The sequence below is a fragment of the Leguminivora glycinivorella genome, chromosome 15, assembly GCF_023078275.1.
Source record: "Leguminivora glycinivorella isolate SPB_JAAS2020 chromosome 15, LegGlyc_1.1, whole genome shotgun sequence".
In the NCBI taxonomy this organism is placed as follows: Eukaryota; Metazoa; Arthropoda; class Insecta; order Lepidoptera; family Tortricidae; genus Leguminivora; species Leguminivora glycinivorella.
Window position 1 is genome coordinate 14,284,550 of NC_062985.1, and position 60,948 is coordinate 14,345,497.

The following is a 60,948-nucleotide window of genomic DNA, read 5'->3' on the forward strand; positions in this document are numbered from 1 at the left end:
ATACATTCAATCAAAAAAATTTCAAAATCGGTCCAGTAACGACGGCGATATCGAGGAAGAAACATAAAAAATAAAAAACATACAGACGACTTGAGAACCGTCCTTCTTGAGAGATTTGAGGCGACGGTTAAAAAAAACATACAGATTACTTGAGAACCGTCCTTCTTGAGAGATTTGAGGTGACGGTTAAAAATATATGACTATTGTCAGGAGGGCACTGTTATATGCGGTGACAGTTCCGTATAAGTAGTACTTATGTATGAAGAAAATAGTTCTAAAGAAATTCCGCATCATGGCGCGTAGTCACATAATTATATTTCTGGTCGGTAACCTATCGATGTTTCGAAAATCCTTTGTCCGATTATCACTTGTCCGAAAACGGCTGACAGAATTTTTATAATCCAAATACATTGCTTACCATATTTTTAAAATGTCGCTACTTTGCTATGCCACATTATCATTTTCCCGAAACTCTATAAGCAGAAGAACGGTTGCCAACTTTATCATTTGACAACCAATTTGTTAACCACCTTTTCATAAATCCCGATGCTACGTGACATCGAAATGTCATTCTCCCTAATATAATTTTATAGAAACATTACAAAAAAAAATAGGTTAGGTTAGAAATGCGACCCCCACGGAAACAAACTTGCTAAGAAAAGTGGGTTAGGTTAGGTTAGAACTGCACCATACAGAAACTTTAACAAACCCTTACCATAAGAGTGGGTTAGGTTAGGTTAGAACTGCGACCATACAGAAACGAACTTGTGCTAGAGAAGTGGGTTAGGTTAGGTTTGAACTGCGACCCTCACAAAAACAAACATTAGCAAGAAAAGTGGGTTAAGTTAGGTTGGAACTGCGACCTTTCAGACACAAACTTGTGCTAGAATAGTGGGTTAGGTTAGGTTAGAACTGCGACCATACAGAAACAAACTTGTGCTAGAAAAGTGGGTTAGGTTAGGTTAGAACTGCGACCATACAGAAACAAACATTTGCTAAAAAAGTGGGTTAGGTTAGGTTAGAACTGCGATCCTCACGGAAACAAACATTTGCAAGAAAAGTGGGTTAGGTTAAGTTAGAACTGCGACATTACAGAAACAAATTTGTGCTAGAAAAGTGGTTAGGTTAGGTTAGAACTGCGACCCTCACAGAAACAAACATTCGTAAGAAAGTCTGCGACCTCGTCCTATAGCCCTGAGGCGGCAATCGAGGGGTTTTAGTGGGTAAACCATGGGTCTCATTAGCCTATATGGGAGTCCCACATAACCATCCCAGGCCGGTCCCTGCGCCTGGGATGGTATGGTATGCGTAAATCATTTCCCCTCGTTGAAAAAAAAAAGGTTAGAACTGTGACCCTACAGAAACAAACCTTTGCCACAAACTCTTATGGCAAGAACTCATAGGTCAAGTAAGAACTGCGACCGTGAGGGTTGGGAACTAACTTTTGTTAGAAAATTAAGGATTTATTGAACTTTTGATATAGTGGCTTAATAATATTTCCAATTATAAAACAATACGCCATACAAAATTGCTGTCAAATGATACTTAGGAATTTTAATAAGTGTTAATTCGAATTTCGAACTTTTGATATAGCGGTTAAATAATATTTCGGAATAAAAACTTTACGCGATAAAAAGTAGTTGTCAAATGATTCTTAAGAATTTTAATAAGTGTTGATTCGAATCATAAGCGAAACAAAATTACAGCGAAATAAGAATCGGGAAAATAATAATAGGGGAAAAGTACTTTCGGGCAAACAAAACTTAGGCCAATTAATAAAATGGGAAGCGTTTTCGGGCTACTAATAATCGACATTACAATTTTCGACTTTTTGATAGGTAACCTTCTGGTCAGGCTTTGCTTTACAGACTATCAGGGTGCCATCGAAATCAGTTTTCAATTACCTTATTATAGTCGCTTCGCTATCGTCTAAAAATGTTGCGTTGCGTGCGTTGCGTGGTGCCAATTTTACACTTATGCAATTAGTAAAACCTATTTCAGAAACCTCAGCGGGACATAAAATGAATTCTCAGGAGGATCCAACCGACCGCATTTTCCTCGACTGCATAAGCGAAGTGACGGAGATGTTGACAAAGCGCATGCTGCAACCGTGGCTTCACTCGGACTTCATCTACAACAAGCTACCGGACTACAAGAAGCTGCTGTTCCATAAACGATGGGTTTATGATTATTTAGATAAGGTGAGCCCCGGCTCGTACCAGCAATGAGGTATTCATAAAACATCGTGAGGAAACCGGACTCACCCCTATAAGGTCTAGTTAGGTACCCTTCGGTCACATGGCAGTCGCTTTCGTAAAACTTAGTGTCTACATGAAATCTTAGGATTATTTGTCAAAGCGGAGCCTATAGGCTCTCATGAGCCGTGGTCAATGCAACGAAGATGATGAGATAAGGTAAGCTGTGGATAAATTTATACTTTCGAGTGTACCAAGAAGAATATTTCGTACTAGGCATAAGGCAATATGAAAAGTTCACGCGTGTGTTCCATGTGCCATTTGTGCCCCCATAATACACAATTTAATTATTGTGATATTTATCAAGAGGAAATTAAACATTGACAATAATATTGAAGCTAATGATAAACAGTGATTTGTTATTTAGATTTTTGTCCGTTTCCTTATTCCTGTGGAGAAGACTTACGGATCAAATCAATAATCGAGGCCACTTTATTTATTTTCAGATTTTAAAAGAGAAACGTAAGGAACTTTCAAGTGAGGGGTTAAAACATAGTAAGTCTAGTTATCTTTTATACTACGTTTTTTTTTTTATACTACGTCGGTGGCAAACAAGTATACGGTCCGCCTGATGTAAAGCGGTCACCGTAACCTATGGACGCCTGCAACTCAAACAGTGTCACATGCGCGTTGCCACCCCATTAGAAACTTGTACACTCCCTTTTGCTGTGTTAAGTACACAGCAAAAAGGAGTGTACAAGTTCCAAGGAGGGTTCGGGTTGCCGACGACTCAAAGGACAATAGACGGAACAAGTTAGTTCCGTAAGTCCTCCCGTCATCAGCACACCGCACCCTCGTTGAGCTCTGGCAGCCTTACTCACCGGCAGGAACACAACACTATGAGTAGGGTCTAGTGCTATTTGGCTGCGGTCTTCTGTAAGGCGGAGGTACTTCCCCAGTTGGGCTCTGCTCTAGATTCGAGCGAGACGATATCCGCTGTGCTGTGCCCTACCACACAAAGCGGAATATCATTCGCTATGCCCTACCTCCTACTAACTTATCTTACATAATTTTGAACATACTTACAAAATAACACACCTAATTATAATTATGACAATAATTTTGATAGGTACCTACCTACGTCTTATTTTTAAATACCAATTAATAGGACCGAAGACCTGGTTCAATGTCGAATATAATGAAATGTCATTTACCTACAGTTCTCGTCACCATAATTAATAACATCATATGAGTATAGGTACATAATGTCAATTATTCCATTTGACTTTGCAATTACTCAATAAATATACCTAGAGTTCGTTTTCCATATTTACTGATCATGGTCAGCCCATTGCAAGTTTGCAATTAGTACCTTCTTACCTTAATTAGCTGTCAAGCTGTCAGCACTCCCTTAACTGCTAATTAGCGAAAACAAAGAAAAAAAAACCTTAACAAATATGAATTACTACTCTTCATTGATATATGCAGCTGGTATCAGCGAGTACAGGTACCTACTACTACCTACTCAATTCATCCATAACCATCCCCGTGTATTACGAGCAAAGATTATCTCGTACTGTATCGTCGTGTTGTCTTGTAATTACGTACCTAGGTACTAGATCATACTGTACTTTCAACATACTCGAAGGCCTCGGACGACTTCCTTGTCAGAATCGAGGAGAGGAGAATTAAATAGAATGTTTCCACTGCAACTGTGTAAATAAAAATATACTTATTTTACCATTTGTTTCACTTTGAGTCTTGATTTTTTTGTTTTGTTATTTTTTTTATAATAGATGCCTCACACTTAACTAATAGCCTGATCATAATTAGGTACTCATTCCTGCAAAATATAATGGCCAACAATACATTTACCCATCATCAATTCATCATTTTAGTTACCTAACTAGAACATATTTACTTAAATTATTGCGTTACAATAAGTTCTCTCAGAGATCGTTAAAAATATCAAGCTGTTTAATAGTTTTCGTGATCAATAGAGATATGTATCAATTTCGGCTGATCCTTAACCGGGAGATCAATTTAATGAAGACAAGATATGCGACCTTAAACTTAAAACACCTTAATTTGGGATGGTGGCATACAAGCTACATTGGCCGAAACCTGTCGTACCGGAAGTTTTTCCGAAATAACCTTTCTCTGACTTCCGCATGGAAACCGCTCATAAAAGAAGCGCACAGTCGGGTATTGGTTACCCTAAGTAGGCTTTCACATTATCCGATCCGATATCGGATGTCGGAAGGATTTCAAAGACAAAAATCAAAGATGGCGGCTTAAATTTATATATTCATGCACTCTAAGGGATCGAAGAAGTAAGGGAAGAATATGGATAAAACAATTGGTATTTGAATTTCTCTGCTTAATAATACTTGACGATTAACTTTAGGAACTCACATCGTAAAACAAAGAGAGTACCTAAGTGCCTACAATAATGGCAATAATTGCCAGACTTACCATTCATAACCATTTATTACACAATCCGCACGCGCTAGCTGACGTGATAATAGTGTAATTTTCCCGTAAAAGCTACACTTAAAGTAATTTCATAAAAATAAATTACTACAAGGAAGTGTGTACCTATGGAAAGTTTTAAGGATCCAAAAATGTTAAGGTCCACTGCGTAAAACTTTTTTTGCAGTGACATTAAGTATTTCACTTGCTAAGTGAGCGAGATGTTATGATAAACCAGTGAATAAGTGCTCGTTTTAAAGAATACTTTGTATTCAGAGTTGGAAGGTTACTGTGAATTTGGTTCAAGCTGCGGGAAAAGCAATGATTTATCACTTGTAAGCCGAGATCGTCTGCCCGGTCAGTTGGTCTTGTGATACGCAGTGAGGCGGTTGACACGGTTACTTCATTTTACACGTATCGGGAACTTACATCGAGTTTTACATTGTATCATTTTTCCTTTCTTTGTTATTGAGTTGAAGTGACTTAAAAAAAAGTAAGTATTTTTTATTAATTTTTTTAGCTTGTAGACATTTTGAAGTGTCAAAAATTTTGATTTCCGGTCACGTTTTGATTGCATCGAGAAATTTCGCAACTTGACCGTAGGTATTGTATTGTGTATGGAACCTGCTTAGGTATTTTTTGCACATAGTGTTTAGCATATTAGGTTGCAGGTTTCAAATTTCGTTTTAATAAATTACCCAAAGAAGCAAGCAATAGCCCAAAAGTATTTATAATAGGTACCTATCTAAATTTCAGTAGGCAATCAAATTGAATTTTAAAGAAATAACAAAAAAAAATTAATATTAAAAGTTCAAACAATATTAACTACTGATGTGACCCCAATATTTCTGATCGACAATAAAATTAAAGGGATTTCGATTAGTCAGAATAACGTGTTATGAAATCTAAACCAATGTCGAATAAAAATTACCTATACGAGTGAGGTAACATTTCAAATTATGGGCACTATTATTTTCACTCCTTCACATCTACATATTCTTAATGATGAAATCTCATAATGATTCAGACATCTTTCATATTTTATGAGATTTTTAACGCACATAAAAATCACATCAAGTTTTGAATGAACCTGCTTATTAAATAAAGTAAGGTAAATTCTTGTGGTGGCCGGCTTGTCACCTAGGATACCTATACCTGCATATGACTTTATTTTTAAAAGTTGAAATACCGCTAACTTTTGAAATACTTACTGCTGACTCTCGAATGCGATTCAGCATAAAACTTCTGATTAGATTTGCGGAACCTGCATGCACTGGACTTCTAAAACTGAGAACTTTACAAGTGCATCGTGCTTCAAATTAGCAAAAAAATCTACTGTCTAAATTGATTTAGTAGCACACTCTTGTTAATAGTAGCGGGCGGAGCACACTACTCCGACAAAGCTTTATCGCATCGGTGCGTCCCTATCGCACTTATGTACAAATACTGCGAAAAGGACGGCTTGATGTTATATCGTTTATCGCGCGACCATGATTGCCTGCCAGGGCATTCCATGAGGTCATTAACATTAATTTAAAACTAGGTATACAAAACGAAAATGATTCGAAAAAATCGTTACTGTTTTCACCGACACGGATCGGAAGATTGGATAGTCAGACTAGTTAATAAGTAATAACTTTCTAGCGACTTTCTCTAAAAAGTATTTTTCCCCTCACTAGCTCGGAAACACGTGTTTTGTCCTTTAATACCAGCGGGTAAAAACGCATTTTATCCACTAGTGGATAAAGTAATTTGACCTTGAATAGAGGCAAAATTTCTGCTTTAAAATTGATAAAAGTTGGTTAATCTAGTGATGAAGATGTTTTACCACCTGTGGAACTACTGGAAGCAGTGATAAACGCGTTTTTTGCGTTGTACTTTCCTCGCTATAGTGAGGGGAAAAGTGTTGTGTTACACACGAGTGCAAATGTATTTTACTTCTCGTGTGTTGAAAAACTCGCAACCTCAGGATTCTATTCTCGAACCACTCGCTTTGCTCGTGGTTCAACTATAGAATCCTTTCGCTTGCTCGTTTTTCAATTCCACACTCGGCGTTAAAATACAACTTTGCACTCTTGTATAACAAATAACTATTTCGTCAGATGCCGCAGCAGACTCCCGATTTTGGCCACGACGTGACCTCCATCCGGGAATGGCTGGTCAAGGAGCCCCATCTGCCGCAAGACTTCAGTAAGTAAAGATTCTTATTCATAAGCGTACACTAAAGTTATCAAGTCGTTAAAGTTCGTTTGTCCTTTTCCGACGTATTGGTGTGATAGAAAGGGACAAACGAACTTTATCGGCTTGATAACTTTAGTGAACGTTTATGAATAGGGGGGTTAGTAATTTGAATGTACATTACGTCGACCATATATGTATAGTTGCCCAACGTATTTTCTCGGAATCGTTCTTATTTGTCGTGCTGGTCAAACGTGAACCGAACTAGCACTTTTTGTATTGAGACTGACTGAAACAGGACACGATCCTGAGTTATACTGGGGACGCTATTGCTATGTCTTGTATGGGAACCCTGCATTTTATGATTAAGCACTGAGACTTGGCACAGTTGTTCATTGGGTGGCCCTGAGTAGATAAAGATCGGGAGGCATCGAGAGCCCCCCTTAATTTAGGAGGGAGGAGGGGGGGAAGGCTGGCGCCTCCGCGCTTCCATTGAAACCATATTTCTCAAAAACTATACAAAATAGGGCATGCGACATATCATTTTCGGATAAATGAAGGACGAGGAATTCATTTTTGGAACAAAAAAAATATATTTTAGAACAAAAATACAAAATAAAATGGGAAAATCTGAAAATGAGATTTTTTTTATACATATTATTGCACATTTTATGAAAACTGTAATGGTTTTTTCTAAATAAAAAATATTATTTAATAGCTATATTTATCTAGTTTTAGAAAATGTATAATTTGTTATAGAAATATATTATACGACGAGTGATAAAAAATAATTTACATCGCCCGATAGGGTGATACGAATGCTCACTTCAATAAGTTTTGTCAATGATTTCGGGTATAATCACTATTTTTAACACACGAAAGCCGTAATCATTGTATTTTATGGCTATTTTAGTGATTAATGTACTTAAAATAAAAAAAAATACAAAAAAAAATAAAAAATTAAATGTGGTAACTTTTTTATAACATTATCCTATTTTGTTCTTTCTATACAATATATACCTAAAAGCAATAAATATGAATGAAAAGCCACATTTATGTAGTTTATAAAAATATATAGTTTGTTATATAAATACATTACGAAACGCGAGATAAAAAATAATAAAAGTGACGTGGCACGGCGATCTTGATGTACGGTACGGGTCAGCTTGTATGATTCGATGAGGTGAGGTAAAGGTACTCAAAGCTCTCAAAAAGTGTAGTTATTTAGAGTACTTTTATATATACAACATACTCCTATATAGTCTGAATTTAACTATTTATATTACATGAAATGAGCGATTGATATGATAGATCAGATATATACATCTGATCCTAATACATCTTGTGAAATAGTAGTTATCTATATGATTTGCATAATTTATGGATAATTCTTACTTGACATATTTATTATTCCAGGGGGCCGATTTTTGAGTCTCACGGCGTTCGAATTCAGAAAATTGTCACTGAAAATAATAGGCAATTCACCGTTTTCAACCGGTATTTTAGTGACAGTGAGACTCAAAAATCGGCCCCCAGATCTGCGTCCTGTACTTTGGTTAACGAGTGCCGAAAATAGTTATTAACCAAAAAAGACCGCCAAATTAACAGCATTTCACCGACAAAAGCTGCCTTGCACCATTTTTGTAAGGGTTATAGGTATATCAAGGTGTCCATTTATGGGGTCAACTAAGTAAACCCAATTCAAAATTTGCCATTATTTGCTACTTGTGGCTGGACGAAAGTCTGTAACAATTGGGATTTGGGAGCCTACTTGCCCGCAACGTTGCCTGTTGCTGCAGAAACATGCCTCGAAATTGTCGGATGCAGCTGTAAAAAACAGTGCCGCGTAAGGTGCAATCGTAAAAAAAGACTTTTAAATTAAATGTGCGGAACTGATGTGCTTATGCAGTGGATGTTGTGATATATACATAATTAAATTCAGACTATTCATGTTGTTTTATTGAATAACTCAAAATAGCTACACTTTTTGAGAGCCTTGAGTACTAGTCCCGATACACATGTTTTCGTCTAGTCAGACCATTTTTTGAGGTTCTCCTTTGTACAAAAGCAATGTCTTAGTTCAAAAATCATTAATGTTTAATGCTAATACGAATCTAGTTTATTTTTTATGGCACTATTGCGCAATAACTAACTATCATTGATACTGAAAGGAAGAATATGACGATTTTTATTTTATCTTTTATGGATGGGTAAAACCGATTTAAGGGGGCCCAAAGGACGTAACTAAATTCTGCTAGTAAACTAAAAAATCTTCAAGCCTATACATGCAGAACTGCTTTAGGAGTGGAGAAACTGATTAAGACATTTTTTTTGCAATATAAGTCACATGCAATTTTATTTTACAATCAAAATAATCTATATTATAGGACTTTTACAATTTTCTGTACTGGGTCGTGATATACCTACATGTGTAAACGTTATTAGAATAAGTATATTTCTATATTACTAGACGAACTCCACTGCATAGCGGGTAGTACCTTTACCTCACCTCATCGAATAATGCAAGCTGACCCGTACATAAAAATTTTCATTTTCATTATTTTTTATCTCGCGTTTCGTAATATATTTATATAACAAAATATATATTTTTATAAACTGCATAAATGTGGCTTTTTATTGATATTTATTGCTTTTAGATATATATTGTGTAGAAAGAACAAAATAATTTAAAAAATTATCACATTTTTAATATTTTTTAAAATTTTTGTATTTTTTTTATTTTAAGTACATTAATCACTAAAATAGCCATAAACTGCAATGATTACGGCTTTCGTGTGTTAAAAATAGTGATTATACCTGAAATCATTGACAAAACTTATTGAAATGAGCATTCAAATCACCCTATCGGGCGATGTAAATTATTTTTTATCACTCGTCCTATAATATATTTCTATAACAAATTATACATTTTCTAAAACTAGATAAATATAGCTATTAAATAATATTTTTTATTTAGAAAAAACCATTACAGTTTTCATAAAATGTGCAATAATATGTATAAAAAAAAATCTCATTTTCAGATTTTCCCATTTTATTTTGTATTTTTGTTCTAAAATACATTTTTTTTGTTCCAAAAATGAATTCCTCATCCTTCATTTATCCGAAAATGATATATCGCATGCCCTATTTTGTATAGTTTTAGAGAAATATGGTTTCAAAGGAAGCGCGGCGGCGCCAGCCTTCCCCCTCTTCCCTCCTAAATTAAGGGGGCTCTCAATGCCTCCCGATCTTTATCTACTCAGGGCCACCCAAGGAACAACCTGTGCCAAGTCTCAGTGCTTAATCATAAAATGCAGGGTGTTGTGCAATAGCGTCCCCAGTATTATCCGTGAAATTACGAAGGATAAAAATTTCGCACTACTTACATCGCTAACTGAAATCTTAATAGAAAAGTGGATGACCGCTATACAAATTGAATAGGTACAACTATCGGTCTAACCTAGGTCTCAGTTTTAGTAAAAGCGTCTGAGGTTTCGAATATGCAATTATTATGTTGCGGGGGAAGGCACAGGTTGGAGGGTCAGAATATTTGCCCCTCATTGACACATTCGAGTCAGGTGCGTAATTTTTATGACAATAAAAGTGAAGATTTTTTTGCATGAAATTCACTGAACAAAGCTTTTGTTGCTGTTGTGAAAAGGTCGTCGAATTTTTACACCAAGCTGTCTAATTTTAATTTACGTTCTTACACCTGTCGAGAAAATTTATAAAATAAAGAAAATTACATTTAACTGCTTCGTCATGAGTTTAAAATGAAATTAACAAAGCTTTAACTGCCTTAACCTTCACCTTTAGATATTACTTTTCTAAATACCTAAAGATACATTTTTACATAATTTGGTTATGTTTTTAACCGTCGCCTCATATCTCAAGAAGGACGGTTATCAAGTCGTCTGTATGTTTTTTTTTTTTTTTTTTTTTTATGTTTGTTCCTCGATATCTCCGTCGTTACTGGACCGATTTTGAAATTTTTTTTTTTGATTGAATGTATATGCATACAGATTGGTCCCATTTTTCTCAGAACCCAGTTCTGATGATGGGATCCTGGAGAAATCGAGGGAACTCCTCAAATCTAAAAGGCATACATATGGTTATTTTTGTGTTTTTAAAGGAACAGCATGCATTTAGGTACGGAACAGTGACATTTGGTGCAGTGGAACTGCTGATGATGGCCAGAACGGAACTCTTCAAATCTGAACGGCACGCTTATAGTGACTTTGGTATTTTTATACGAACAGCATGCACTTTCGTCCAGAACAGTGACATTTGGTGCAGTGGAATTTCTGATGATGGTCAGAACCGAACTCCTCAAATCTGAACGGCACGCTTATAGTGACTTTGGTATTTTTATAAGAACAGCATGCACTTTCATCCAGAACAGTGACATTTGGTGCAGTGGAACTGCTGATGATGGCCAGAACCAAACTCCTCAAATCTGAACGGCACGCTTATAGTGACTTTGCCATTTTTATAAGAACAGCATGCACTTTCGTCCAGAACAGTGACATTTGGTGCAGTGGAATTTCTGATGATGGTCAGAACCGAAGTCCTCAAATCTGAACGGCACGCTTATAGTGACTGTGGTATTTTTATAAGAACAGCATGCACTTTCGTCCAGAACAGTGACATTTGGTGCAGTGGAACTGCTGATGATGGCCAGAACCAAACTCCTCAAACCTGAACGGCACACTCATAGTGACTTTGGTATTTTTGTAAGAAAAGCATGCATTTAAGTTCAGAACAGTGACATTTATTTAGTTATGTTTGTTAAGCATAAGTTTTGAAGTCAAAGTTTGTCAAGCTTCGATTTCTTATAATATAATAGGATTCATGAGGAATTGAGGAAACTCCTCAAACCTTAACGTTATACGTATATTCATTTGTGTTGCCATCTAATAATTAAAGCATTAAAAGCAGTTTAAAAAAATACTTACACATTTCTACATAATCCAACATTCGCAAGTAGCTTTCACCAGAACCCGAAAGGCGACGGTTTTTTTTTCTTAAAAATTATTTACCGTAGCCGACTTGCCCAAATGACGCACGTTGTAGCCTATTTATGACATATTAATTTGTAAATATAGCGAGCCAAAATAGGATTAGATAAACATTTAGTTCTAATATGACATTTTATAAGTCACTAACTAATTATATCATTCATACATCTACTTTGCTTAGAATTCATATTTTCAGTTGTTAGCAATTGTATTCCTCTTAAGTAAGTTAATTAATAATTATTATGTACTGTTGACGCGTAAAAGTGCCCCTGTGGCCTTTGTGTCATATTTATTTGTTTTATACCAACACGAACAAAATACTGACTATAAAACATTAAAATAATTCAAATCCGTCAATTTATTCAATATTTATGATTCAAAATCATCATTTATAGGTAAAATCTAGCAGCCAGATTAAGACATCGAGTTAAAATTTGTATGAAATTACTTTGCCCCCTTGTGGATAAAGTGCAATTTTGCTATCTGTTTTCGAATAGCAAAGAAAGTCTTTACCAGTTGGTGTGGTGAAAAAATAATTAGGTACAAGGTTTTGCTCTAACTTTTTACCTATTCCGTAACTTCATCCTTGGGCCTTGTAAACTACAAGAACAAGAAAAATATGACTTAATAACAACCATTTCCTTTTTTACGGAATTTGTGTAGACTGACTTCCGAGACAAACATTTTACCTACCGGTCTCAAAACAGGTTTTTCGTATTAAGTTACCTACAGTTAAGTGTGAAATAAAGACCTGCTCATTATCATAATGGAGTTAATTAATTCTTTAAATAGATATTTTTGATACGGAAGTATGTTTGACAACAAACAAATAACACTAAAAGGCAAACAAGAATGAGTATCACTTGCAACATCACTTGCAACAATTACCTATGTTACTCTTCGATGGCCGCTAATACTTACAGCGCGTAAACCTAATAAGGGCGATAAATGAAACCAGGCATAAGTATAATTCAATATTGTTATCATTAATTAAAAGGTGTTTTTATTTGATCATAATGATTTTTTGAAAAATTTCCCAGCAGCAATGTACTGTAAACGTGGTTGCGATGACAATCAATGACAACTGTCAACGAGCGTTAAACACGAGTGTGTTTGCATTACGTTGCGGGCCGAATTATTTTGTATGGATAAAACATTTATCTCACTTTTAAGTAAAAGTTATCTAATTACATTTCTTATGTCCTATACTCACCACCGTTAAGAGGTTCGCCCGTATTAGGTTTACACCCTGTATACTTACCTAATGTTATTAAGGCTCAACAGATTCTTGTAAGAGGCCATCAACGGCATCAATGTTCAAATTCAATAATTACAGCTTTTATGGAAGAAAAACTTTTTAGATATATATGGATTATGGATTGAACGGGGCCTAAACAAATCATTAGCCATAAATCTATCAAGATTCAAGATGATTATGATTATGTTTTTTTTATTTCCGCTACTCAAAGGTTGTTTGGTAGAGATCGCTCTTCAGCGATATTACCGCCTGTTGTCTGCCTCTCCACTGTATCTTTTGCTGAGGTGTGCCAATAAAGAGTATTCTATCTATCTATATATGATGATCCACACAACCTCTGACCTATTTTGAACTACATGGATATTACATAATATACATATGTGCTAGTTGCAATTTAAATGAAAATAGTCATTAAGTATGACATAAACACACGACGATATCATATGATATGAATACCTTTGTTTGACGTAATTATATAAATTCATATGTTTAGTTTATTACTTTAAATAGAATCAGGCCACGACAAGTAGGCAACGATTTTTATGAATAGTCCCGCTTCTGCAAGGAATAAGTAAGTACCTACCGTACGTCATAAGTTTAATAAACATTTGCACCGGCGAAGCTGTTAAAAATCGTTGCCAACGTCTTGGATTAACTCTAGGCTAGGTGTGTTTTTTGGAAATGATAAAAACTTACGCGTTTCTGAGAGACAAATTATAATTATTATAAGAAACAATAGAGACTGAATAAAACAACCTTTGCAGGTGACCTGATGATCCGAAAGTTCCTGCACAGTTGCTACGGGAGCCTGGAGCGGACAAAGAAATGCATAGACCGGTTCTGCACCACGCGGAGTGTTATGAGCGAAATATACACCGACAGGGACCCCTGCTCCAACAAGCTGAAGACCGCCTTCGATATCACGTAAGTACTTATTTTTCACATCAATTCTGAAAGGGGCTTTTTCTTCCCTTTTTTGACGGAGCGGGAATTTCCCCTCCCCTAGCGAGAGGGGGGGAAACTTGGCCCTACCCACTAAACCCACTCCGGCGTTTCATCCCGATCGATGTATGGTTCATCATATCATTCACCACGGCGCCCTCCGGCATTGCATGCCCGTCGCTGGCATCAACCATGGGGGCAATCCCCCTTAGGGCTCGAGGCTTTTTCTTCCCTGCTATGAGGGAGCGAAGTGACACTTTTACTTTAAGGACACATTTTTACAAACTACTAATCTACACTTGATACGTCTTCCATTATCATTAGGTTATTCAACCGTACTCGGTATATACGAGTATGTATATATTTGCAACATAGGCACTGGCTAAAATTATGTACCTAAATCACGTAGGTACTTATTACCATCAATCAATTAAATTGTTTATTTTATTGAAGTATGTATAATTATGTTACTGCTTACTCTAAAAATTCAAAATAAAGTTTGGCGTTTTCGAAAGATCATGTCATATAATTTGTCCTTCACTGATAAAAACGATATCTTCAATAAAGTTGATAAAGTGAGTAACAGCCCCGAAAATGTCCCAGTACACCTAGTTTAAAATGTAATTTACATAGATTTTCAGACTATTGTGAACTTTTTCATGGTCAGTTAAATTGTCCCAAAACCTTACCCCATATTTGTATGCCCCACATTATACGCATGATATGATATGGAGATCGTTGATGTTAATTGACTACTTACTTTTTAAAATAGGGTTTTACCATCGCCACAATACCGGCACATCGTGTGTGTTAGAATTTAGAAACAACATGTAATGTTATCTGGAGTTACAGGCACAGGCACCCATAGGCTACGGTGACCGCTTGCCATCAGACGGGCCGTACACTTATATTGCTTATTATTAGTTATACTTAAAGGAAAACCAATTTAATAACCCCGAATAATGTTATTTTACCTCAGCTGTATTACCTCGAAATCACGTTTTCCTGATTTATAATTTATATCCAGTTAAATAACTTGGCAGAAAAAAGACGTCTATAAGTTTATTGCAAGCTTTTCAAGGCGGATGGATGTCACGCGCGCGCGGGCGCTTAACTCTACCAAAACTTGTTTAATAATGTTTGTTTGTTCACAGTATTGTACGACTATACCGTAATAATAACAATAGTCAATTATGATTAATGTGTCAAATGTAATACGTAAGCAAATAATTCGTGGACAAATATGGCTTACATTTCAATAAAGACAATACAATACTTTGGCACTCGGGCTTATATAACTTGATGACCGCCATTTGTCGTTTAAGGAGCTCCCATAATTTTTCGACGCACCAACTGGATATCCTAAGTTGGCTTTCTATGCTCTTGATTCAGTATTCAAATATCGAGGGTTTACTGGTGTAACCCGATAAGTTGAGAAAACTGGTTTTTGAAATTCTAACTAAGTATGTGCAATTTCCACAATGTTATTTCAAGGACAAATTATCTCGATTTATCCCGATTCACCAGTAAACCATCGATATTTCGGTTGCTCTTGTATCAATACGAGCGATTAAACAACTTTGCCCCTTGTAAAACAATAGTACATTACGATACGAGTGCGGAAAACAGGAAATTCGAAACGAGAATTTGACGATAAATTAAAACACATCTGAAGGGAGTGGTTTAAATCAACACGAGTTACGAATTTCCTTACCGCGCGTGTATCGTACGAAGTTTTTCAGTAGGTATAGGTACAGATGGTCTTTTGAAGATTTGTTCGACCTAACATGAAATGAACCCTTTGCGGCCTTTGCGCGCTAGTGCGGGGAAAAAGCACTATCTGTACTGAAATAACTATAATCCCCAGCGCATTTGGGAATCCTAATTTAAACAATTCAGAAGCCTCAAAGCTTTATTATGTGAAAAAATGTAGAGTAGATCTTTATAATAATAATAACTGGGCCGCGAAGTACCGTACTACAAGTACTTACCTGCGCCAGTTCTTGAAAATGGCCGTGCCACGCTCTATTGGGATCAATCTATTATCACTGACAGGACTATTGTAGCCAATAAGACTGACATTGTGATAATAGATCGACCGCAACGCCGGGCCGTGCTCGTTGACATCACCATCCCCCATGATGAGAATCTCGTGAAAGCCGAGACGGACAAGTCCAGTAAGTACCTAGACTTGGCTCACGAGATAACCACCATGTGGGATGTTGATTCAACGATCATTGTCCCGATAGTCGTTTCAGCGAACGGTCTCATAGCGAAGAGTCTCGACCAACATCTTAAGAGACTCTCGCTCGGTGGTTGGATCAAGGGCCAGATGCAGAAGGCGGTGATTTTGGACACAGCGCGGATAGTCCGACGGTTCCTCTCTCTGCAGCCCTAACCACCGGCAGCTTGGGCCCTGCCCCGCTGCTGGCGGCACCCTAGGTTAGGTTTTTTATAATGTGTTTATATGTTTTATATTGTTTTGTAAGTGTTTTATTTTATTTTACTTTTATACTCATATTGTAAAAAACCTAATCTAAGAAAAGAAATAAATAAAGGAAATAATAATTGATAATAATTAGGCGGCACCCTAGGTTAGGTTTTTTATAATGTGTTTATATATTTTGTATTGTTTTGTATGTGGTTTTGTATTTTACTTTTATAATCATATTATAAAACCTAGCCAAAGAATTAAAATGAATAAAGAGGAATAATTGATAATAATTATGCTTTCCACGTCACCATTTCGTAAAGAGGCTTTTTCATCCCTGCTAGGAAGGAGCAAATTGGCACTTGTGCCATTTTGCACATTTATGAGACAGTCTGCTATTAGGTATGTACTTACATTTATGGCGTTAGCTGAAAAATAGTATGAATGAATATAATATATTTACATATTTGGAAAGCATTATTTATTGACTTAGGGCCATAATACGAGTAGGTATAATAATTTTGTCATACAACAAAATAACTGAATTACCTTCAAATGACATATTTAATAGTATTTCTTGACAATTGTGTCAATCATGTGTCACATGTATTTTTTTTTATAAAAACAATTTTCATACAATAACGTTTCCACGTTAACCTAAGATAATCTTTGCTCTCAAGGGGAGGGGATGAAACTTAAAATTTAATTCATCGTATCGTTATTATTGCTTAAAAATACACAAGTGTCTAATAATATGGAATAACATGATTTGTTTTCCTTAAATATATATTTTAGGTAGGTACTTTAAAATCTTTAATTATACTTAGGTATTTGTTGTCCTACTTTTCTTCACTTCGCGTTAATTTCCATTTACTATACAAACAAGTAAAATAAACTATTAAATAAAGGCCAAAATTTGGAAATCAGTGGGGCTACAATAGTAATATTATGTAGTCATTTATAGTAAGTACTAATAGGTACTATGTAATTTTTCTTTTTCAGATAACCCAATATCAAATTTTGTGTCAGATAAGAAGATAAATTTTGTGTTTTATCAATTTCGTTACATTTATTTGAACTGAAAATTTGCTATTTTTCCATACTGGTAAGTAGACGCTTTAATTTTATTCGTTTCGTTACAAATCTTGTCAGATTCGTTACTTCCCAGTTTCGTTACGAAATCGAAAAGGTACAAAATTTCTGCAATTGACCCAATGAGAACACCTTTAGACGCACGGTGCAGTTTATGCATTACGATCATGTTAAAAAAAGTAAGTTATCGGAAAACAAATGATAAAAAACACTTTCAACTGTGAACTATTATTACAATATAATAATATGAAATATATAATAATTATACAATATAATAATATGAAGTAATACATTAATATGAAAATAATTTCACAGTCGGATATTTTTGACATTGGCTTGTGGTTGACCTCCCTTCGTTGGTAACCTTCGCAATAGCCGGAAGGGGCGGCCGTCTCATCGGAAGAAGTTAAACTGGCATTTTTGAGGCCACCCTTCAGAGCGTTTTCATATTATCCTATCCGATATCAGATGTAAGACCGATATCCTTATATTAAAAACGCCGCCTTTGTCAACCGTCCTACCTGAGATATCGGATCGGATAATGTGAAAACACTCTTATGTTTCTTATATTTTATTCTGATCTTGAACATGTGATTTCGATCAACTATCTATAGTACCACGTTGCAATTTTCGTTCCTTTCATTTCCTTTTATTTTTTAATCAAAATTATTGTGTACGTTTAAAATTTTACTACTAAGTAGGTATCGCGTTTATTTTTGTTTACTGATGAAATGATAACTTATTAAATGACATTTCATAATATACTCATATCAAGCTTTTACCTATATTGTGAAGTGTAGTCAAAAGCATACCAGTCGATAGTGTACTTAAATAATTCCTTATGCTTGTTCTTGGCATTGATCTTTCTAAGGAACGTTTAGAAAGAACCAAGTAATTTTCTGTTATAACATAACGTTTCAGAATTCCTGGGTTGAGGAACAGAGGGATAACTAAAATCGTAACGTAGGTATTATTCTAGTGATAGAGATACAGATTTATTTTGATTTCTTTATTTCTGCTCATTTTCTCGGTATGACTACAAAAAAACTGTGGTATATTGCGACCTTGAAGATAAATTAAATAGCTCACGATGCTGGTGATGATGCATGCGAAATGAATTGACTCCAAGGTCTTATCAAAACCTGCTCTAAACCATCGAAATTGTTAAATTGGAATTGACGTCTTTGTTTTTTAAATGGAACCTGTTTAGGTGTGAGGTAGGTAGGGGTAATCAAAATAATCTGTTTTAAGCACTGTGGGATCTTAAAAAGATTAAAAAACATCATTTATTTGCGAATATCTGACAAGGAACCGAAACCGCGATTGGTGAACATTTCTTCTAAAAACCAAAGTTAGATCCTTTTCCTTTAGGTAATTGTTTTGATTATTTTTTTATTGGACTTATATTGACCGGGATATAGACCGTGATTACCTTTTTGATTTTTGTCGAGCTCCCGATATTTCGACGCAGTTGCATGCATCATGATCACGGAAAACTGACGAAGGCGGGTGGATGTTAAAGTTGCATAGGCAGCGCGCGATCTACCCTCCTTCGCGCGCGTCGGCTGCGTTCACTTTCAGCGTTACCACTAGTCGCATTCACACTCGATGGTCTGTCCAAACACACTACACTCACAGTGTCACTACGTTTGTTCAATTCTGACTTCACCGGTTTTTTACACAAACAAATCACTGGATTCCATACATTAGATAGTTTGAAGCCATCCTCACGATTGAAATTTTTATATTTGTGAATCTCAATTTTTACACAAACAAATCACTGGATTCCATACATTAGATAGTTTGAAGCCATCCTCACGATTGAAATTTTTATATTTGTGAATCTCAATGGCTTCTCTTACCAATCTCGGTATGTAGTGGCGTTCCGTCGAAATTACCTTAGGACTATGCAACTCGATCCAATGATTTGCACCCGACTCAATGAGATGTTGAGCAATAGCAGACTTGCGAGTATCGTTCGTTTTGACTGCAGCAATGTGTTCTTTAATTCTGCAGGCAATAGTGCGCTTGGTCTGCCCTATGTAAGAACTGCCACAACTGCACTCAACTTTGTACACACCAGGTTTATCCAGCGGAAAATTGTCCTTAGGTGACCGCAAGAACTGTGCAATTTTCCTGTGTGGGGTGAAGATAGTTTTTACAGAGTAATTGTTTAGTATTTTAGAGATCTTACTGTCACTCCCTTTACGTACGGCATAAACGCTGGTTGTCTCTCTACGCGATGAGCACCTCACGCAGTTCTTACATAGGGCAGACCAAGCGCACTATTGCCTGCAGAATTAAAGAACACATTGCTGCAGTCAAAAAGAACGATACTCGCAAGTCTGCTATTGCTCAACATCTCATTGAGTCGGGTGAAAATCATTGGATCGAGTTGCATAGTCCTAAGGTAATTTCGACGGAACGCTACTACATACCGAGATTGGTAAGAGAAGCCATTGAGATTCACAAATATAAAAATTTCAATCGTGAGGATGGCTTCAAACTATCTAATGTATGGAATCCAGTGATTTGTTTGTGTAAAAAACCGGTGAAGTCAGAATTGAACAAACGTAGTGACACTGTGAGTGTAGTGTGTTTGGACAGACCATCGAGTGTGAATGCGACCAGTGGTAACGCTGAAAGTGAACGCAGCCGACGCGCGCGAAGGAGGGTAGATCGCGCGCTGTCTATGCAACTTTAACATCCACCCGCCTTCGTCAGTTTTCCGTGATCATGATGCATGCAACTGCGTCGAACTCGTTTCGAACTTCCTTTTTTTACGCACTTGTATCGTAATGTACTATTTCAGCCCAGTTCTGAGTCTGCCAATAATCATTGAATTTCTTCTTCGTAATCTTTTCCTTAATTATATTGACGTGAAGCTGGCAAAAATGTCTTAAGACGATTGCCATAGCAAAAAAAAAAAAAAACTGCGTCGAAATATCGGGACCTCGACAAAAATCAAAAAGGTAATCACGGTCTATATCCCGGTCAATATAAGTCTAATGAAAATAACCGTGAATCATTCAAAACTCTTATTTTTTTATTGTTATATGTATAGTTATAAAATTGTTTTTTTTTTATACAAACCTGAATCCGATTCATATCGTATCGGGATCTAATTTTAAGGTACCGAACAGTAAGCGGATACTACAGATATAAACAAGCAAACGTGAACCACAAAGGGAAATGGAAATTTCATCATCTTGCTTAAAAGCAAGGATATATGTATCAGATAATGGGAGTGAGTTTATTTCTAGGCCATTTGGTTCGCGAGAGCAGTCAACTCGCCTGCGCTCGCTGAGCGTCAATAATACGGATACTTTGCACGACGGCCTTGGCATTACGCGGCCGTGGCAAACATCTTTGTGTAAATATTATCGACATAATCGTAATCGTTCGATTTTACGTAAGCCAGGATTTTGGGGTCCCATGGGTCCCATAAAAGAGCCTCGAATCCATGTGCGAAGTCTCTGTCATTATAATTATGCTTTAATAGACCCGTATGACTCAATCTTTCGTATTTGCTATAGGTAGAAAATATGAGCCACCCTGGGCGTTGTACAGGCTGTCCGATAATTAATTTAACCATAAATGGAGCAGTTTAGACTGGTCCAGAAACCCGAGTACAAGTGGCGGCACGTAACTTTAGCGCTGAGTGAAATGTGGAGAGGATAGCTGCGCATGGGGACGCATACCCTTCGCCCCCTGTAATCTTCTGACATACCTGATTTAGACTTCTGCGCAATAACGGTTAGCGCTAAAGTTACGTGTTGAAAAACTTAAAAAGTTACCTGTTGTATGTGTGAGTGACGTGTTCGAATAGGCGTTTGTTTTGTTTGTGTTACTAATTTTAAATTTGTGTTCTCTATTCGAACACGTCACTCACACATACAACAGGTGACTTTTTTAAGTTTTTCACCTATACGCTACTTATAAAAAAATAAAAATCCTCTGGTTTTCGAGATAGTCGCATTTTTCGTAATTTAGGAAGTAAATCGATGTTCAGGACCAGTCTCTATTGGTGGTTAAAAGGTTATCCATAATTATCGGACAGCCTGTATTTAGTATGTGAAAAATTTAAAATATGATTTTAGACATTTCTATGAGCAATTGAGCATATTACTTATAAGATTTCTCGAGAATTGAGACTTAACTTTGTAATTTACATGTGTAGGTAAAAACAATATTTATTAAGGTACGTTTTATGTTCTGTGGGTTAGTACTAGGATTGATCATTAATCCAATATTTAATCGCCGTGAGATCATACTGTAGATTACAATAATGAGTTTCCTGGTTCATTTTTTTGATTGTTTGTATAATGACTAAAGAGTGCTATGAAAACATCTGCATAATGCAAGGTTAAACGTTAAACGTATGCAAATGAGATAAAAAGACGTCGGAATCCTAGTTACGATTGTCACATCATCATGTCATAACTCATAACTGTCATAAGTACTTAAATAAGAATGCTACGCACTACGAAATTTTTCATTCATAAATTATACTTACTTAATATCCCAGATGTATCATCTTTTGTCACTTTCTTTGATCGAATTCGTTCGCAATACAATCGTTGACACTCCTTGGCGAACGATATTCAATGCGCTAAATTACGCCAATACGAAAGAGGGATGAAGAGGGAAAAGTACGAAATGGAGGGCCAATTTGCCTAGAGGGTCAGCAGCTTAGAAGCTGAAGCGTTAATCCTAATCGTAGCAGTTACGCAGTTGTAAAAAGAAGATTGTCACAGTGATAATCAGTCGCGGCTGGTGAAAATTTCTGCTAGGCTACACTGAGCAAAAAGAAACTTACCTAAACATTAGGTACTTTACTAGTAATCAATTTTAGGCAAGCCAGTGAGAATCGGCTTGTATGGACCAGCCGCTGCTGGCTGATAATGACAATGCCCGAGTAGATGCTGCAATTGTACAGGGTACAGCCACAGTAATTCAACAACTGCAGTGGCTATCCGAATAATAGACGTAATTATGATAGAAGTTGAAAAACACCACAAACAAAAGTAGTAGTAGGAAAATGTAGGTAGATATTAACTTTGTATTAACAGGTTGTAAGTATGTAATAAAATGTCTTTATAGCAAGTACACGATAATTGGTAACAAGTACATAACGATTCTATTACAAACACTGCCGCCATGTGACAACATGGTTATTATAGGACGTACAATTGTAATAATAATGAAGAACTTTTCACTCAACTACTACTACTATACGTAGTATATACTCAGCAAGCTTTTGTCGAAACTGAAAAGCTTGATTATACCTACTTCTATTCGGAACAATAGGTACCTTTTTTGCGAGTCTTCTAAAATATACATATATTTTTTAATAAAACCCAAATAAACGACGTACTGATATGACTATGATTTTAGTTTAGTTACAAACATTTTAAAAAGTCAACCCCCTCGGTGTCACTTATAGGTGACTAACAGACTGAAACGGAATTAAATAATCCATATTAATTTGATATTTATTTCACATTATAATAATTAATCGTAATATATCAGGCATGTTCTCGCGCAACAGCTAACTCATAACAACCATAATAATCTGAAAACACTCCACTCAACACCTAACGTAGGTACCTTTTTTTGGGTTTCATGTTTAAGCAAAGCTATTTACCCAACTATCAAGCAGGTAAATAAAGTATACGATAATATGAGGCTATAAGTATACATAATAATGACTGAATACACAATCACTTCTCATCATTTCTAGACGTTATTATAGATATTTGTAACCAAGTGCGCGTAAAAAACAATTGTCTTATTTCGCAACAGTGTAATTGGATCCCATACTTATATCAAATGCAATTCGAGTCATTACGTGACCTACGATGATGAGTTTACATGGCCTTTCAACCGTGGCGTTGTTATGAAAAGTTACTGCTTATAACCTAGCCTCATTATATCTTACACGTGTGCTTACCCTCGCTTTTCCAGTTCTCTGTTTGTATTTGTTTACCTAGTTATTTAACACTTAATTTATCTACCTAAAGGCAAAAGAATTCAATCTAGGTATGTACATATTAAACTTAGTACAACAGCAATTCTCTAAAAGCCCGGTGTCAAGTGTGTTTGTGAGCATTTTCGGTAACAAAAAGGAAAGTTCTAGGGAAATTTTGGGAAACCGTAAATCTTGCTCAAAATCATGTACTCCTACTGCCAATTTTTTCAAAATCAAAAATGTGATCCAAATGTATCAACTTTTTGAAAAGGAATTCCTCAGTCGATAATAAGTACCTACCACCTGTCAAATGAAAAGTTTTGTCAGTGTCTCTTGAAACTTTTTTGGTTTTCGACGAATTAACGTTCCATTGCCTTCACCATCCAGGCTTATGGAGCAAAGTTTATAAATTGATTCAGCAACGAGACGAAGTATGGATATCTCGTGAACATTCGTACGACGCATTCTTTTTCAATTGGCTGAAATAATTATGTAGGGATCTAAGCTTTCCACTCAGGATATCATGGATAAGTGTTTCCATGACGACGTTACATACTCGTCATCTAGAGGTTTCTGTAATCTATGGTGTAATGTAGATATTTGACTTACAATGATGTAGACGTGTTTATCAATTATAAGTTCACCATCTGTTTAACTTTGAACTCTGGTCTCGAAAAGAAAAAGCTTCAAATTAAACACCCAGTTTCATAATAAACAAAAGTATGTTTAATCCACACAAATCACCTTTTCTTTTTCTCTTCGATACAAAAATAACTAAAATCTCTAATATAAATTACGATAACATACCGTTAGGTAGTTGTAAATAGCAAAAGTGACATCTCACGGGAAATTGATTAACACCATCTCTTCCAGGACCGTGGCAACCTTCATGGCCGGTGACCAAGAGATCCTGATCCACCAGTTCGACGACCCGACCCTTGAGCGGTTTGCCTTCTACGACCTCATAAAGGCCTTCGCGCTGCAGGCCGACTACTGGATCAATGACCTCGAGAGCTACCCTGAGGGACACATCATCATCATGGACATTAAGGACTACAGCCTGAGAATGCTGCCCAAGTGCAATATCATGTTCTTTAGAGATTTTATACTGTTTTTACTGGTAAGTAACTAAGTACGAAAGTATGATATACATAAAAACATTATAATACATACTGGAAGCGCTGGTAGCCTAGCAGTAATAAGTGCGTGCGACTTTCGTTCTGGACGTCGCGGGTTCGAACCCCGGCTCGTACCAATGAGTTTTTCACTTATGTGCGAAATGTCATTTGATATTTGCCAGTCGCTTTTCGGTGAAGGAAAACATCGTGAGGAAACCGGACTAATTCCAATATCACATTACCAGTATGTCATCATCCTCCTTGCGTTATCCCGGCATTTGCCACGGCTTATGGGAGCCTGGGGTCCGCTTTGACAACTAATCCCAAGATTTGGCGTAGGCACTAGTTTTTACGAAAGCGACAGCCATCTGACATTCCAACCCGAAGGGTAAACTAGACCTTTTTGGAATTAGTTAGTTTCAAGCCTATGTAACGTTATTCCAAAAACTTCTATGATGTTTCAATGGTGCCTTATCTACTCCCTGAAAAGTAAATTACCTATAAGAGTAAACCATGAGATTCTAGCAAGCATAGCAGTGCAGTTGCAGTTACACATACATGTATAGTTCAACATGTGGTAACATTATGCATTGTGCATACAAATGTTGGTACACGGACGCATCCTTTGACTACAAAATGAAATTTTAATTCTCACTGCATTACACAAGCCACATTACAAAATCCTTGAATTTACCTACAATGTATTTTGGTACATAGGTATTAGCTTATAATATGTAACTTAGTTCGTAAAACTAGTGTTTCTATATTAATTATAGCTATAAATTACGTCTATAATTAATTACAGCTATAAAGTTAGACCATGGTATGTTTTCGTACTAGGTACCTACCAGTGGCTTATCGATACAACTCGATTCCCAATGGGTTCCCTAAAATTCTGCAGTATCCGTAGAAGTCTATACAAAGCAGACCCAAAAACCCCTCCGGCTTTACCAACAAAAAGTTTCACGCGTCGCCACTGGTACCTACTTAATATTGAGTATGGCGCTCTGGGGAGTTACCATGACGTGCTAAAGCCGTTCAGTTTAGGTTGAGGGAGAGGGACGGAGCTATGTAACTGCCATAGCTGTGTCCCTTTCTCTCAACCTAAACTGAACGTCTTTAGTACGTCATGGTAACCCCCCTGCTCTGTAAAATAAGTTGGTGAGAAGACATTATGCCCTCAAGTCAGCGCTATCTTAACGTCTCTAGTCTCATCGTCAGAAATTGGTGCCTTTGCCTTTCAATTTCATCCCTTAGTTTTCGATTTCATCCCTTAGTTTTAGATTCACTTCTTCTTCGTGTAAAGGGATCAAGTAAAATTAAATTTTGGTTTGCCAATGCTTAGCCACTTCAAGCCCTCGAGGGATAGCCCTTAAGAGATCTTCTTCAGTACACGTTGTTGGGCACCGGGGGCACTGTCTCATATGTGTTGTTGTTTGGGGGACGCCACAATCGCAGAGTATGTCCCCATGTCGCTCAATCCCCCATTTCGGGAGATTATCCTTTGATCACCCACTCCCGTCCTTAGTTTTAGATTTCATCCCTTGGTTTTGAATTTCATCCATTGGTTAAAAACCTATGTTGCGTTCCAGGAAGCCATGCCGGTTCGAGTTAAGTCTGTGAACGTGATCAACTACCCGTCGTACTACGAGAAACTGTTCGCGCTGGTCAAGCCAGTACTGCCGGCGTACATCATCGATGTTGTAAGTAAACAAGGGAAAATCTGTTCGGTTGTGGGGAAAACTGGTAAATATTATAGTTTTACGCTGTGTGAAACAATACATTAGCATACTACAAATAACAACAGCTAATATTATGATATTTATACTAAACTCTTTCATCACTTTAAATTCGTTTTATATTCTCAAATAATATACATGGGGAAACTGGGGAAAATTCGTCGAATAAAGTCAAATCCGATACATATCGCATCTAGAGCTAATTTTGGACTCATCTTTAAGTTTGAATCGTCCCGTGTATCGAAAAAATACAATATCAAAATACCCATAGACCCAATACGCGAAAGATAAAAAAAAAAGAAGATTAATCATTAAACTCGTGAGTTCGCGTGGCCTTGCGTGAATGCAGTTGATGATTTTTTTAAACAATACACGTTCGTGTAGGTACATGTTAGAGGTCAAAAGTGTTAAGACACATCAAAACCATTTCGGTCAGCTTTCACTTTTCGAACTACACCTTTAGCATAATTTTGAAGACTAAGTTCTTGCTTGTATAACAGACTACTCTGTTTTGTAAAAGACCAGTAGGGCAATCATGGTCGCGCGATAAATGATAAAACATCGGGCCGTCCTTATCGCACTTACAAATAGTGCGATAGGGACGGCCTGCTGCTTTATCATTTATCGCGCGACCATAATTGCCTGCCTGTAGTACTCTTCTTTAAACGAAAGATAAGTGACCAAATTAGCAAGACCTCTAGTCTCTCTCAAAGTTTTTGATGAAGGGTTAAGGCTTCTGATTCCAGGTTGTTGTTGAGAGGAATGGATTTTTGTAGATACTAAGATGGTTGTATTTTTTGTATCGTAAACTTATCTCTATTGTTTCCATATTCAGATCAAATTCCACCCGGACCTCAACAGCTTATACAAGAGCGTCAGCAAGCAATACCTGCCGTCGGAATACGGCGGCGAGGCAGGCAGCATGCGGGAACAACACTTGGAGTTCGTCAAGAAGATACAGGACAAAAGGTACATAATTATTCAGATCAAACACTCGGAGCTGAGCAGCTTGTCCAAGAGTTTCAGCAAGCTATACCTGCCGTCAGTGTATAACACTTGGAGTTCGTCAACAAGATACAGGACAAAAGGTACATATTCAGATCAAACACTCGGATCTAAGCAGCTTGTCCAAGAGTTTCAGCAAGCTATACCTGCCGTCAGTGTATAACACTTGGAGTTCGTCAACAAGATATAGGACAAAAGGTACATATTCAGATCAAACACTCGGAGCTGAGCAGCTTGTGCAAGAGTTTCAGCAAGCTATACCTGCCGTCAGTGTATAATACTTGGAGTTCGTCAACAAGATACAGGACAAAAGGTACATATTCAGATCAAACACTCGGAGCTGAGCAGCTTGTCCAAGAGTTTCAGCAAGCTATACCTGCCGTCAGTGTATAACACTTGGAGTTCGTCAACAAGATACAGGACAAAAGGTACATATTCAGATCAAACACTCGGAGCTAAGCAGCTTGTCCAAGAGTTTCAGCAAGCTATACCTGCCGTCAGTGTATAACACTTGGAGTTCGTCAACAAGATACAGGACAAAAGGTACATATTCAGATCAAACACTCGGAGCTAAGCAGCTTGTCCAAGAGTTTCAGCAAGCTATATCTGCCGTCAGTGTATAACACTTGGAGTTCGTCAACAAGATATAGGACAAAAGGTACATATTCAGATCAAACACTCGGAGCTGAGCAGCTTGTCCAAGAGTTTCAGCAAGCTATACCTGCCGTCAGTGTATAACACTTGGAGTTCGTCAACAAGATACAGGACAAAAGGTACATATTCAGATCAAACACTCGGAGCAGCTTGTCCCAGACCGTCAGCAAGCAATATACTATCCGTCAGTGTACAATAATTGAAGTTCGTCAAGAAGATGCAAAACAAAAGTGCAGTATAAGGACGACTTAGTAGTTAATCTCCGGCAGCGGCGGTGCGAAAGGTACTTACTGCGTTCGAAAGCACGTAGTTGAACAAAATTATTGTCAATGTTACTCGACATCGTCCAAAGTAAGATGTTGTTATTTAATACTATTAACTATAAGTATTAGTATAATAATACCACATTATATCTCAGCCAGAAAACACAAAAAATATCATTATGCATTATTCTTATCCACGATTATCCAAGTCCGCTTGCATGTGTTGCGTATGTACACAACGCGGCGCGTTGAACGCGCTTGTGTGCACCCCGCGCGGCGTACGTTTGTTAGAAGATTTATTACTGGTTTTATACTGTGACAAAAGGTACATATTCAGATCAAACACCCAGAGCTGAGCAGCAAGCAATACCTGCCGTCAGTGCAGCCGTCAAAACGAAATGCAACGTTTCCCAATGTTTAATAAATGTGTTTTCCCCTCACTAGCTCGGAAACACGTGTTTTGTCCTTTAATACCAGCGGGTAAAAACGCATTTTATCCACTAGTGGGTAAAGTAATTTGACCTTGAATAAAGTCAAATTCACTGTTTTAAAATTGATAAAACTAGGTGAATCTAGTATTAAAGATGATTTACCACCTGTGGAACTACTTGGAAGCAGTGATAAACGCATTTTTTGCGTTGTAGTTTCCTCGCTACAGTGAGAGGAAAAGTTTTGTGTTACACTCGGGTGCAAATGTATTTTACTTCTCGTGTGTTAAAAAACTCGCAAGTTCAGGATTCTATTCTCGAACCACTCGCTTCGCTCGTGGTTCAACTATAGAATCCTTTCAATTGCTCGTTTTTCAATTCCACACTCGGCGTTAAAATACAACTTTGCCCCCTTGTATAACAAATAACTAAAAAATATCTACTGTGCATACCCTAAAACTGAAATTTTGTACCTTAAAGATAGTGATATAAAACTAGCGAAAGTAGAATGACAATCTAGCGAAGTAAGTAAGTAAGTGTACTTACTTACTTACTTCGCTAGATTGTCATTTCCTTCCGTGAGGGAAAATGTTTATCAACACTCTGTAATTAGAAGCCCATGTACTTCTTTGTTATATAACCACTTCCCATTGTTGTCGTCGTAGGTCTATAGGTATTGGACATAGTTATACAGGTCATCGAGTCGATTAATAACTGGATCTTTAATAACAAGTTCACTGCGTTTTATAACACATTAACTGTTCGCGTTTTTAAGACAATTAAAATAAATACAGTTTTTCGGGTCTGCCGAAATATAATTTCATTATTTTTGACTTTTCTGTTGAAATCAGCAGCAGGCGAAGCATGGAAACGTAATATAGCGTATCGCGTGCTGGCGGAGGGGGGAGGTGACGGGACGGGATATCTATGTGCTATGTGTATTATTTATTTTCGATTAGATTTCCATTATTTTTATAAAATCATAACTGATCGAATCATACTTATAATTTATTGTCGAATCGTGTCCTAGCATGTAAATAAGTCTAAACAAATATAAGATGTAGATAATTTTGACCTATATTTTGAATAGGTACTAAATTAAATTCTTGTTTTTCAGAGATTATTACAAGAATGACAACCTCTGGAAGGCTGACCTGAAGAAGAAACCGAAAGGAATTGAGAGCGCTATGACTGGATCATTCAAAACGCTATCCATTGATTAGGCTCCGGGCATTATGTAGATTAATTGCTAAGCTAGTAGGTATCCAATTGCAATGTAAGTTAAAATACATGCAAGGAGTAACAAATAGCGATGTCAGATTATTAAGAGAAAATAAAAAGATCATTGCTTTGGTGAATAAAGACTAAACTTGTCCGTCTTCGAGGATGTTAGTTACCCTATTAGTTTTTCTTATGCATTTTCCTAATCAGAAAAAAATTGGTACCGAATTCGCCACTATTTTTGTTACACCGTGTATATGTATTACATTATATACTTACATTTTATGCTGGCGCAATGTAAAAATAAAAATATATAAGGCATTAAAGCCAAGTTTGGCCAAATATTATATGTATAGATAGGCTTTAAGACACCGTGCTAATAATTTTACTTGACCTGAAAAGAGAGTAAAGGAGTTTTCCCCTCACTAGCTCGGGAACACGTGTTTTGTCCTTTAATACCAGCGGGTAAAAACGCATTTTATCCACTAGTGGGTAAAGTAATTTTACCTTGAATAAAGTCAAATTAACTGCTTTAAAATTTATAAAAGTAGGTGAATCTAGTAATAAAGATGATTTACCACCTGTGGAACTACTGGAAGCAGTGATAAACACATTTTTTGCGTTGTAGTTTCCTCGCTATAGTGAGGGGAAAAGTTTTGTGTTACACTCGGGTGCAAATGTATTTTACTTCTCGTGTGTTAAAAAACTCACAAGTTCAGGATTCTATTCTCGAACCACTCGCTTCGCTCGTGGTTCAACTATAGTAAATCCTTTCACTTGCTCGTTTTTCAATTCCACACTCGGCGTTAAAATACAACTTTGCCCCCTTGTATAACAAATAACTATTTCCTTTGACAATGGGTAATATGGTAATGTGAATGCACAACACACATTTGAACGTGTAGGTTGATTTTTTTTCTAAAACTATATTTGTTATTCTGACACTAGTCTAGTGACTTGGATGTGTGAAAAAGATAGGGTCTATGTAATACTGATAAAATTACTGACTATACCTACTGATACTCCTTGTTATAAAATTTATATTTTGTCAGGTTTACATAAAAATAATAAATAGCTACGATTGCTTCGAGTATCTTAATAAAGATAAAGTAGGTGAGGTCACTTCAGCTGGTTGTGAATTTAATTTTAAATAAGTATAAGGAAATACCACCAGTTAACCATGTATATTCTGTATTCATGTGAAAAGTGAAGTATCGAGATAGGTACACTTTTAGCAAAAAGCTTAGGTACATGTTATGGACCAATTTAAATTCCTATGTTTCAGAAAAAGTACAGCGAAACGTAATTTTAAAATTACTAGATTGACAACTTGAAGTACCTATACGTGAGCTAACATATACCTAACTGAAAAATATAAAATGCAAATCTATTATAGCCTTTATTGGTCTAACATCCACTTCTCAAAAGAAACATAACAGTATTTTCGTAAATAAGAGGTCATGCCACACCGACCGAATGGCCAAACGAGTTTTTTGGCCTCAATCGGGCGACCTAGCACGGAGCGATTGATCAATTCTAGCCACAGAGCACGGCTATTATAGTACGAATAAAATTACTAAATAAGACATATTAATACAGTAACGGCCATAAAGTATTTATGCACATCGCTTTTTTCGTCTTAGTAGAGCGTTGTCTCTTTCTTGCTTATGTGACGTTAATTGTCTGTTTCCAAAGACCGATGTGTATTCTTTATGGCCGTTTACTGTAGGTAGAATGGGGATAGTTAAAACAGAAACTCGTAAGGTCTGATTGTATTGGAGCTTGAAATATTTAAAATTTAGGAGAAAATCTTATAAGCAACATCGAATAGAGATCAAAAATTAGAATACATTAGGTAGGTACATATTATATCTGGAACCTGTTAAAAAAAATCAAAATATTATTTTTGCTTGTAGGTAAGATGATGGTAGAATATACAATAACGTGCTTCGGGTGCCCACAAGTAGGGACCTTGTACCTACAATTAATTTAAAATAAAGACAGATCTTCTTTAGATTATATTTCATAGCTGTAGGTAGTTGATAGAATTTTTACGTTCTTAAAATAAAACAATATAAATCAAAATATGTATGTTTTATTTGCACCCTATACCTAATCACAATTAAGTAACAAATATACTCTGACTTAAACTATCACAACTAGCAATATAATACTCAAATAAGCAAATAAACTTTATAATATTATAATTTACAAAATGTCTAATGGTACAACCAACTTTTTACGTAGACACTAGACAGGTTTCGATCTTACTAAGATAATAATGCTTACAAGGGCTCGACACGCTAATGACCAATAGACGACACCCTTCCGTCACATTTATTGACAATGACTTAAGATTGAAAGTGTCATCTACTGGGACACTGTCAAGCATCGGTACCTTAAATCAAATTATTTTGACAAGACAAACTAACAAAATAATGTTATTGTTTGTAACAAAATACATCCGAATCGGCTCCATGATAGTTTGCATATTTTCGGATACATTTATCGGATACAGTTTCAGTTAAGGCTACTTACACCAACGAAAATGGAGGGTTACCCACCATTTTCGTTGGTGCAAGTGACCCTTAGGCATTTTAACAAGCAAACATTAACCATGCTAAATATAAATATCTCTACCATACCTAAGTTATTTACAGCTCAACATGTTCTTGCATCTATTTCCTATTTGTCACACTGAAAGCAAATATACCTAAGATGAAACGCGAAATTAAACACAAACTTTAAAAATAATGTGTAAATATGCCTATGGCCTTCTGTTTACTTACAAACATGTTATAAAAAACAAGACAAACTAGGTGCCCTTTGGACATGAGCAAAGTACAGTCAACCAATTGGAACCCTAGGCCACTCTACAACCATGTCAAAATGACAAGCAGTAAGAGATTTCTTACAATCTGATTTATAACGTCACTATGACATAGTTCTACAGTGACCTAGGGTTCCAATTGGTTGACTGTACATACCCTAAGATTCGACATAAGTAAACTAACTATAGACGGTCAACCAAAACTTAGCACTAAAAACGCGGCAGAAAAATGTAGGGCTCGCCGGCCAATTGTCTTCATAAAACGCATGCCTTCATTTAGGTTCAGGCGTCAAGGTTTACCTTGACGTTGGTGGAATCATTGGCCTGCCATAACACTTAAAAATTGATTGAAAATCGGGGCGAACGTTTAATTCCCATAGAAAATTGAATTTTTTGGTTACCCGTCTATACTTTTAAAAAATATTAACGACTTTAATTTTGTCCAGAATTAGATACCTAAAGCGTATTTGAACATCATTATGTCGTTTAGACCTCTATACTTAAAATAAAAATGATGCGGTACTTAATCACACATCCGCAATCTTTAATCTTTCCTCTCTCCCCTTTCAGGCCAAAAAAGAGAGGTCTGAATCATTTTTTCGCTAGGCGGCGATCTAAGGTGCCTTTCTGACATTAAACTTCAAAATCCACCAATCATCTAAAATCGACATTTATTTGCCTCTCGTCTGGCAAAAAAACGATTCATAACCCTCATTCAAACGTACACCTATGTATATCATGACGATATCCGAAAGATCAATCAATCATCGTGCGTGTCTTTCAGATGTAAAATGAAAGCAGTGTAAGTTGGAATGGGCCTGTTTTCTCTATCTAATTCTGGATACCATGTTAGGTTGTACTTTGCATTTAATCATAGTCACCACCCGGTGACTCTAGGCTCTAGACAGAGAAACATGGAGAAATATGGGAGAGGCCTAATGCCAAAGGCAACCAGACAAAACGTCTGCGGAGAAAGGCTAGTAGTAAGCAGTAAGTAAGTATTGGTGATGGACTCAATCTAAAGCTAACGTCCTGAAGGACCCGGGCAGGTCCTTGACTTTCTCGGCGCTCTCCTTGCAGTTAGACGGCCTTGACGCTTCGTCCACAGCCCACCGCTTGTCGTTGGTCAGGAACCAATCTCTGAAATATCAAGGACAATGTGTCAATTAACTCTAAAGAAAGTTAAACCGTGTAAGGAGGCCTCTAAGCCTATCCTGCGGTGGGCCCAATTCAGCCATCAAGCATTCGGGTCTCATTGATAGCTTGCGCCATAAGTGAGGGACTACAGGCTGAATAATCTTAGAGTAGGTATCAGCAGCGGCTGGTCCATACAAGCCGATTCCCAAAGGCTTGGCTAAAATTGATTACTAGTAAAGTATCTAATGTTAAGGTAGATTTATTTTTGCTCAATGTTGCCTAGCAGAAATTTTCACCAGCCGCCACTGGTAGGTATTTATAAAGGACTGAAACCTAGTGCTAGGAGTGAGTGCTAGGTTCTGAGCTAACTATACATATAGAGGACCTTTAGACCGGGGATCTTGCTCTGAGGAGGCTCAGTTGTAACTCCATTTAGATGGATCAACTGTCATAACTTAAGAGTAGAGTGCAATATCAAGGGGCCTTAAGGATGACTCACGTCACGTCAGATCTACCCTTATCCGGTCGGGTGTCTGACGCCTTTTAATTCATCCTTTAATTTTCTTGATTCCATGTAATTTATGATAGTGATTAATTTTTCATCCTGTGCTATCACGGTCGCCTGATAAGCATCACAGTATGGTCCTAGTACACTAGTACAGTAAACGGCGATAAAGAATGCGCATCGGTGTTTGGAAGGGACAATTAACGTCACGTAAGCAAGAAAGAGACAAGGTTCTACGAAGACGGTGTCTAATCACTATCGCCGGGTACTGTATTTAATTCTTAATCTGGCAATGTCCGTGTCAATAAGTTTGGGTTTTTACTTAGGTCTGTGAGATTTTGTGTGAAGAAACAATGATAGGTATTTAACTATTTACCTCTTGGCCTCAATCTTCTTGATCCAGTGTCTCTTGATCTGCTCGATGGTGCCCGCGTTCCCGCCGAACTCTTGTGGCAGCAGCTCCTGCGGCACATCCTTGTAAAGAGTATCTGATTTTGGCTCGTGGAACTTTATCTGGAAGAAATACAACGTATCTATAAGTGAGTATGGTTATTATGCATGTCATGCATACTTTGATTCCGACACATCACTTTATAGAATTGTTTGGGTTACTGTCCGTCTGTCGCAGTAAATTTGCTTTGAAACTTCTAGCTTTAAAAAATAATCCATCATCATCATCATATGTGCGTCATCAGGGCATATAGCTAACTATTTAAGTTGGTTGATCAGACATTGATAAAAAAGAGTAACCAACTTTTAACATAGATATTTGCAGAATTGCAGTATTGTTTGAAATACGGTACCCTATACCTAACAATGCAACGTTGAAAACACCGCCATAACATTTTGTTTCTGGACTAAGCAACTGCGGTAGTTGGCGTAGGTAAAGGAAATCTGATATTTTGTTTCTTCACCTTATCGTGCTATAAACTTACCAATTTAGCGACCTCCGCCTTCAGGAAGGGCTTGCAAATGGCGTGGATCTTGTTGATGTAGGAAGGAGCGTTGATCACGTGAACCTGCTTTAGTCTGATCGGCATTGCTTCCTGAAAATTGACGGATATTATGTCAAATCTCTTGAAGACATTTTATACCAATATCGGAATATATGCATTCAAATCTTGCTTTCAGCAGTAGGTACATAGGTAGTGAATTTTCTAAATTAGTTCTGATATTTTTAACTGACACTGAAATCTTAAATTTAATAAATGTCTTTTGGGTTGTATTCTGTCTATTATGTATATCAGACATAAGAGGGATCCTTAATTTTATAACTAACTTTTCATAATAGTGCTGGCATTAGGTACTCTAACTTGCTAGGTCCCAGGGATTCTATTACTTATTTTTCTAACAACTGAACAGCAAAAACCAGATGTACAACTTACTTGTGTGTACATCATATATTTCCGTAGCACAGACAAATTCACTTTCCCGATGAACTTCAACGAAACGTTGGCGGCGTCGAATATAGGTATCTCTCCCGCCGGGATGTCATCGTCTTCTGTCAGCCTGGTGTCCGCGAGCATGAAGAAGGTCTTCACGGCATCCACGAAGGTGAACAGGTCTAAGTCAGGGTTGTTGAGGCGGTAGATGAAAATACGGTGGTTCTCTTTTGTTTTGTTGGGAAGAGGCAGTAAGTCTCTGTGGAGATAGAATTAAAAGTTTTGTTAGAGCTACAGAATGAAAAGATTTTGCCGCTGAAAAACTAAATTGAGTGTAAATACAGATTAAATACAAACTGGTATCAAAGACATATGTAACCCCGTATAGACGGATAAAGTCTAAGAAAAAAACATACCTCAAAGCCCTAGAGAAAAAGGTACGGTGGCCTAAATGGCATTACACCTGGGAAACGCTCGGCTAGATGGCGCTAATATTAATATTTGACATTTTAACACATATCATCAGGCTAACAATAGGGGCCAAATTGTTAAAACTGAGGTTCAAAAGTTTTAAGCTTGTTTCGAGGATGGCAGTCTATGCACTGTGATTATCGTGGTGATTACACACTTTACTTTGACAGTAACTCTATAATACTCGATCCTCTTTGCTGGTATCAAAGAAAATATCGGAACCAAAATGTAGAATCTTCGACGAAGATATAAAGCTACCTAAGGACGAGGTTGCAACTTTTTTGTGGAAGGTTTTATTGTCAAATCAAATAACAACTGTGAAATCATCAAACGGCCAGTGTTTACCCAACATCGACATTGGCCTTGATGAAACCGTATTTAAATAAGTACGTAAACAATATTGGTCATGTTATTGTAACACCGGAAGGCCTTTCCTGCCGATTTACCTGAATACTTATTTATCCGACACTGTGGTTATAAATTACACAGCCAGTTTTGTGCATGTGAATATGAATTTATTCATGCGCAACTAAAATAACGACGATAACAACGAAAATATCACTACAGGAGGAACAGGAAAAAGGACAACCTTTTTAAGTTCCCCTTCTTATTCCTCTGACCTAAAGCACAGTATAATAAAGAGTACTGTCGTACAGTTTGTCCACTCCCGCTCCCCGCTGAAAGTGCCTCCACCCCCTCTCGCACTTCACAGTTACCGCCTGTCGAAAACGCAAACAGTCGACCTGTCATATTTCACTCATACAAGCATAGTACGCGTTCACCTACACGAGCTTAGACTGTGTGCTAGAAACGCGCCTCTTTCATATATTTGATCGCCAGTGTCCGAGGTGTGCCTAAAGGGATAGCTAAGTAACTATAAATAGAACTTACGTGATCTCAAAGACGCGTCTAATCTCTGGTGCCCAGGGGTCCCTCTTACAGAACAGCTCAGGGGCATTGGACCGGATGGTGAAGAACAAGTCAATGGTCCGCTTCGCGCGCTCGATGCTGTAGCGGCAGCTGTGTAGGAACCGACGGAGCAGAATCTCATCTGGAAGAGAGACAATAGAATTTATACTCATCTTCCTTGCGTTATCTCGGCATTTGCCAAGGCTCATGGGAGCCTGGGGTTCGCTCTGTCAACTAATTCCAATATTTAGCGTAGGCACTAGTTTTATGAAAGCGACTGCCATCTGACCTTCCAACCCGAAGGGTAACTAGGCCTTATTGGAATTAGTCCGGTTTCCTCACGATGTTTTCCTTCACCGAAAGGCGACTGGCAAATATCAAATGACATTTCGCACATTCACAAGTTCCGAAAAACTCTTGGCACGAACCGGGGTTCGAACCCTCGACATCCATCGAAAGTCACACGCTCTTACCGCTAGGCCACCAGCGCTTACAATAGGATTTATATTAAAGATTTCAATACATTTTGAAGTGGAAAAACTACTGTCTTGGATGAGATGTTAACTTACTGCCACTGAGTCTAGCTCAGTTATCCAACACTCTTGGTAAAGGCGTTGGTAGATCACTTAGGTAGCGCGAGGCAAGTCTGTTGCCAAGGTGACTTGCCATATAGTTTCATACTGACTATTAGATAAAGTCTTAGTACCTAAGATAGTAGTGCACTACTAAGCTAGCGAACCAGTGGCCGTGAGTTCAAGTCTCTCAAGTCAGTATCTTGCCACAAGCCTAATAGCACCGTGTCCAGGAGTGTGGATGTTTAAAGCTATGAAAATAGAATAGGTAACCATTTGTTTACAATGTACCTACTTAAGAAGGCTAAAGGTGAATGACAAATATATGTTTTATTTGTTTTGTCTTAACATATTTACTGCATAAATTAACGGTTTAAGGTGTAGGTATCTGTATACTTTTAGTGTTTTGTTTGTACGTTACTACCTACGCATACATAATTGAATGTTGTGTTTTGCCTAAGACGATAATACCGAATATACCGATCCTAGAAACCACAATAATTCGCAAATTGTATGTGATCATAAAAAAATATCATTAACAGTAAATCTATAAACTGTTAACACATTAACATCAAAACTATTATTATTCTTTCCTACCTTAATTGACGAAGCAATAAACACTTATATTTGATGGAAACTTCGCAATTGAAAAATACTTAAATAACTGTCCATAAGACCTTATCTGGTTGACATAAAGTTAGATTTATAGTTAGTTAGAGTTAAAGTTGGTTGACTTGACATTTCAATGATATCTCATCATTGTTGATTGTGTCATACAATTAACACATCGAAAGAAATTAAATGCCCCTATGACGTGGGTCATAATCATAAACATTGTCTGGGGACGATTAATAAATATAGTTATTTGTTATACAAGGGGGCAAAGTTGTATTTTAACGCAGAGTGTGGAATTGAAAAACGAGCAAGTGAAAGGATTCTATAGTTGAACCACGAGCGAAGCGAGTGGTTCGAGAATAGAATCCTGAACTTGTGAGTTTTTTAACACACGAGAAGTAAAATACATTTGCACCCGAGTGTAACACAAAACTTTTCCCCTCACTATAGCGAGGAAACTGCAAAGCAAAAAATGCGTTTATCACTGCTTCCAGTAGTTCTACAGGTGGTAAATCATCTTTATTATTAGATTCACCTACTTTGATCAATTTTAAAGCAGTTAATTTGACTTTATTCAAGGTCAAATTACTTTACCCACTAGTGGATAAAATGCGTTTTTACCCGCTGGTATTAAAGGACAAAACACGTATTTTCGAGCTAGTGAGGGGAAAAATTCTTTAAAGCTGTTCAGTATTGTCTGACAATTAACATCGATATTTTTTGTCAGATTTTAAAGGGTAAATGTACATTTAGGAACTACCTAAAATATAGGTATCAGATTGTAGGTTGTCGATAAGGTTGATTTAAGTTTTAGGAAATAGCGTTTTGTTAGATACAAGCCAACGACGTTAATACGGAACTGACAAAGCCCTGAAATGGGTCTTTCAGGCTTAAAACTAGATGGCGCTGTTTCGCAGCCTGGAAGTGGTCAAAATCATATTTTCCCCGAATATTTTTGCGTGTTTTTATTTTTTATAAGAACTATTGGCACATTTCTTTATTCTAATATCATGATAATTATCATGTCAATACACATTTTTTTTTAATTGTAGGCATCAGCAGTGTAGTTATGACAGTATTTAACAGGTGGCGCTAAAAAATTGAGGTACGATTCGTAGTATGAAGATTGTAAATCCTTGATACAAAACAAAAGGCATTGGATTAAAATTTGTTTCTTTTTGGTCAGACTGTACAAGTTGACCATACATAGAGCGTTACGTAATATTGTAAATAATGAGTTAAAAACATATACCGGATGGGCTTTTTCAACCTCCGTTTTTTGCCGGGCAATAACAATAAAGCTTTTTCGTTTACCGCCACGTATTCACATCACGGTATTCACGGTAAAAAATTCATAACCTTTCAATTTCTCAAGATACCTATTTACCGCAGGAAATCGAAAGATAAAATAAATGCGAAATAGATTCTGAAATTTTCTCAACTTGATATTTTGTATCATCCACGATGTCACGCAGATTTATTAAATCTAGCCTTTAACAATTTGATATTACGAGTGAAAGTCCAGCCCCTTTACATCAAGCGCGACTTCAAGTATAGACTCGCGCGCGACAAGGCAAGTTGTGCTAAAGGGTCAGGTCTTCGTAAATGATACGATCTATAATTATAGATAGGCGTCTTTTCGAGTAGGGTCACTTATCCTGGTCCTGAGCCAATCTCATCCAATGGCGATGATGTGATCCTGTTATCCCTTATTAGGGACATAGGGCTCAGAAGAATATTCCACTTTTCCCATCCAATATCCCATAAAGGACCGATATATTTAAGCCGCCATCTTTGATTTTTGCCTCTGAAATCCTCCCCAATTCTTCGTACACCCGATACTGATAATGTGAAAACGCACTTACTTAGAGACAATTTCAAGTAGGTATCTATCTACAAACAGATTCAGTTACTCGTTAGAGTCGGTAGCAAAGTAGCAATGCTGCATAGGAGGTAGGTACCTATGTTTAATTTTAATTCCGTAAGGTGCATACTGCATACGAGTATGTGGTGCCTATACATTTATTTAATAAGATATTCTTACCAACTTCATGAGGTAGATGGGGCTGTTTCACAAGCCAGTCTTTAAACGCGAGGAGGTCCCTTTCATGGTCAAACTCTTGGTCCGGCATCCTGAAATTATAAACAGAATAATTGAGATACAACGAAGGCTGTAAAGGGTTCGAAATGTGTTTGAAAGGGGATCGAAAAGCTGATGATGTATTAAAATTCATTCACGCGAATCCATAATCCGTTTCCATACCTAGTTATATTTCGCAATATTGAGAGTCACCCAATTTTTAGGGTTCCGTAGTCAACTAGGAACCCTTATAGTTTCGCCATGTCTGTCTGTCCGTCCGTCCGCGAATAATCTCAGTAACCGTTAGCACTAGAAAGCTGAAATTTGGTACCAATATGTATATCAATCACGCCAACAAAGTGCAAAAATAAAAATGGAAAAAAATGTTTTATTAGGGTAGGTACTCCCCCTACATGTAAAGTGGGGGCTGATATTTTTTTTCATTCCAACCCCAACGTGTGATATATTGTTGGATAGGTATTTAAAAATGAATACGGGTTTACTAAGATCGTTTTTTCATAATATTAATATTTTAGGAAATAATCGCTCCTAAAGGAAAAAAAGTGCGTCCCCCCCCCCCTATAACTTTTGAACCATATGTTTAAAAAATAAAAAAAATCACAAAAGTAGAACTTTATAAAGACTTTCTAGGAAAATTGTTTTGAACTTGATAGGTTCAGTAGTTTTTGATAAAAATACGGAAAACTACGGAACACTACACTGAGCGTGGCCCGACACGCTCTTGGCCGGTTTTTAGGGTTCCGTAGTCAACTAGGAACCCTTATAGTTTCGCCATGTCTGTCTGTCCGTCCGTCCGTTCGTCCGTCCGTCCGCGGATAATCTCAGTAACCGTTAGCACTAGAAAGCTGAAATTTGGTACCAATATGTATATCAATCACGCCAACAAAGTGCAAAAATAAAAAATGGAAAAAAATGTTTTATTAGGGTACCCCCCCCTACATGTAAAGTGGGGGCTGATATTTTTTTTCATTCCAACCCCAACGTGTGATATATTGTTGGATAGGTATTTAAAAATGAATAAGGGTTTACTAAGATCGTTTTTTGATAATATTAATATTTTCGGAAATAATCGCTCCTAAAGTTAAAAAAAGTGCGTCCCCCCCATCTAACTTTTGAACCATATGTTTAAAAAATATGAAAAAAATCACAAAAGTAGAACTTTATAAAGACTTTCTAGGAAAATTGTTTTGAACTTGATAGGTTTAGTAGTTTTTGAGAAAAATACAGAAAACTACGGAACCCTACACTGAGCGTGGCCCGACACGCTCTTGGCCGGTTTTTTTATGTTGCCAAAGAAAAAAATCTAATCCTCTAATATGATTATGATAGGTACCTACTCTTTTTCTCTTTGATTAGTGTTTGTTTATGAAACATTGGCATCTTGGCTACGATCCAGACTTCTTAGTACCTTATTGAAGTTATTGGCCGTATAACATTGGAGCCCTAATTGTTACTCTATGCAGACGGAAGGTTGCAAGGCTACGTCGATGTTTCAAATATTGGCTCTAAGTACACGACAACACAAACAAATATTACAGTTGAGGAAACTTAAACGTTGACTAAACCAATATTTTATCCGGTCTAAATCAAAGTAAACAAACTTAGGAGTGTTAGAGCACTTGCACGTCACGAATTATGATTCTGAATACATTCGTGTTACAGTATACATAGGTACATACCTATTGGCTTCGTGCGAAGTGCATGGAGGGGATAAGCAAAGCGATTGCAGTGCTTGCGGTGGTCAAAATCGACACTGATTGTGGTTGTCATCTATCAAAACTCATACAATATAATACAATGTGGTGTAATGTTTGATATGGGGAATCAATGTTGTTTCGTTGTTAATTGTAAAAATAATGGCATAAATAGTCGTTGCACGTTCTATGCGTTTCTTAGAGCACATTGGAAATTGGATCAAAAAACTAAACGGATAGCTACGGTGAAAAGAAAACGTAAGTGACATGTCAAAACAAAACATTATAATAAATTATGTTTAAGCTTTCTTTACCTAATATTGTTCAATACACTGTTAGTATTTTTTCCCCTCACTAGCTCGGAAACACGTGTTTTGTCCTTTAATAACAGCGGGTAAAAACGCATTTTATCCACTAGTGGGTAAAGTAATTTGACCTTGAATAAAGTCAAATTAACTGCTTTAAAATTGATAAAAGCAGGTGAATCTAGTAATAATGATGATTTACCACCTGTGGAACTACTGGAAGCAGTGATAAACGCATTTTTTGCGTTGTAGTTTCCTCGCTATAGTGAGGGGAAAAGTTTTGTGTTACACTCGGGTGCAAATGTATTTTACTTCTCGTGTGTTAAAAAACTCGCAAGTTCAGGAATCTATTCTCGAACCACTCGCTTCGCTCGTGTTTCAACTATAGAATCCTTTCACTTGCTCGTTTTTCAATTCCACACTCGGCGTTAAAATACAACTTTGCCCCCTTGTATAACAAATAACTATTCCTACCGTAAAAGATTATGCTTAAAGATTCAGGCCTAGCCTGGGAATAGGCCCGTGTCGGATATTTCTGCGGCCGCGGACATGACTAGGTACGTACTTACGTTTAGATTTATTTTATATGGCATTAACGGGACGGAGGTTTAGCGAATACCATATCACTAGCTCGAAAAACTTGTTGCCAGCACCAATTTATTGACTCTTTCTGTAGTCTGGGGTTGGAAGTTTATACCGTGAGTAATGCTTTGGAAACTGATTTTTGGTATTATAATCCTTGTCTTTATAATATATCTACCTAAATTACACTTGAAATAGTAGCTCTTGTTATTCGATTTATTTAAAATTAACGAAAAATCGTTAAAATATAGTGTTTGTTTACATGTCATTTTTTGACATTTTCCACTTCAAATTCACATGGTAGTGAGCGTAATTGTCGTGCACGTAGCCAATACCTACATCCACACTAATATTATAAATGGGAAAGTGTGTGTTACTGTTTATTTGTCCGTCTTTCACGGCAAAACGGAGCGACGAATTGACGTGACTTTTTAAGTGGAGATAGTTGAAGGGATAGAAAGTGACAAAGGCTACTTTTTGTCTCTTTCTAACTCCCCACTTCCCTAAACTGGGGGGTGGAAGTTTGTATGGAGCATTCCGTAATTTTCGAATTTAACGCGAGCGAAGCCGCGGGCAAAAGCTAGTAGTAAATAATAGTTATTTGTTATACAAGGGGGCAAAGTTGTATTTTAACGCCGAGTGTGGAATTGAAAAACGAGCAAGTGAAAGGATTCTATAGTTGAACCACGAGCGAAGCGAGTGGTTCGAGAATAGAATCCTGAACTTGCGAGTTTTTTAACACACGAGAAGTAAAATACATTTGCACCCGAGTGTAACACAAAACTTTTCCCCTCACTATAACGAGGAAACTACGACGCAAAAAATGCGTTTATCACTGCTTCCAGTAGTTTCACGGGTGGTAAATCTTCTTTATTACTAGATTCACCTACTTTTATAAATTTTAAAGCAGTTAATTTGACTTTATTCAAGGTCAAATTACTTTACCCACTAGTGGATAAAATGCGTTTTTACCCGCTGCTATTAAAGGACAAAACACGTGTTTCCGAGCTAGTGAGGGGAAAAGTAAAATATTACAGACATGTTTTAAAATAAATGTTTGTATATTTATAGATTGTGTGTGTATTCATTTTAAGACATGCTTTATATTTTACCTTATTTACCTAACCTACAAAGAACATCTACTAAGACAATAGACGCCAGACATAACATAACTAATTAATAACCTGAGAACAAGAAACTGACTTTAATTAGACTACAGTTTTTGTCGTCAATAACATCCCATTGCAAGTTATCAGATGACAAAGTGCATTTAGGTATAATTTGCGATCAATATCAGAATTATTAAGTATACCTACGCTAAATAATATTAATAGCTTGTACCTATATAACAACAAATATATTTAATTGACAAAGGTAAACATAACATTTTTATGACCGTAAATATATAAATTAAAGAATAATAAAATACGCAATAAACAAATGGTAGGTATGTTCAATTAGATAAGTACCTGTAATAATAGGAATCACGATAAAACCATATTAAGTTTACGTGTGTATTTGCAGTGTGTTCAAATAACCGAACTTTGTGGCTCTATTTTAATTTATATAATTTTAAAAACAACAGGCCCTGTAGCAGAATGGTATTTCTACGACGCGAAATGAAAACGAAATGCCGCGAAAGGTAGTCTGGCTCTGTCGCGCCAATATGCAGGAGCGATAGAGATAGATATCTACGAGCGTTTCGTGAGCGTTTGTGCCATTCGGCTACGCACGCAGTTCATGAGGCACAGAATTTAAAAAGAATATGGCGTCTGCTTCGTTCCACTATCGTGTAGCACACGTTGAAATTCCTCGTTAAAAAGCGAAACAAGTGAAGCAATCTTCGGCTTAAGATACCTACATAAGTAAACCATAAAAATATATGGTATTAAATATAAAAAACCCAAAATACCTCATCAGTTTAAGTCAGTGGTAGTAATTTAACATCGCAAGTATCGCAACTCGAGTTCAAGGAGGGTGCGTCATCAGACATGAGACCTTGTACCTGACCCGAATGTAAATGCACTCTATATAGTCTATATAACAATGCTACAAGTACCTATGCTAACAATTAAATAACTAACTACGTATGTAAATACATATAAGTACATAAACTTACGCCTGTATTCCCGAAAAAGTTAGGCAGAGCACATGAAATTACTCTTTCAGTGCTATTTTCTTATCAAATGTAATCATTAATCAAGTAATTTATTTGCTTATGAACCTACCTATGTAATTTTTGGTTCAACATACTTACCCCCTTATTGATAAAAAGTTCATTAAAGTTATCAAGCCGATAAAGTTCGTTTGTCCCTTTCCGACGTCTTAGTGTGATAGAAAGGGACAAACGAACTTTCTCGGCTTTAGTGAACATTTATGAATAAGAGGGTTAGTAAGTAACCGTTTGGGGGCGTCATTCACTTACTCTATTTATAAGGGAAGGGAAAATACAAATGTAATTTTCCGTGACATGTACACAGTCAACCAATTAGAACCCTAGGCCACTCTACAACTATGTCAAAATAACAAGCTTAAGAGATTTCTTACAATCTGATTTATAACGTCACTATTACAGTTAGTTCTATTCTACAGTAGCCTACTAGGGTTCCAATTGGTTGACTATCAGCAGTATCAGCAGCGGCTGGTCCATACAAGCCGATTCCCACCGGCTTGCCTAAAATGGATTACTAGTAAAGTAGGTACCTAACGTTAATGTAGGTTTCTTTTTGCTCAGTGTTGCCTAGCAGAAATTTTCAACAGCCGCCACTGTTGACTATACGCTATCGAGAAACGTAAGTACCTAATGTAATGTAATGCATGATCTCAATTAGACCTAACTCAATTAGAATCTAAATAATAATAGATTAAGAGTTTTGTTTGTAAAATTCTATAAAAAATGACTGAAATAAACAGTTTAATTTTTTTTTTTAAGTATTTTAAAACTTCGCTACTCATGGTAGACGCTCTTTTCAAAAGTGGCTTTCATGTCTCATCTTTAAATCTTTATGATGATTTCGCGTGAAGTGTGGTAACCTAGCATGAGATTGCTCTGTAATTGCTTTATAGTCAATAAGAAGAGGTCGTAGCTTGCCGCGTCTTGATTTAAAGATTCAGAGAGTATAGTTAAACGTGTATCAAGAATATCAAGATCTAGATTAGAAAGTTCAAGTTATCAAAACTAAAAAAAAAAAAATGCGAAATAGACACCCTAAATTGAAAAAAATATATATATTTACATAAATTAAATGATGCAGATGCTTTTGGGCTAACTAATCTAAAACAGTAAAAACAGTCCACCAACCAATTTATGGTTTAATGAATTAGTTTGAAATAGAAGTACCTAATTACACACCATTTTATATTCCATAATAGGTACTGTATTGTATGTGTTATGGACCAAGTGATAAATTGGGCATTATACATAATGCCCGGGCATTATACATAATGCCCGGGCATTATGAATAATGCCCATTGTGAGTGGATACTATAGAAAGTAAGTTTCAATCGTCAATGCAATGGTTAATAAATAAAAATATGATAGTCGGCTACATCGGGTTTTACTTGCACTTGAGAGCCATGAACCGAGAGCGAGCACGGAAATTTCCATAGAGTAGAAAGTAATGGGTCAAAAAGATTTAGTAAAAACCTCACTTCTGTGGACAATATTATAAAAGTTAACGACTCTGGTACATTCGTATCCCGTTTTTCCTATTTGAGTGTCAAGAGCTAAACAAATGTTTCCCGTCATTAGAATGTCGTCGCACTAGATTTTCTTAACTTTTGTAATGTCCACAGGAGAGATATAACCAATTACCCATATCTACATTAAAATCTGTTTGACCCTAATACGTTTTTGAAGTCGTAATACGTGTATTTATTTTATTTTATTTATTTTATTATTCAAATAAGTTACACAGCATAACAGTAAAACCAAGGCACTGTGAAACTAAAAATAAAAACAATAGGTATAGCACATAAATAGTAAAAAAAAAAACAGATTAAAAACAGACGAGAAAAAAAAACATGTATATGTGGTGCACTGTGGTGATATATTCAATTTGAGTAATATGGCTCTTGATGTACTTGATTACTTGATGTACTTACTTGAGGTAAGTACTTGATGATTTCGTCGTTCTGCCTCTAATGGCAACAACGGATGTCGTAAGGTAAATAGACAAAAAACAATGATTCAAAAAGATTATGGCAAAGTAGAGAAGGCCTGTTTTCAAAATAAACATATTAGGTACAAAATTCTTCTTCATCATCATCTTTTAGTACTTATTATTATTAAATAGTTATATTTTGTTATAATGTTACCTATTAGTACCTATTATTTATTACCTATATTATTTTTACGTAGTTATAATTTAGTTTTTGTATAGTTATTTTTTAAGTATTTTTAACCGTCGCCTCATATCTCTCAAGAAGGACGGTTATCAAGTCGTCTGTATGTTTTTATTTTTTTGTTTTTTTTTTATTTTTTATGTTTGTTCCTCGATATCTCCGTCGTTACTGGACCGATTTTGAAATTTTTTTTTAATTGAATGTACCTATATGCATGTCGCAGTAAGATAGATAAAGCCGTTATATAGTTATAACCCTAGGAATATAATTATACGTCGTAACATAGTTAAACGAAAGCGATTAATTGCTATCTTACTAGGAATATAACTATAATACTAAACTAGTTTAGTCATACAGTTATATGACTGGATTCAGTTTAGTGAAATGATTGTAGGCAGGAGTGCAGCGGTGCGGCGGAGGTATAGTTATAACCCTAGGGATATAAGGGAGCGATTCAGAACCATCTTACTAGGAATATAATTATAATACGGTATTTAAAATTGCAAACGGGACTTTATCGCGTATTAGGTACTATGTATTAAGTCCCGTTTGCAATTTTAAATATGTGTAAAAGTCGTGAAAGTTTAAATCAGTGTTTTATAATACGTATAGCGGGACGATTTGGAATAACAACACCGTCACTGACGTTAGAACAAAGTTTATTTTGTATCGATCCGAACATAGTACACAAGGTTTGGTTACTAAACAAACGAATCCAAGCTATATTAGTTAAAACGTAACAGTTAGGGCATGCTCCCGGTATTTCCCGGTTCTTGATTTCCCGGGAAATCCCGGTAATTTAATCGCGGTAAGCAAATTTAAACCCAACATTTAAAATGACAAGGTTGTAATTAGGTACGAGTTCAATTTGTTATGACTTATGATAAACATTAAGATTAAACTGACAAACAACGTCAAACTCGTAACGGAAAAAGTATCTTCCAAGTAACCAGCCAGTATTAATACCCCTAAATACTGAAAAAGGTAAGCAACCTCTAGCAATGCGATATACACAATGTCGCATTACGAATACAATAGAATGGGCACGTAAAAAATAACTAATAATACAAATTAAACAAAAAAAATTATCCCCTTCAAGATATAGCTCAATCGATTCTACTCTCGATTCTGAACAAACTGATTTCAGGTTTTTAGTGTTAAGTGAAACACGGTGTATAACTATATTACTTAACTAGAGACGTATTATAATTATATCCCTAGACTAAGTTTAATCCAGTGATATAATTATATAACTAAACTAGTAACGTATTATAATTATATTCCTAGTAAGATGGTAAGGAATCGCTTTCGTTTAGCTATGTTACGGCATATAATTATATCCCTAGGGTTATAACTATACCTCCGCCGCACCGCCGCACTCCTGCCTACAATCATTTCACTAAACTGGATCCAGTCATATAACTATATGACTAAACTAGTTTAGTATTATAGTTACATTCCTAGTAAGATAGCAATTAATCGCTTTCGTTTAACTATGTTACGACGTATAATTATATTCCTAGGGTTATAACTATATAACGGCTTTATCTATCTTACTGCGACATGCATACAGATTGGTCCCATTTTTCTCAGAACCGAGTTCTGATGATGGGATCCTGGAGAAATCGAGGGAACTCCTCGAATCTGAAAGGCATATGTACATATGGTGATTTTTGTGTTTTTAAAGGAACAACATGCATTTAGGTACGGAACAGTGACATTTGATGCAGTGGAACTGCTGATGATGGCCAGAACGGAACTCTTCAAATCTGAACGGCACGCTTATAGTGACTTTGGTATTTTTATAAGAACAGCATGCACTTTCGTCCAGAACAGTGACATTTGGTGCAGTGGAATTGCTGATGATGGTCAGAACCGAACTCCTCAAATCTGAACGGCACGCTTATAGTGACTTTGGTATTTTTATAAGAACAGCATGCACTTTCGTCCAGAACAGTGACATTTGGTGCAGTGAAACTGCTGATGATGGCCAGAACCAAACTCCTCAAATCTGAACGGCACGCTTATAGTGACTTTGCCATTTTTTATAAGAACAGCATGCGCTTACGTCTAGAACAGTGACATTTGGTACAGTGGAACTGCTGATGATGGTCAGAACCGAACTCCTCAAATCTGAACGGCACGCTTATAGTGACTTTGGTATTTTTATAAGAACAGCATGCACTTACGTTCAGAACAGTGATATTTGGTGCAGTGGAACTGCTGATGATAGTCAGAACCGAACTCCTCAAATCTGAACGGCACACTCATAGTGACTTTGGTATTTTTGTAAGAAAATCATGCATTTAAATTCAGAACAGTGACATTTATTTAGTTATGTTTGTTAAGCATATTGAGTTTTCAAGTCAAAGTTTGTCAAGCTTCGATTTCTTATAATATAATCGGATTCATGAGGAATTGAGGAAACTCCTCAAACCTTAACGTTATACGTATATTCATTTGTGTTTCCATCTAATAATTAAAGCATTTAAAGCAATTTAAAAAAATACTTATACATTTCTACATAATCCAACATTCGCAAGTAGCTTTCACCAGAACCCGAAAGGCGACGGTTTTTTTTCTTAAAAATTATGTTATTAAGTTTCACATTGCTGTCTTAAATAAAAATGAATATGTCATGAGAACAAAACACAGAATTAATGTCCCGTAGGTCCAGGTTCCCAGCGATCAAAAACCAATTCTTTAACTCGTATTTTTCATATTTATTTTTTTATCTTACCTTAGAAAGGTTAAATAAAATAATTACACGTGAATGGGACTCTAATAATTTCAATATTGATATTAAAATGTTAGCAACGCGGATATGACACGTGTATTAAGATAAGATTTTAGCGAAACCAGTATTGCCAATTAAACTTTTGTTTCCGCCATTTATCGTAAAACCCATGAAAACTGGCTTCTATTCAAGGCCACGATCCACTCAACTATCCGGTCAGGTTCAACAAGTTTGGGCCATAAGCACGAGTGATGATACTGATGATATAATTGATTGAATTATTTATTTTGTAAATTAGGTCCCTGCCCTAACTGGTCCTATTACAATCTAACAAAAAAAATTAGCTAAACAGTAGTCGACGAAAAACAAAGAAAATATCTAGTGTTTCTAAAATGAGTACCTACCAGAGAGCGACTGACTAAATCTGCGTCGTTATCAATCGGTCCTTCTATCTAAGCGCACGGCAGTGCGCAGGCCAAGTATCATATACTTACCTACGTATAATACGCGGATAATTGAAATATGAAGCTTTCCAGAAGGGTAGGTAAGTACATAATGTATTTAGGTATGCATATAACATGTGCAGTGTAAGTGTGAAGCATAAGGGCCCTTAAAAATATATAGTTCCAATTCCAACACAGCTATAATTAAAAAAAAAATTAGTACCCATTGTTTTTGCCAACTGTACACATATAACACGTGTAAAGCGTCTCGGGTAAAGTTTTTTACGAATGATTTGATACCAAAATATTTACCGTTTTCCTTAAGTATAGGTACCTATTTGGGCTATTCATGGGCCATTTGACGTCAATGCACTTGCGAAAAAACGAAACATCTTTAAGATGAATATATTGAACAAAAAAATTAGGTATACAAAATTTACAATTTTTTTATGGTGCATATCTAAATTATGCTCTTACTATTACCACGCGTAATTGCAAAGTAAGTTGGCAACAAAGTAAAATTTTGTTCTATTAAAACACTATGTTGTTAAGTGAAATTTTCGAGGGTTTAGTGGTGAAACCCGATAAGTTGATCAAACTGGTTTTTGAAATTCGAACTATGTGCAAATTCCACAATGTTCTTATATCAAAGAAAAAATATCTCGATTTATCGGGTTTCACCACTAAACCCTCATTTTATGAACAGGGTATGGGCAATTACCAATTAAATAGAATTTCCGGATCGGTGAGAAGAAGATAATAAACGTTCGTTATAGCGGCAATTGGCTTTAAGCGCAGTATGGTCTACAGGGAAATCTGAAGAATATAAAATTATAGACAGCGAAAAACAAAATCTAAATGTATAACCCTTCCCCATCTAAATAGGTATTATCTCTGGGGCGCATTTTTTTGGGTTTACTATGTTCTCCTCCCGGATATTGAAAGATATTAATTGAGACTCTATTGTCAAATTGTTGAAAAATATGGCTCCTTAAGTCTCCTAGTGAGCCTTTCTGACAAATGTGTAAAATTACTAGTATTACATCTCGGAGCTCACATTAAGTAAAATAATCAGTTACCAAACATTTGCCTAATAGTTGTTATTTCGTACAGCAATGTAACCAAATTACAATGTTAATATTATTACAATGACATACATCACTGCCTCCAGTTGCAACAAAATTGGCGTCATCACTACGAGTAGTAAAGTAAAAATGCTGAACTGAACTAGGAACCAAATCAAATTAAGTATAGTATTAAATATTTTATTAGGTAAATATTATTGGTTAAATGTGTAGTGTGTATATATTACTGTTGGTTCATTGTCACACAGGGTAGCCCGGGCCCTACGTTTTTTTGTACAAAAGATCATTATCATTACTGTCTCCGAGACGAGTATAGGTAAGTATAATTCGACCGAAATGAGATTGCGATTCGAAAGTACTGCTTCTTATAACGACCATTGATATACTCATACACCTCATGTGTAGAGATCTAGAGATAGAGTAGACTTACACAATTAAATAGAGGCAGGTGCAAATTTGTATCCTTAGAATGACCGTAATTAGTCACTTACAAACATTTTGCTCAAGTTAAAACAGAGACAAACAGTTTTGAGTGTCTCGAAAACGAATACCTCGAAAAAGAATCATAGAAATCGTATTATTTAAGGTCAAAGTTTTGTTATAATTATAACGAAGTTCAAAAGTTTTTTTTATGCGAAACAGGTAAATCATTTGACCACAATCTCAATTCTCACCTGATGGAAAGTGCCGATGCAGCCTAGGATGAAGCAGATTTAATACCTACCTGTGTTTGTGCTAGGATGAAGCAGTTTAAATAAATCGGTGTAAAAGTTTAATTTACCCTTCTATGAAATGATAACCTGACCTGACCCTGCGCATTTTGTCCGCTATAGCTGGTACACGGATTCCTAGGGGCTAGGTCTCTAGAATTAATCCTGAAGATCCATATTAATTCTGAATTAGAGCCTGTGTGGTGACGGGTTAAGAATTTCACCACCCCCTTTCTTCCCGTGGGTGTCGTAGAAGGCGACTATGGGATTTGGGTTAAATTGTGGCGTAGGCGAGAGGCTGGCAACCTGTCACTGCAATGCCACAGTTTCGTTTTCTTTCAACCCCTTATTTTGCCAAGAGTGGCACTGAAGCTTTAGTAGTTTCATGTGCTCTGCCTACCCCTTTACGGGATACAGGCGTGATTGTATGTATGTGTATGTAGAATTAATGTATGACTCTGTCGCTAGGTCACAATAATAATCACTATGCACAGTAGGTATGGCACTGTATTTAGCCGCCGGGTGATGTAAATTTTTCCTTCTTCCTAAGTGCGTGACTAAGTGTCCTTTAAATTGAAAAATTATAGGTAAATATCGTATTTTATTTCATGATAAAGTTTTATGTTATGCCAGTCATACATTTTTATGGTGTACACAAGACGATTAAGGATAATTAGATTAATTAGTTATTTAAAAAATAAAGAAATTTATTGGCACTATTTTCCTGTTTCAATCCCCTTATAATACGAGTAGGTAATAAACAAGACAATACAGGGTGGGGCATGTAACTAAAGCAAAATATTAAAATATACACACTAACTAGTAATCACGTCCATATGGTATTAATTAATTAAAATGAAAATTTTTACTGTTATTTTCTGATATTGAGATATGCTTGGTTTTGTAAACATAAGTAGCTATATTTTTTGTACAGTTAGCTGCGAAATTGCATGGAATAATTATGAATGAATTCATTGATAAATTCTTCAAGCACTTTTGCAGTTCAATGTACATAACATACACGGTACAAAAAATATACCTAATCTTTATTTGTGATTCTGTACACACTGTACACAGTTGCTTAGTTACCTGAATAAAGGTGTTGATATGTTTTGTATAATATACAGTGAAACCTGGTTAAGTGGGACCTGGATAAGTGAGAAACCTCTTTAGCTGGGACCTAAGGTGCGGTCCCGACACTTTCGCACCGATTTACCTCTGTTAGTGAGACAAAACAGACCACTATAACTGAGATTAACCTTTTCGATTTATTGTCACATTTCCCTCTATTAGTGAGACAGAGAGTGTATTTTGCCTCTGTTACTGAGACTTTATTTGAAATGTGTATTCACTTATTGTTTGTTAAGAATTTTAAAGGAATTGAGCTCTGTATCTGAGACACAATCAATCTATGACCTCTGTAACTTAGACTTTATTTAAAATCAATTTCCATATTTTTAATAATTCTTAACCCGTCTCTAAGTTACGCGATTGATCATTTGTGTTTAGGTGAGTTAAACAGTTTCTTGGTTATTTTAAGTAATTAAAACTAAAGTATTATTACGTTAAGTAACATAAAAATATAAAAAAAAAACTTTGTGTGATGTAAACGTTCTAAGACACAATGACGTTAGAATTTTATATTTTATTTAAAGACAAGGCTTATTTACCTTTTCTTTATGTTTGCAACTAATAATAACTATGTACATATAAGTAATTAATTGAAATACGGTTGTACTCACGTTATTATATCGCTATTGCTGCGACATGTTTCGGGCCAATTCGGAGGCCCCTCTTCAGGCGTATAGGAGTTCACGCGACGGCTAGACTCCGCAAACTGATAGCGATATAATAACGTGAGTACAACCGTATTTCAATTAATTATTTGAATATGTCTCACGGAAGTTTAACGTGTATACATATAAGTATATGGAAAACACCTTATTTATCACCTCTATAACTGACATATCCCCTATTCTGGCCTCTATTAGTGATACCCTCTATAAATGAGGCCATCATTTTATTACACCTGTCTAACTGAGACCCTGAATAAGTGGAATACCTCTTTAAGTGAGATAAATTTTCTCGTCCCTTGAAGTCTCACTTATCCAGGTTTCACTGTAATAGGTACGTCTTCGCCCAGACCAAACTACGTACGTCACACAAAAAAAACGAAAGTGACTGCGTAAATGAAGTAGGTACTTAACCCAAACTTCTCGTAAACGGATGGGTTTTACCGGCATTCTGCTCGCCAGCTAGTTATTTTCCGAGACTAATGTGGGGTCTGGCACCCAGCTCACATATCGGCTAACGGAGCCGTGACCATACATTTCATTAGCGTTGTATGAACGTGAATAGGTACTTAAGTAGAAACATTAGGGACCTGTAGTTTAACAATGTAGTTTTGTTTTAGCACCGATAGTTTGCAAATTGTGTGTGAAATATGAAAACGGTTTTTCTAAAAGCACGCGAACGGAGTGCATCATATCATACCTAAATGATATTTCATAACATAAGCCATTAAGTTTCGTTAAAGAAGTTTCTAGATTACATTATTGCCTATCAAACCGTGGCACGGAGTAATTAAACGCACCGCACCAAGGTAGGTATATTCAATTTAAATTTAGTTTTAACCTAGGTACAATAAGTACAGTCAGCAGCAGAAGTGCCGTAGCGGGCAAGGTGTTCAAAATGAACTTGACACGATCTTATTTTTAAGACAATAAGAGCGTGTTAGGATCATTGTGAACACCTTGCCCGCTACGGCACTTCTGCTGGTGACTGTACAATATATCCTAGTAGACGATTGATAGTTTGGATTTTTTTAGGTAAAGTATAGGTAGTTTGTTGTACTACGATTAGGTACTGAAAGTAAATTATATATTTTTTGTTCGGAGGTCTTAAATAAATACTTAAGTAAGTTTTAAGAATAGCACCGGTTACTTAGCTGTTTAAAATTGCCTTCAACCTCATAGAAATTAAGTCAATTTAAGTTGTCAGTAAATAATAGATTTGTATGTCGAGGCAGTCAGGTGCGGTATATAATATACATAGTACTTATTAATCAGACCACAAGCTCGGCCAGGTAATTTCCTTCTTGTATACCTGCCTATTAATTCTATACCTACATATATCTCAGATCACGATTTCTGTGAAACAATATAAATAAACATCAATAAAGAACTGGATCTTGTCATTCTCTTCGAAGTGCATCATGACATTCATGACAAAATTCCCGTTTACGTCAGCGTATTTATTTATATCGTGATTTGTTGTTAACCCTTTCATTCACATTGCAGGTATGCATTTTGCATCCTTGTGTTTTTATTGAATTCCGTTAACCTCGGCATATATTTAGGTTTATTATAGGAAACAGAATAGCATAGTTAGTTTTTTTTAAGGTACAGCGGGACAAATCTCGACTGGGGGGCAAACTGAGGACATCGAGTAAAATATTTATAATAAATTCCAGGATGACCAGGATCGAGTGAAAGAAACGAGGGCTTTAGATATAAAATACACACGCCGTAAGTAATCACAATATACTCAAGCATGTGTTACAAATTAATAAATGAAATATTAACTGAAAATTTATAAATCAGTTATCCGACCTGTCGTTCTGTATAGAAGGGCCACCAAGACGAATGATGAGAGAAGACTGCATGTGAATGAAATGAGAATGTTGCGATGGATGTGTGGTGTGACAAGACTGGATAAGATTCGGAATGAGTATATAAGAGGAAGCCTGAGAGTAGCGCCAGTGACAGAGAAGTTGAGAGGAAGTAGAATAGCATGGTATAATATGGGCATGTAATGCGGAGGGATCAAAGCAATGTTATAAAACGAGTGGTAAATATGAAGGTGGATGGATACTACCATAGTGGAAGGCCTAAGAAAAGATGGATGAAATGTGTGAACAATGATATGAGAGTGAAAGGTATTAGTATGGAAATTACGGCTGATAGAGAGGAATGGAGGAAGATGATCTGCTACGCCGACCCTAAATAATGGGAAAAGGGCAAGGGAATGATGATGATGAGGCATGAGATCTAGACGGTCTAGTGGTAAAGATTTTAGCCGCGTAAGCTGAAAATCCGAGTTCTATTCGCGGCTCTACCGGCGAAGGATCCGCATTTTCTTTTGTTTATGATATCTATGTTCGGTTTATAATGAGTATACCTACTGTGACTGTGACTACTTCAATAAACAAATTTAAAAATCATTAAATATTTTGATCTGTTCCCTAGTTGAATAAATAAATATGAATAGTGAGTAGAGTAGAGTCAACGCCCCAGTTAATTGGCACAAGGATCACAGGTCTAATCGCCGATACGCGTATCTGTAGCACGAGCCGGTTGCTTCATTTCTCATTCGCCTTGACACTTGACAACTTTGATACTCTTGCAGCGTATCAATAATTCAATAACGTACCGCCCACTGTACCTTTCGCGCATTTTTCTAGTAATTTCCGAATTTCTGTTAAATTCTGAACAGAAGAAGCAAAATCTGGTCAAATGCGTGTCAGGGCATTTTCAGAATTTGGGTCCCCAAAATTAGCGTAAGTTGTTAAAAAAAATTAACTCGCTGGCAGTTTTGTGACGACAATTAAGCGTACAATCTGTAGGTATAAAAATTTACGCTTTAAAGTTTATATAATTAACACAAAAAGAATATTTTTATTGAAATTCGATGCTTAATTTATCGTCACAAAACTGACAGTGAGTTAATTTTTATTAACAACTTTCGCTAATTAGGGGGTCCCAAATTCAGAAAATGCCCGTTAATCAGGCGTAATGGAGGGTTCCGCGCATTTATACAGTAGAAAATGTCGTACAAACAAAAACCGTTATTTTTGAAAATACTAATTTTCTGCTCATTTAAGCTTCGATCATCAACAGTTTTTGGCGTTTAAGAATACGCAGTTTACAACTGCAACGGATAACTTGCCGCTGCTTTTACCTAATAAAGTCCCATATTACCAGTATGAAACGGTAGCATATAATTCTTATTGTATAATAAAATTATTGCTATTGTCTTGTTGTCGAGTAGTTAAAGTTCGAATCTTCCACGGAGCGGGAAAACAGTCAGTTTTCCTTTAGTTTAAAATTTATATTATTGTTAGAGAAAGGTCAAGAATTACGTTATGCCTGACGTGCACTGAACCGCGGCGAGGACGTTATATTTCTCACTGAGAATTTTTAGAATTTTTTTTTAAGTAGGTAAGGTATGTACCCGTCATGCCGTATCTAGTTTAAAATCGCTTTCAATTTACTGACAATATTTGAACAGCATCGTTTTGGAAATCAACTTCGATTATTATTTACGAAATGAATACCTAATCAAAACCATTTCTTTATTGTTTCATGCTATTATCGTCGCAGACCTCTCGAAGTGTGTCTTAAAAACTCACACTTATTGGGTACCTTTCTGAAAACTTCCCACTTCATCTATCTTTTAAACAGTTCACAGTAAGTCAATTAACAAATAATTGAATGAAACATCGCTGGCTAAGAGTTCGTTGATGTCTTTTATGCTGTTGTTTTGTTTTTAACTTTTGGTTTTTGACCCTCGCAGTGAAGAGTAGATATCTATCGTTGTCTGCCAAAATCTTTGTTTTCACTGAAGTGTTAAAAGTATAATTAATTAATTCATTATTATTGAGAAAGGAGCTCTTAGAAATGTGAAAGCGCAGATATTAGTATACTTTATGGAGCGGAAATTAAAATTCAGACAGCCAATATAGAAATTATTAATTTGCTTATAGAAGGAAAACTTGTGAATAACATAACCTAAATTTATGAACGGTACCTAGTTATATTGTCTCGGTCTCCCCAGCTGTCCATTCTTTTCCTCATTTTAATGGTATTCACATTAAAAACACACGTCAAAATATCAAAAATTTCGAAACAGCTCGTAAAATTCCTTGCAAAACCCAGCCCAACGTCCATGGCCTCTTTCCTTCCAGTTATTTCCCAACATTCGAGATAAAAAATGTTAAATATTCACTTATGACTTGATGGAAAGTAGATTTAGTTGACTGTGTCATTATTAGATAACACCAAAAGATGCATTTCCCTATATTCTATTAAAGTTAAAAAAATAATACTTGAAAAGTAATACCTAATACGTATTTACTTGCAGTTCATACTTCATAAATAGATAAACAATGAGCTACTTTCAGAACACAAGAAATTATAACAAATATTCTATATGATTCTAAGCGACATAGTTGAGAACAGTTATTCAAATTCTAAGTTTATCAGTAAATATACGAGTATATGTAAGTACATACTTTTTTTACTACCAAAAAATGTTTTTAAATAAATTCTGACTAAGAAAACTTTAATACCTACATATGAAATTCTTTTTGCTTTGTCAATGTTGGTATTAATCTAAGTTACGCTCTATAAAATTGACTGATTAGCCTATCTGTTAAGTATAGTTAAACACACCTTTCACAACTAAGTATTTGTTATTGGTATCGCAGCTAGCCGGTTATTTTATGTTTACTTAGGTATATCAGCTATCTAAACTACGCCACTGAAACTTAGAAATTTCGAAACTTTCTGCTTACTTTATAGCTTAGGTAGCTGTATATCTATTATCTGTTTTGGTAACATAAAACTAACGCAAAGTTGATGAATATTTATTATTGACAAGTGTACCTACTTGTGTACCTATTGTTGGTGCCGCAAAATAATTTCTAAATCAATTTTAAACTTTTAAACTTTCTACTATACAAGTATGCGTAATTTAATAGATATATCATAACGCAGAATTTTCAGAAAATATTTATAGTCTACTTAATTTAAACACTATAAAAAAACAATACTCACTTTACAAAGAATCTCGATCGCACACACTGAACTGCTAGTTAAAATTAATGATAGGAATACGCGCGTCTACGCCAGTCCGTCGGGTCGCACTGATCGGCGCGAGCGCAGAGCGTATATCTATCTAATGCGACCAACAGTTAACTGGACAAAATAGTTTGTCTACCACATATTTTGAGCGGTCGGTAAATAAGTTTGGGTGTATTTTTGCAGGCAATAAAGGCTCTAGTTTTGATATATAAATAAATATTTTTATAAGTACCTATTTCATATTTCTATTATGATACAAATCATCTTTTAACTAAACCTTTGCAGATTAGATTACCAAAAGAATCGGTAACTTCTGACCAACAATCTCAGTTAAATGGAGGTCGTAATACTAACGGGTAACATACGCACTTGCGGTTATTCCGATTTCAATCAAGCTCCGAAAGTTTAGTGGTTCTAGTTAATACGTTATAATTTAGTCCCTGTGTAGCATGTTAAGAAAAGTTAACTTAGCTTTTTCATTAACTTGCCGTGTACATTGTAATCTAGGTTACCTAGGTACAGTATGTAACTATGTATGTACGGGTTAAGTCTTAGAATTAAATTTCACGTACTTGCCGTATTCAGACGGAACTAAAATTTTGCACACGTATGTAAATGCAATATTATTTATGACATGGAGCTGACCTGATGATGGAGACAGGAGTTAGCCATGTGTGATCTGATACTGGAGAGAGGAGTAATACTGATAAACCAACGTAATGTTATTGTGTTAAGTGTTTTTCAAATTGTTAGCTTGCGTATTGTTTGCTTGTGGAAATAAAACCGCCTTCAAAAATAAGCGCGTTACAAAACAAGGAGAAACTAAAAAGCAAAAAATAATAAACCTTTGAATTCAGATTTCTTATCGTATTGCAATAATCTAAACATCCAAATTATAAACAAATCAATTATTTTTGTAGTCGGTACCAGACCTGTTCGTCGCCTTGCTATTGCCTGTTTGCCCCACCCAACCATACACAGGCTGGTACCGACTCCAAAAATAATTGATTTGTTTATAATTTGGATGTTTAGATTATTGCAATACGATAAGAAATCTGAATTCAAAGGTTTATTATTTTTTGCTTTTTAGTTTCTCCTTGTTTTGTAACGCGCTTATTTTTGAAGGCGGTTTTATTTTTTGTTAAAAAGTTTATTTATTTGTTGATTTTTAGTGGTTCCTATTGATATTATATGTATCAGTCCGAATATATGCACACTAGTGAAAGAATTATCCTTTAACTCCTAACCATTGAGGAGTTGACCTTCCATCATCAGCTCAGCCACATAAAATTATTACCATCAGGCGTAAATACTGGTGTACCTTTGAAAAATACACTAAAAACATTACATGTGCCTATAACATTTGAAGAGTTCCCTCGATTTCTCCAGGATCCCATCATCAGACCCCGACTTGGTGCCAATGGGACCATCTCGGGGTTATACCCGTACGATCAAAAAAAATTTTTGAAAATCGGTCCACAATTCTTGGAGATATCGAGTAACATACATACAAAAAAAAAAAAAAACATTCAGTCGAATTGAGAACCTCCTCCTTTTTTGAAGTCGGTTAAAAAGTAGGTACGGTCAACGACAAAAACTACTAAGTAACAATATTTTTTCTAAAAACTTATTGCTTCTCTCGAAGTACACAATATTGCAGAAATCATTTTGTCAATAA

At 36.2% G+C, this 60,948-nt stretch overlaps 2 protein-coding genes across 3 annotated transcripts; one reads left to right on the forward strand and one right to left on the reverse strand.

Moving 5' to 3' along the window:
• Nucleotides 1–5,025: 5,025 nt before the first annotated feature.
• LOC125233868 (alpha-tocopherol transfer protein-like) lies at nucleotides 5,026–30,071 on the forward strand. 2 transcript variants are annotated; one of them, XM_048140016.1, is made up of 7 exons: nucleotides 5,026–5,159; nucleotides 6,770–6,857; nucleotides 13,886–14,045; nucleotides 24,431–24,677; nucleotides 26,268–26,378; nucleotides 27,250–27,383; nucleotides 29,882–30,071. In XM_048140016.1, exons 2-7 carry the CDS (start codon nucleotides 6,770–6,772, stop codon nucleotides 29,985–29,987), a joined length of 846 nt encoding a protein of 281 aa, XP_047995973.1. In that variant the 5' UTR covers nucleotides 5,026–5,159; the 3' UTR covers nucleotides 29,988–30,071. The 2 variants fall into 2 exon arrangements, with proteins under 2 accessions (XP_047995973.1, XP_047995974.1); XM_048140017.1 differs by having other exon boundaries at nucleotides 5,029–5,164.
• A 1,993-nt stretch (nucleotides 30,072–32,064) lies between these two features.
• On the reverse strand, nucleotides 32,065–59,352 carry LOC125233867 (alpha-tocopherol transfer protein-like). The gene is made up of 7 exons (XM_048140015.1): nucleotides 59,244–59,352; nucleotides 40,451–40,539; nucleotides 37,202–37,361; nucleotides 35,843–36,098; nucleotides 35,393–35,503; nucleotides 34,834–34,970; nucleotides 32,065–33,955 (listed from the first exon to the last, which is right to left on the reverse strand). The coding sequence occupies exons 2-7, from the start codon at nucleotides 40,536–40,538 to the stop codon at nucleotides 33,829–33,831; spliced, it is 879 nt and encodes a 292-aa protein (XP_047995972.1). The 5' UTR covers nucleotide 40,539; nucleotides 59,244–59,352; the 3' UTR covers nucleotides 32,065–33,828.
• Between the last annotated feature and the right edge of the window lie 1,596 nt (nucleotides 59,353–60,948).

Bases quoted from the DNA above. Each gene is read 5' to 3' on its own strand.
- LOC125233868 (XM_048140016.1), top strand. From the start codon at position 6,770: ATGCCGCAGCAGACTCCCGATTTTGGCCACGACGTGACCTCCATCCGG. The intron at 14,046-24,430 runs GTAAGTACTTAT...CATCTCTTCCAG, and splicing joins AAGACCGCCTTCGATATCAC to GACCGTGGCAACCTTCATGG. The intron at 24,678-26,267 runs GTAAGTAACTAA...GTTGCGTTCCAG, and splicing joins ATTTTATACTGTTTTTACTG to GAAGCCATGCCGGTTCGAGT.
- LOC125233867 (XM_048140015.1), bottom strand. From the start codon at position 40,538: ATGCCGGACCAAGAGTTTGACCATGAAAGGGACCTCCTCGCGTTTAAA. The intron at 35,504-35,842 runs GTAAGTTGTACA...GTCAATTTTCAG, and splicing joins AATATATGATGTACACACAA to GAAGCAATGCCGATCAGACT. The intron at 33,956-34,833 runs GTAAATAGTTAA...TTGATATTTCAG, and splicing joins AAGAAGATTGAGGCCAAGAG to AGATTGGTTCCTGACCAACG.